The following is a 72,089-nucleotide window of genomic DNA, read 5'->3' on the forward strand; positions in this document are numbered from 1 at the left end:
TCGTTAAAATATTATTGCGCAAAAAGTGATTGTAAACATGTTTATATACACATCGTTCAATACACTTTGAAATACACTCAACAAGGAACTAGGTCTATAGTTTTAACGTCATTCGGTTTACTATTTTTTATAAACTACGGTAACATTTGCTCTTTTATATGATCTGGAAATGTAGACGTACTTAACGATAAGTTAAATAGCTTTCATAGTGGATACTTCAAAACAGAAGATGCTTCTCTTCACAATTTGGGACTTATTAGGTATGGGCCAGAAGCTTTTGTGCAATATTCAAATTTTCCCCAGATATCTGGTCCACTATTAGGAGGTATATAAAAGGTTCCGAGCAAAGCATTTTTATCTTTAAATTTAATTTCTAACCATATTGCTTCCAAGCTTTCGCTTTCAATGTCAATTTGACGTTGAACATGTATATCATTTTTTACATAATCAATTACTTCCCCCCGTCCAACCTTGTGTGGACCTCTGTTATGACGGAAGGGGTGCTGGTAATTTAGGATTTCAATTGATTCGTCTGTATGATTATTGTTTAACCAGGTTTCACTAAACGCTAAAATGTCGAAATCAGAATATTCAGCTTGAATCAGATCTATTTTCGGGGATAGGCTTTGTACGTTTAGGAGAGGAATTTAGACTGATTTTGAAAAAAAAAGTTCACAGATATCTGACAAATCAGTTGAGTTAATTGAACTTTGAGAGGAATCGATATCGTCACTTGGACCTGGATTTACCTCTATTCCTGCTAGGATAAGCAAGATTTGAATAACAAATAGTAAAAATAAAATAATAAATAGTCTAACATTTCCACTTGTTGTTTTTTGTACATTCGAGTTTACATGTTTCATCTTTGAGGGTTAAAGTAGTTGATGCGACAACGTGCAGATTAACATTGAAAACACCAGTGCCTGCGAGACACTTTTACAAGCGAGAAAAAGTAAAAAATATGAAAAAATTGTGAGAACAAAAATTGAATAACAATATGTTGTATGCATAAAGCATAATAAAAAGTATGCACATGTACATGGATTTAACAAGTTGTTTGGAGGAATGAGTATTCACATGTATAAATGATTGGTGAATGATACAACTTTATCTATGCGTAGTAATTCAGTACAACTGGCAATACCAGCCGTGTCAAATCATCTCGATTTAGTTGTGATTTCCTAATTGATTATGTGATCGCTGAATTGACAACATCTGTCCATACAATTTACAATATATAGTAAGCATACACGTTTCAAGCAGTGCATTTCACTGTACGTGTTGTTTAAAGTTTGCTTCTATACGATAAAATTTAGAAATTAAAAGTAATATTTTTTTTTTTTTAAGTTTTTTTAGAAGCTTGAAGTTAGCAATGAAAGTTTCCTTACCATGGAATTTAAAATCATGTAAAAACAATCGTTATTGTTTTACCATTTTCACGCATGAGTAATTAATTTTACTACATGTACTATGAGAGTTTGTGTTTTGAACATCAATACGTTAAAATTTATCACGTGACAAAAAAGCGATAAAGGTAAGTATTCCGTGTAATTAACAGGAATGCGGTTGAATTACAAATTATATGTATTATGAACACGAATTGTGTAGCATATAAGTAAACTCATCATAGATACCAGGACTAAATTATATACATACGCCAGACGCGCGTTTCGTCTACAAAAGACTCATCAGTGAAGCTCGAATAAAAAAAAAGCCACATAGAGTACAAAGTTGAAGAGCATGTAATTATAGTGAAATAAACAAATAGATAAGCAAAAGAAACAAAACAATAAGCAAAAAGTCAATTGCAGACTATTTGACATCACTATACAGATGGTGGGGGCCTAACCTTGACACAGGTTAACTTAGAGCAGACTTATTGACTGCTTTCTAAGTTAACTTGATTATTTGTAAGCAGACAAGCAAGTTAAATTTGTCGTTGGTGGACCAGACCTACGGTCTCCTTTTTTTAGGACAGCTGCAGACCTATCGACAGGTCTGCTCTAGACCAGACCTGTTGATAAGACTGTTTGTAATCAGTCCTGAGGACAGGTCTGCCCCAGACCAGACCTGTGGACAAGTCTGCTTTTGACCAGTCCTGGGAACAGGTCTTCCCAGACCAAACCTGTGGACAGGTCTGCTTCTGACCATACCTGTGAACAAGTCTGCTACATGTATTGACCAGACCTGAGGACAGGTCTGCTTATGACTGACTAATGTGTTTAAGAGTTTTCATATCAGACTTGAGTTTCAAAATTACAATATGTCAACAACATTCGCATTGTTTTTCCCTAGACAGCAAATATGTTTACTCGCTAGACTATACTAGATATTATACAAAATTATTTTTTTAAATTTGATATATGCTTATATACATACAACAATGGCTATACAATCACATAGAGCTATCATAAAAAGAAATGAGAGGGTTTTTTTTTATTAGAAGGCAGATAGAAAGATTATCCAACGCATCGGAACAGTTTTCTTATATCCTGGGATATCAACATCATTGTCGACGTTGGCTTCGTTCGCCGTTTTTTATCTGTCTCTTCCTCAATTTTATTTTATGCATTTACACATGCATGGATATTTCATAGTTATTCAACTTTTTTTTTTTTTTTTTTTTTTTTTTTTTTTTTAATATTAAGGTAGATGGGGTGTCTAAATTATAATCCATAGAATCTTTTAATAATTTGCCAAAATGTAGTTCATATCCTGCTTGTTTTAAAAACATTAATAAAAAGAATTGGTCACCGGACTTATTTTCACGCTACAGGTTGTTCAAAATTTTTTTTCTTGCTACATGTAAAATTGGGGAAATTCCTAACACATTCTATTGTAAAAGTAACACTATCTGGATTATCTGCCCTTGCATTTGAGTTGCCTCCCCTTATTTGACAAAGTTGGAAAAAAATGAATCAAACAAAATAATTCTTATTTTTGTAAAATACAATCATAAATATGATCAAACATGGCATTTTCTATATTATAATGAAAATTCTTACACAGGAATTACCTACTACTATAAAAATTTGCACATTTCATCAAAGAACTAGACCTTGTTTTCTAGTATTTCAAAATCCAGGATGGAGGAAGACACCCTATCTAACATAATATATTAACAATCACCTGCTACTTCAACCCTCAGTTGCCCAGGGAAGCAACTAAGGGAGCCCCAATTTTTACAGTCTCATTTGTCGGGGAAAAAGCAAATGAGAAAAAAAAACTCCCACTATAAATTATTAACATCAACCTTTATAAATATTATCTATCCTTGTACAAATGTACATGTACCTGCAATCATTATCGATCTATATATCTATAACTCTCACCATATATGATTATTTGAATAGAGTATGTTTTTTTATCTTCATTTATTTCTAACAAAGGCTACCTGTATTTATTAAGCAGTTTCAATTTTATCGTACATCAAGTCTTTTGTTATGTTAATTTCAATTACATTAAATTTCTGGTCGAGTGATCATTTACCACGTGCGATTTGTTAAAGGGATGTGTAGTTAATTCATAAAAAAAAATGGATTAATGATTTAGATTCCCAATAAGGATTAATTTCAAAGATATGGTGAGTAAATATTTGTTTATAATATGAACCTGTTGATACATCATGTCTTGTTACAATTAGATGATATACATGAATACATACACAACAGAAATTACATGTAGGGAGTTGCGAGCAGTGTACATATTATTATTCAATCAGTATCATGTTTTATCATATTTAAAATCACCAATTTACTTATCTCTTTCTTTTGATATTTTGCGATATTTCTAGTTTTCCAGATAACCCATTTCGTGATTAAAAGCACCGTATCTAAAATTTGGGTATAAGATGCATCTGCATTAATGACCCCAAAAATTATACTTGTTTCCGATTTTTGTAATTTTTGGATATTTAATTTTGAACAAAATTCCCTTATTTTCTGAAAAATTTCCCGCCAAACGTCTTCCACCAGTTTACAATAAATAAAAAGATGAAATAGTGATTCTTTTTCATTGCAAAAGTGACACTTCCCGTGTGAGCGATTCATTTTTTGTAACTTTTCTTCAGTGTAAATTATATTATGTAGTAACTTCCATTGAAATTGTTTAATTTTCCTGTTAGCTAAATTCTTATTCAAAGTTTCCCAAATGTAATCCCATGGTAGTTCATTTCCAAAATGTAAATTCCACTTCAACTGACTATTTGGAGCTGTTTTACTCTCATAAAAATATCTAATATCTTTAAGGCATAATTGTTTGGCATCAACGACAACTCCATTTTTTATAAATTGACAAGAATTTATTATTTTTATAGGTCCATCAGAATGACTATGCATACTAGAGTCTGTTTTTAAAACGTCAATTTGTTGAGGTGTAAACGAAGATTTAATGCGGCTATATTGTGCAATCCAATTCCTTTTATCTTTAAGACTGTTAAAAATATCAAAGGAAGTTTTAAAGGATTTATTGTTTAAGTCCCATATATCTTTATTTTTTTTTTTATTCCACTGGAGGCAAAATTTGCATAATATAATGCATGTCCCTTGAACTTAAATTTACAATTGCCGAAAATATTTTCTTCTAAAAGGTCCTCTTTCGTGACCGATTTTTGGATTTTCTGTAAGTCAGTCCAGGAAATTAAAAGTCGTTATAATATTTGGACATTTGTATTTGTTTAAAACATGTAGTGTCCGAACAAGAACATATAAAAAAAGTCTGTATCATATTTTTCGTCTAGTGAGGTTAACCAGTATTTTCCTATTGCATTCCATTTTTGTGTTTTTGAGTTGACAGTACTGTACATACTTTTCACTTGTTTTGATTTAATAAAGTCCCTTAAGTTTATCATTACTATCCCCCTTTTTTCTTTCGGTAAACAGCACACTGTTCTAGCGGCTTGGTTTGTTTTCCCATCCCATATAAAGGACCATATAATATTATTTATTTGTTTTTCGTATATATCCGGGATACCTCTCATTTCAATTTCGTATCCATTGACGGACAGTACAAAGGATTTAATTAGTAAGACTTTTCCCGTAAATTTGAGATCTCTTGATTTCCAAACTTCCATACAGCTTTTTATTTTCAAATTTATTTTTTCTAACCAAATTTGATCTAAGTCCACCTCGTATCCATGTAGTACCCCGAATGCTTTCACAGGACGCTTAGACCATTTAATTTTGTTAAATTTTGGTTTTTTATTTCGCCACTTGCCTAAATACATGTCAACAGTCTTATCCATATTCATTTTAGCCCCCGAAGCATTTTCGTATAGTTTTAAAGTTTTAAATGTTTCTTCGATAGACTCCTCGCTTTTATTAAAGAGTTGAGTATCGTCAGCAAACCTATTTAGCTTTGTTTCAATAAAGTCCCCAGTTCTAGTAGGGAGTTTTATTCCTTTTATATTAAGATTGTTTCTAATTGATGCTGCAAGTGGTTCTGCTTGCAGGATATATAACATCGGGGCTATTGGGCATCCTTGACGAATTGAACGGGTTATGCCTACGAATCTAGAAGTAAATCCATTCGTATGAATGCACGTCTTAGCGTTATTGAAAAGCATTTTTACCCAACTCCTGAATTTTTCCCCAAACCCAAATTTTAATAAGCAAAAATCGATCCATTCCCATTCCACCCTATCAAATGCTTTTTGTTGATCTAAAAATAATATCGCACCCTCCTCATCTTCTAATTCACAAAAATCTATACCATCTTGTAATAATCTATTGCCTTGAAAAATGTTGCGCCCTTTGACAAACCCTTTTTTGATCGAAATCAATTATTTGCGGTAATACATGTTTTAACCTTTCCGCGAGTACTTTGGAAATAATTTTATAGTCCGTGTTCAAGAGCGTTATAGGACGCCAATTTTTTATATCTTCTCTCTCCCCAGACTTAAACATAAGCGTTATCATACCTCTGTATTGAGATTCACAGAGCAAATTGTTGTCAAAAATTTCCTTAATAACCGCCCTGAAGTCGTCACTTATCAAATACCAATACGTTTTGTAAAATTCTTTCACAATTCCGTCTTCCCCAGGAGATTTTTCAAGTTTCAAAATTTTAACGGCCTTACTTATTTCATCTAAAGATATTTCCATTTCACATATTTTTTAATTTTTCTCACTTACAGATGGGTGCAATCCTAACCTGTACAGCAAGTTAACTTGATAACCAGTCATTTGGACTGGTCAAAGTTAACCTGTGACCAAATTTAGGACTGCTCTGACTAGTCCTAGGACCAAAATCTAGTTAACTTGAAAAGCGGACTTGGTCCTAGGACTGTTTTTATGCCTGCCAAAAAGTTAACTTCGAAACAGGTCCGCTATTGATATAAGTTAACTTCGAACCAGTCCTGCCGTAAAGTTAACATAAGTTAACTTCGAAACCAGTCCTGCCATAAAGTTAACATAAGTTAACTTCGAGACCAGTCCTGCCACAAAGTTAACTTTTTGCTTTGACAAATCCGATCGAAACCAGACGTGTTCCCATGTTAACTTTTGACTGGTCTGCTCAACACTTAGTTAACTTTTGATTTTTTGATTTTTTCCTGCTAAAATGTAAATTATAAATTTTATAGTCGACGCCCGGCGAATAATCTTCAATAATTGAAGGAACGCAAGAAACTTAAAGAAGAGAAGAAGAACTTGTAACCAGGACCGCTCTACATCGATTTTTTAAAAATATTTTTTAATATCGTTGTTTCGTAGTATAAACATCGAAAATAAAGTAAAACTAATACTTCCGTTATATAAACAGGATTTAATACAAATATTTGAAAATAAAGTTCGCATAAAACGTTGCTTGAAACACAAATTTATCTGTGATCAAATTAAAAAACGATCTTGGTTACAATGATAACGGGCACTGAATATATATTCCAATACTTATCAAATTCAACCATATTTGCACTTTATTTATATGTATATCTATGAAAGGACGTATTTTACAGGAAAGCATCATTTTAACACATGACTACAAATTTTTGTTCGCATAAATTTAGGGTGCCAGCATGTCCTCCTTTTATTCAAAATATTGATGCATAAAAAAATTTAGTTACGTTTTGATACCTCATGCTGACTTGTACAACAAAATTATTTGACCGCACTAACCAAAACTGACCATGTGTGCACTTTTATTTATAAATCTATATACCTGCATAGTAAATCAGCCATATTTTTTTTTAATTTTTGTTCGCATAAATTTAGGGTACCAGCATGTCCTCCTTTTATTCAAAATTTTGATACGTAACAAAATTTCAGTAGTTTTGATACCTCATACTGACTTGTCCAGCAAAATTATTTGACTGCATCAACTTAAACTGACCATATGTGCACTTTAATTTGTAAATCTATATACCAGCATAGTAAATCAGCCATATTTTTTATGCCAGGATTCAATGTATAATACAATGGACAGCAATATTGCAATACAATAACAACAAATTTTTGTTCGCATAAATTAAGGGTGACAGGATGTCCTCCTTTAATTCAAAATATTGATACGTAACAAAATTTCAGTAGTTTTGATACCTCACATTGACTTGTACAACAAAATTATTTGACTGAATCAATTAAAACTGACCATATGTGCATGCACTTTAATTTGTAAATCTGTATACCAGCATAGTAAATCAGCAATATTTTATGCCAGGATTCAATGTATAATACAATGGACAGCAATATTGCAATACAATAACAACAAATTTGTGTTCACATAAATTTAGGGTGCCAGCATGTCCTCCTTTAATTCAAAATATTGATACGTAACAAAATTTCAGTAGTTTTGATACCTCATATTGACTTGTACAACAAAATTATTTGACCGCATCAACTAAAACTGAGCATATGTACACTTTAATTTGTAAAGTTATATACCTGTATAGTAAATCAACCATATTTGTTATGTCAGGATTCAATGTACAATACAATCATGACAATGGACAGCAAGCAATATTGCAATACAATAACAACAAATTTGTGTTTGAATACATTTAGGGTGCTAGAATGTCCTCCTTTTATTCAAAATATTGATACGTATCAAAATTACAGTGTTTTGATACCTCATGCTGACTTGTACAACAAAATATTTTGAGCGCTTCCACCAAAACTGACCATATGTGCACTTAAACTTGTAAATCTATATACCATATATACCCGCATAGTAATTCAGACATATTTTTTATGTCAGGATTCAATGTATAATACAATGGATTGCAATACAATAACCAGCCAGCTGATAACAACAAATTTTTGTTTCGCATAAATTTAGGGTGCTAGCATGTCCTCCTTATATTCAAAATATTGATACGTAACAAAATTTCAATAGTTTTGATACTTCATGCTGACTTGTACAACAAAATGATTTGACCGCATTGACCAAAACTGACCATATGTGCACTTTAATTTGTAAATTTATATACCATGTATACCCGCATAGTAAATAAGCCATATTTTTGATGCCAGGATTCAATGTATAATACAATGGACAGTAATATTGCAATATAATAACAACAAATTTGTGTTCGCATTAATTTTGGATGTCAGCATGTCCTCCTTTTATTCAAAATATTGATACGTAACAAAATTTCAGTAGATTTGATACCTCATGCTGACTTATACAACAAAATTATTTGACTGCATCGACCAAAAACTGACCTGCATATGTGCACTTTAATTTAAAAATCTATATATATCCACATAGTAAATCAATCATATTTTTGATGTCTGGATTCAATGTATAAAATAAATGACCGCTGTTGGGATGGCGCCTAATTATGTCTGCTCCTGGCACTCCTGTGAACATGTTAGTAGGACGGCAAATGTAAGCAATAAGAAAAACAATTAATGCAATTTTTTTCCCGCATACATTGAGAATGTCAGCGTTTCATCTCTGTATTCATAATATTGAACAGTCACTAGGGTGTGTAAAACGAAACTATTAGGCCGCATCATCCAAGTACATGTCTACCAACACTGACATGTCTGAATTAATTTGTGATTTTTAATAAAAAATGTATTTGAGGTTCTCTTCTGGTAATAGTATACTGTTAATCTATTATGTCGGTTGATTGATTTTGTTTGTAGTTAAACGTCAAGTGACAACTATTTCATACATGTGCACAAATCTCTCGACAAATCTGACGAATTTGACGAGATTGTTGGTAGTTTTACCACATCGTACATATCCGGACACTGTACAACTGTACAATTTACGTTAGGATATTCTGCGGAAAAAGAATAGTAAATCCAATCCAAATAAGTAGAATAACAATGAAATATCCATGCATGTATAAATGCGTAAAGTTAAAATTTTGAAGGAACAGGTAAATAACGGGGAACGAAGTAACGTCGACAAAGATGTTGATATCCCATGAAATACGAATGTTGTTCCGATGCGTTGGATAACCCTAATTTCTATCCGCTTTCTAATTAAAAAAATATGATAGCTCTATGTAATTGACTAATGTTTATAAGAATATATAAAAAGAAAAAAAGAAAGAATTGTGTTGTTATTAATAATGTCTAGTAGAGTATAGCGAGTAAAGAAATTTGCTATCAGAGGCCTTCTTGGGAAGAACAATGCGAATGTTGTTTATACATATTTTAATAAAGCTCAAGTCTGATATGAAAAGTAGTAAAAACGATAACATTTCATAAGCAGACATGTCCCCAGGTCTGGTCAATAGCAGACTTGTCCACAGGTCTGGTCAGAAGCAGACCTGTCCACAGGTCTGGTCAGAAGCAGACCTGTCCACAGGTCTGGTCAGGAGCAGACCTGTCCACAGGTCTGGTCTGGGGCAGACCTGTCATCAGGACTGGTCAAAAGCAGACTTGTCCACAGGTCTGGACTGGAACAGACCCGTCGATAGGTCTGCAGCAGTCATAAAAAAGCGGACCGTAGGTCTGGTCCACCGTAGACGAAGTTAACTTGCTGGTCTGCTTAAAAATTCTCAAGTTAACTTAAAAAGCAGTCAGCAAGTTAACTCTAAGTTAACTTTTGTCAAGGTTAGGACCGCACCCATCTGTAGTTTATGATCTATATTTTGTAATAGATTTTCTGCAGCATCCCTATCCCAACCCTCGGATGTAAATAATTGTTTATAAAAAGACACTTGTTCTTCTACAATAGATTCTATATCGTCCTTATACCTTCCGTCTGAACCTTTTATTCTAGTCCATAATTTTTCAGCACCCCTCTTTTTTTCGAGTTTAAAGAAGTACCCTGTTGATTTTTCGCCTTTCTCGTACCAGTTAACCTTAGACCTAATTCTGACTGCCTCGGCTTTTTGGGCATAATAATCTTTAATTTTTTCTTTCCAATTATTTAATTCGTTTTCATTATTGATAGGATGGGTTCCCGTAATATTATCTAACCTTTTTTCCCACTCCCTTATTTGTTTTCTGTTATGTTTAATTGCTTTGCAACTTCTATAGTTATACTTTTTATCTTTATCTTAGTTTCCTCCCACCATTCTAGATTATTTTCGAAATGATTTTTTTTTAATTTCCAGTTCCCCCAAAAGCTTTCGAACGTATTTCTAAATAAATCCGATTGAATAACTGATGAGTTCATTTTCCACGTTCTGGGACCTCGTTCTGGTTCATTCGTTTTTATTTTCATGAACACACCATCATGGTCACTGAACGGAAAATAAACTAGTTTTACCTGTTGTGATTTATATTGAAGCTGACTACCCGGCAAAAAGTATATTGTTTTTATTTAGGGTATCGCTTTCTCCACACGTCTATTAACTCATTATGCTCAACAAAAGTTTTTAATTCATGTGATCCTATGTCGTCTCGTAAAGGCACTGGTTTTCGATCTAATTTTTTAATAAGAGCACAATTAAAATCTCCAAGAACGATATTTCTATTATTGTTATCAATAAGTATGTCTTTTTCAAAAAAATGATTTTCTGTCACCCGCCAGATTAGGAGCATAACTATTGTAAATAAAAATCCCGTTATTACCTGGGGTTTTAACATGCACAGAAATTGTTCTACCAATACTATCCCGTCCGGTTTCAGTAATTTCAAATTTAAATTTTTCAGAAAAAAGAATAGCTACCCCTTTTGAATTACTTGATCCATGATTCCAAAAACTCTCCCCCTTCTATTCATTTTTCCATTTCGTTTCAACATCGCTAGAGCTATGTGTTTCTTGTAAGCATATTACATCAATGTTTTTCTTTTTACACCAATAAAAAACGGCATTCCGTTTTTTATTGTCTACCATACCATTGACATTTAAACTAACAATAGATATAGACATAATACAAAGTTATATAGTGAAACAATGCTTTCTTTTGTTCATTCATTTTACGCGCTATATAATATATATATACAAAAATATTTATACACAAATATATGAATAGAAAGTCTCAACAAATACAATCGTAATATTCTTTTCTTAGATATGACACCGTCACAGTTGACTGGGGTGAGCATACAACCGTAGCCGTTATTTCAACTATAATTAAGTAAACCACTTTATTCATTTTTCCAACTTGTGATCTAGGCCGAAACCCACATGGGTTACTAAAAATAATCATGGAAATTTTGTTGTCTTCGATCAAAACGGAAAATAAACATGTTGTATACTTTCCTTTTTCATGTTTTTGACAACACATTTGCAGTTTCATCGTGTAGTTAACGTTAGTGAACATACACAAGTTACAACAATTCATTGAAATATTAATCAATTTTACATTATAGGGTCGTAGTTCATGACATAGCCCACGTGTGTCCATGTAAATAAAGATAAGCATAGGAATTTTACAAACTGTTTAAAAATAGCATTGATTTGAAAAATGTTGACAAACTTGAATTATACAGATGCATTATAGCAATTTAGATTTTGGCTACAATAGAAAAATCATGTACTATATATATTGTGAATAGGTAGTTAGTATGATTTGGGCATCTTGGTAACTTGCTTCTCGCTTGAGCCTGGAGTGGAACTTGAACTTCGATTACGTTTTTTACTCGGGTTTTCATATTCACCTTCACACTTTGGATTTATAAAGTCCTCAAAAATATTTTCCATCAATTCTATACCGGATTTGCTGATATGAACCCCACTTGGGTCATTCAAGTCAAACAGTGCACGGAACGGTGTTTTGTTTGGAGCAAATTCGTCCCATAGATCAATATATTTTAGCACTTGACTTTTTACACAAAGTTTTTGTGTAAAGCTATTGACAGACCTCGCTGCTGTATTTAATGCTTGTATAGAGCTGCCCTTACCTCTTCTGGGTAGAATGCTACAGATACCAATGCGTGCATTTGGGTATTTGGTTTTTAGTGTATCTATGCATGTCGTAAGGTTTGCTGTTATTTGCTCGGTGTCACTTCTGTGCTTACTGGTGTCATTTGTCCCTAATGATAAAATCACATTAGCAACATAGTCAGAATTTACTATATTGTCAGATTGACAAACAAGCTTATCAATTTGATCAAGGGTGGTGCCTGATACCGCTATATTATTAATACTTGGGTCCTCAATTCTAATGCGACTGCAATTTGATGCACCAAATATTACTGTTTGAGAGGTTGGGAGGGTAGCGTTTTTTTGTTCAAACACAGTTTCAGTTGTTTTGTTTAATTCAACAATTAATTCTTCTGAGTTGTTATCCTCGGTAAACGAGTCGTTTTTATTGGCGTCTCTGCCTTCCTGAATGTCCTGTACATAGTCGCCATACATTTCTTGGTCATCAGTCTGACAATCACTTTGTATATGACCTTCTTTCCCGCACCGATAACATAGTTTTTCGGAGTGGGGACAATCTTTTATTGTGTGTGTGGTACTATTACATCTATAGTATTTGCGTGCCGCTTGATTTTGACGGGAGGGTTTGTTTGTTCATCGATAAGAAGGATGATCTGTTCTCGTACAGTACGGACACTCTGTCCTGTTATTGTCTGCGAACATCCTGACACTAAATCTCCCGAATTTGGTTGCGTTTGGAATAATTGGGATACAGTTTGTTAATTGCACATAGCGTGTGCCGGTCTCGATATTTGTATCTTTAATTAGACCTCTGCGGAGGGACCCCTGCACAACATCACCAAATTTTGAAAGATGGCCACATATTGTTACGTCACTCATTTCACAAGGGGCATCTTTAATAGTCACATTAGTAACTTGCTGTTCTACGTCTACCATTCTGATGTAACGGTTTTTCAAGTTTATCCCTCGAGTGAGTAATGTATGTTATGTGTTCTGATCGTGTACTGTAACTATACATTCTTTCTCCGTAATTTGTATGGTTTGTATTTCGTTTTGGTCTACCAGAGTTTTTTGTTCATTTAATACATCAGTATGTGTAATACCCTTGGTGAAACTAATACCGAAGTGAATAGATAAGTGTCGTTTGATTTGAGCTTTATGAGCGTCTACCGCCATTATGAAAACATGTAAACAACTCACTGGTTACTCACAAAAACACAATATATCTTCTCAAGTTATAAGGTTCCAGCAAATAAATCTATGAATTCTAGAGACAAAGTCATTACCACAATTATAATCCACAAATATCTGCCACAAGATGAGTAAATTAATGGAAATTCAATTTTTTACTCAGAGCTCTGAAAACCTGGACTTGGCACATCAAGGGCACATAACTCCTCCTAGTTATTCAACTTGTTTACATTGGATTTACTATTCTATTTTCCGCAGAATATTCTAACGAAAATTGTACCGTGTCGTGATACATATGGTGTGGTAAAACTATCAACAATCTCGTCAAATTCGGCAGATTTGTCGAGAGATTTGTCTTTGTCGATTTGATATATGGAAAGTCCCAAAATTATACTCAATGTGCAATTGAATTTAATACATTTGTAGTTGCAACTTGACGTTTAACTACAAACAAAATCAATCCACCGACATAACATAATAACAGTATATTATTCCAAAAAGAGAACCTCATATACTTTTTCTTATTAAAAGTACAAATGAATTCAGACATGTCAATGTTGGTACTTGGATGATGCGGCCTAATAGTTTTGTTCTACACACCATCCTGAATTACTATCTCTAGTGACTGTTCAATATTATGCTAACACAAATTTGTTGTTATTGTATTGCAATATTGCTGTTCATTGTATAATACCTAGAATCATTTTGTATCCCGATATAAAAAAAAAATATTTTATAAGTTTGTATTTACTGGAGTTTCGGGTTGCATTTTGTCTGTGATTAAAGATTAATGTCGTAGTTTTGTAATAAAAAAAGGTGGATAAACAGTGTCTCTGCCTCTTAAAAAGTGGAATTGCTGTCAGGGACTCTGGAGTTAAATGACAGATGTTGGTATCTCCGATTACTGCTTTTAGCACTGTTTGTTATGTGTTAGATCTGGAACCTCTTCAAAGAAATTTAGGACTAGCTATTGAAATCTTTGTGTGATCAACACGTTCTGCCTCGTGTAATCAGAACCGAAAAATTACGAATCCACATCAACATCAAAACTGCAAGTTGGTTTGAACTGATCATTTGGAGAAAATCTTCGAGCTGAGCATCTGCTCAAACCCAAACAAAAACATGGCATAACAAACAAAAAGAATCTGGAAATAACTTTCTGTAGTAAAAGTCGCGAGTTGATTATTGTTATCGAATCCACTACTTCTTATCAATTCTCTAGCTTAACCCATTTCTAGAAAAACAACTATCTGTTTTGTGATCTGACAATGAATCAATAGAATTTTATGAACATAATTTCGTATTTTGTCTTTTTTATTCTCTAATAGCTGGAAATGATTAGATCCACACGGTTCATATTTATATTTAACTTAATATAAGTTCAATTTAACTTAAATGTGTTGTTATCTCCCCTTTTTAGTACCAGATTTTACATTTGTAAATAATTATTTCATTCAATGTTTAATCATTACAAATAATTTATATTGATAAGATTTTAGTATTTATAATTCATTCAAAAAGAAATATAATTAGTCGATTGATTTTATTTTATCTTTTTTGGAAAGTAAAAAAAAACCCAACTAATTACCAACATTTAGAAACCTGTAATGTATACATATTTAGTATTTAGCAACCTAATGAACAAGGTCAAGAACAATCCAATCGAATCTATTCAATCCATTCAGTCACGTCTCAGTCATTACAGCTGAACGGACGTGTTGGGCCAGATCTCCTTTATCCGCTTTCTTCGATGACGGTTTACAGTTAGATGATCAACGACTTACTACTTAAGATGACAGAAACCAATCCAAGCCGTACAGTAGACGTAGTAGTTGGTGTAACCGCGTTAACATGCACTCTAAAACCATTATATCATTGGGAGTGTTATGCCGATTAACGTCCGAGGGCTGTATTCTAGTTGTTTGGTAATTGACCTTCATTTCACTGCCTTACAGCTTTGGTCTTGATAACGTTTTCTGTCATCTTTATAATTACGTTCACGACTCATCTACCAGAACTCCATCATCGAGGTTAGCGGGCTGCCAAGCTGACCAAACTGGCCCTGAAAGCAGCCGTTGTGAAGAATAACAGCAAAATATCAAACAAACCAAACCAAAACATCTCACAAAACCAAGATGGCGACCTCCAAAATAGCGACCACCACCTGTTCCTGACCGATGCCGGCAAAAAATAATTAAATGCCCACCAAACGCCTTCGGGCACCGAGCCGACCATGCGAGGGCTGTATAGCCAGTCAAGGTCGTTGAACACTTCCATTTGTTGTTGATGAACAAGGCAATGCCGTTTATATATCCCATTTGATTGCATTTACAACCCACATACAAAATGACTAAAAACAAGTTACATCTAAATGAAGTGTAAATTTCACAATAATACCAATTCATTAGACACCAGTGGATGATTAATAAGTTACAATGATTGGTCTAAACTGAGAAATTATATACAAATTTTGTGTAAACTGGTTTCCTTTCATTATGTTTTGATTATTTTAAAGTTTTTACATTTGGCATCCATCGTCAATCAGTTAATGAACTAGTATTATATGTGATACGCAATCTGAAACTCAAGCAGAATTCCTTTTGCTACAAATGTACAATATATAATTATGTCAATTTTGCAATGTATCATGAAAGCTGTTCATAGCCGTGATCGTCTAGTGGTTTGTACCGAAAGAAATAAATGTGACATTAACAGTGCCAAGTTCAAGTCTAGTACCCGGAATTATTTTTTTGTAATGTTTTTCTCTACCGAAATATTGTTTTTAATCCTAGAGGTATCTATATTTCATTTTTACTATCATGTTGCCAATTTTGTTTCTGGTTTAACCGTAAAAGAAGAAGTTTTACAGTCGTAGATTATCGCACCTTATTCACATAAGAGTGAGTTAAATGTTGATGTATATTTGGACCATTTATAATCAAACAACAACAAAACTATGTGATCAAAGTATAATATCATTATAATCATAAAACCAATAGTAAGCATTTACTATAATGAAAAGGGAAAAGCCGTGTACGTTAAAAGTGATAAGTGTAATGTGTACATGGACGTTTATTTTATCAAAGAATTATACCCATAAGTAATATTTACAATTCCTTGATTGTATAGTGTTTATATATTTTATTAAATAACAAAAAGACAGAAATACAGTTTATTGACATGCATAGACAGATATATGCAATAAGAGTGATATTTAAATAATAATTTATATCAGCACTCGTGGTCTAGTGGTATCATGCATAGACTACAGACTTTACTGTCGAAAATACGCGCGAGTTCGAACCCCTCATGAGACACTCGCTTTTAAGAGGATAACATATCGTAGGTTAAAAATTATGATATAAGTTATCTTAAATTAACATGGTGGACAGTGGATTCTTGAAAAATATTCCACTGTTAGAACAATAGACTGACGTCAGAGAAATGGGTTAATGTATTATCAACATCTAATGCCTAATTCTGACAACAAAATTAAGCCAACTACACAATGGTGGTCAATCCCTTAACAAAGAATCTCTAGGTTTCCTGCATTTTATAATCTACAGTGTGGGTCTGTCTAAGTAGTCAAAATCTCCCACAGACATGGCAGCATTTACAGCTCTAGAAACACGAGAAGAAAGTTTAGACTCAATCTCCTCTGTATACAATTGTGGGATTTCCCAAGCAAAATCATCATCGAGTTGATCAACCTGTTCAACAACAGGTTACAATACAGGTATATCAATCTCACTAAGTCCCAAATGCATCTGAAAACCATAATGCACGATCAAAAGAAGTATAATCAGCCATAGCAAAAACATCAGAAGGAGGTACATGTGCAAAATCATCCAAGTAGTCGAATCAAAGCATTTAACTGCATATATGTTAAAGTTAGCTTATAAAGGGTTATAACAGGCTCTTTTCGTTATTTATCTATTAAGTCTTTAAAAAACTGAGTCAATGTATCAATATACTTACTCGTTGTAGAGATGCCCATATTAACTCTCAACACTGCTATTTCCTCTGGAGGAAATCCTCAACTCTGTGAGATTTTGCAGCTTTACTGGTAGCTCTGGGCTTAGACTTCCATGAACAGGTTTTATGGTTTGTCACTTGTAAAAAAGCAGTTTTATAATCCTAATATGATTTTTGACTGTTTCAGAAGAGGGTTTCTGCAAAATAGGATTGGTTTTGCTATTAAATTCGTCATCTTTAATTTCATCAGCAACAAAGAGATGATGAAAATCATAGCCATCTTCCCCATTAGTTTCAACTTTATTTGTGTATCACCATACGAAAGCAATGTATCTTCATTTTCAAATTTAACCTTTCTAATACATTATGTACGGGAAAAACTTGTGCTAAATGTGAAGAGTACAAATGACCTGAAGATAACAAGAAAATTACCTGTTTTGTTAATGGTTAGTTTATAATTATGAACATATCAATGATAACTGAAGTCAACACAGGATTGCTGACTACTGGGCTAGTTATACTCTTGGGGAATAAAAACTCCACAAGCAGTAGCATCGACCCAGTGGTTGTAAATAAACTCATCATTAATACCAGGATTGATTTCGTTAAATAGAATACCACTGCTCAAAATTCATGAATCCGGTTTAGAAACTACTAGTTATCAAAGGTACTAGGCTTCTAATTTAGTACGCCGAGGAAACACACAAAACCAAGGGAAACACATCAACCATAAGTGGAAAACAACGAAATCACAAAAACACTGAAGTGCAACATAAAACAAACAACAATGAAACACACGCAAACGAACCATAAGATAACAACTGTTATTTTTTTTACTATTTTTTTTGGCGCCAAACCTCGTGCTATTATGATACTATTATATATATACCAAGAAAATGACAACATTAAATGACACGAATGCCGTACAGTAAATGCAAAAACATTCAAGACACATAAATACACAAACACACAATACAATATTGAATTTACACATGCTGAACACATAATGACAATGAACACGTAAAACAACATAAAACAGCACTCACACACAGAAAAACAGATCCACGAATTGTCCATCAAACGACTAAATCAAAACCATAAAAGTGACGTCACAGGTAAATATCTAAACATTGGATATAAATCAAGATTAGGTTTGGTATACATCCTTGACAAAGTAAAGGTAATTTGAAAAACTTTCTAACTTTCTGTTCCAAGGATACACAACACATTAACTATAGAAGAATAAGAAGTGAAATGATGTGTCCACTTTCCCCACAACACCAAGAAACATATTGACGAGTTATTAGGGAACAGGTGTTCATACACTACGATCAATATGATTAAGAATTCATCATTTAGATATGATAAAATAATACAAATGGTTATATATTTCTACATTAACATTTCCAGTGATTCAAAACATCTTTATCATGTTTATGAATGAAAACTATATATTATCATAAAAAAAAACGAACTACTGCTTAAGATAATTACGATTGGTTATGAAAGAAAAACAATCTTTCATCATGGTAACCTTATCAAACATAAAAAGTATTAGTTTGACACAATAGATGCACCATATTTCAACAGAGCGCACAAGATGAATAAAATATTACCAAAAAATGTGTACTACTGGTAGATGATTAAACACATGTTTCTACGAACATCAGTTTAATTTTTAGCGCCCCTGTTTATATACTAATAACCTCGTAGTATCTATAATTATTAATCAAAACATTAGCAGTAGTACTTAACTATTCATGTTTTCATTGGCTACTGTTACCATCAAAGCGGAAGCTGGTTTGTTGTAACTAAGAGGTTAGCCGTCATAATGAGTGTTTGAAATTTATAAATATTCGATGGGTGCATAAGCATCTAAAACAAAATAAAACATACATCAACAACTTCATTTTATCATATATTATCCGATGAATGTTCCAAGGTCATTTGCATTCTTTCTTGATCTAATACATGAGCATATAAAACACAATTTGTAGAAATGCAGTTCATATAAGAATTACCTTCATTCCAATATGTTGATAACGAAATGTTAAGTAATCTATATAAAACAACCAAAACAAATATACATGTGGGTATAATTGAATATTTCTGAAATTGAATAGTGTTGAATATCAGTTGGCTTACATTGTATTTGTCGTATTTACGTCCGTTTTATCCACCATTTTCACCAACAGAAAATACCTGTACCAAAGCTAGAATATTTCAGTTGTTATCCATTCGTCTGATGTGTTTGGGCTTTGGATTTTGCCATTTGATTAATTACTTTCCGTTTTGAATTTCCATCGTCGTCAACATGTAAGACAATAAATCAAAATGCTCAGATGTATTTATTAATTACCTATTTCATCTCCAATCTTATTTTAATCAATTTAAGAGTAACGACATAACTCAAAAAACATTCCTTCATTTGTGTATTCTAAATCTCTGATATAACATTGAGGAGTTATTGAACTTTATTATTTATAAACACGACAGGTGTATCATGCGCTCATAAAGCACATCGGAGTTTTGTATTTGTTTGACATATCATTTGTTGTGCATCATGTCTATGGCTTGACCAACGGTACAATTATTAAGATAACAATATTCTCTTTCACATGACAATATATATATAGGTCCATATTAGAGGGACAAAATATATCAGATGGACAGCCAAACTCATAAATCGAAAATAAACTGACAATGCCATGGTTCAAAACGAAAATGTTGCAAATTTGTTTTAAACAATTAAAATATAAACGAAAATATCGATACATTTCAAGAAAATATACTCCCTAGAATTAAGAGATAACTGTATTGTATTTGAAGCTTTAAGGACGTCCATCGGTAGTTTTACTGTCGCAAATTTAGTTTACCTGGCGACGCGTAGCGGAGACAGGTAAACGGGTATTTGCGACAGTAAAACTACCGATGGACGTCCGAAAAGCGTCAAATACAATACAGTTATCTCTTTTCTAATGCAAAACAAGTTCATAATTAAATTTCAATCATTATTTCAGTGTAAAATCTTCATTAAAGAAAATTCCGCGAAAAATTGTGATCTTCTTTGGTCCCTACACTAGGTGACGTCATAGGTATGCTTCCGGCGTCAAACATAAACACTGGGCGTTTTCTGGCTTCTGTGCCGCTTCAGAATGAATCAAAATTTGATAAAAAGAAAATTTTAAGGTGCAACATGTGAGTTTTTTTGCTTATTATTGTAGAAATTACATGTCAATACATTCAGCAATTCAAAATGTCGGCTTCCTTAGTTACAGACAAGGAGATAGAGAATTTTACGCTAACTGTCATCCAATCAGAACCATTGATACAAAATAATTGCATTAGAAAGTGTCCTTCTTTATAACAGAAATCAAGAAGATATTTTAACTATTTTATATTATTTAACAGTATTATCAAACCTATTGTGATAAGTTTAATTCTTGCGGTAATTATAAAAAATAGTAACTATTATGAAAATGTTTCTTGCTGAATAATTTCTAAGGAAATAAACAGAGGACAACCTTAAAACATCTTTTGTTTAACAATACTAGAAAATGAAAGTGACTTATTTCATTAACTGAAAAGATTAAACTATTTTTTTTAAATTGAAAGAAGATTTATGGTTCACCGCAAAAATAAAAGAAATGCTAGTTATTTTAAGTTTACAATCGGCCTACTCTTGAAACGGACTGTATGCGTAATAATTCAGAAGAAAAGGCAATAACAACGAATCTGAAAATTATTACCAACATTTTTTACAGGATGCTAGTACAATATTTTCTTGAGTCCTATTGTAAATGCCTTAATAGGTTGGTTTTGTAAACTGTTTTAGGAATATCATTGTAAATACAATATGTTTTGTATAAAGTAACATTTTTGGAATATTATAATAGTAAATACCATATATATTATATAAAGTAACAACCGATTTATCACTCAAAACTGCCTAACAATATTTATTTGTAGTCAATTTTACTTTCTTTTCTGTTACCACTCAATCCCCCTGTTGTTATCCAATTCTAATTCACTAACCCGCTTTAATGCTTATGGTTCTTCTCAATTACTGCAGTTTTATGGCATATGTCTAAAGATGTTTACTCAATTTCTCGTCTATTGGTTATCATGTGTCAGATACTATTGAATTTTAGTAGAGCAATATATGTATGTTAATCATGATGTATCAGTTAGATTTCGAACGTTGTTTTTTTTTATTTTTACATAGTGTATTCTTGACAACCACAATTTGTGCTAGACAGAATTAAAATATATGAAAACAAAGAGCAAATAATGTTATCGATCAATAATATTTGAAATTATTTTTTAAGGAAGGAGATACTGCGCTTCATATCGCGTCCAGAGAAAACGAACGTCAGACAGTCAAATTTTTGTTAGATAAAGAGTGTGATCCCCATATACTAAATAAAAAAGTAAGTTCAAGTGACATTACATCTTTGTTATGGATAATATATTGAAGTCTTGGTTTAATTTCTATATTACAAAATAAACCTCACAATGCTTTGTCAACTTTAATTCACCTATGCCCTTTCCTTACGGTTTGACAATTACATGTTGGAGAACAAACATATCACAACCACAACCATTACTCTGTGTGAAAGAAAATAACAATGCTTATTGTGTGTACGTCCGAAAAGCTTTAATCGCATTCCCGTTATAAGAGAGCTCCAAACTAAACATTTGAATGACATGGATGTATACATAAGAAACATTAAAAGCTTAACGACAAACAGGCCATGGAGGATCATCTGTGTCTGAAGGAGTTGTAACCATTGTTCGTCGTGTAGTTAATTTCTGAACGAAGGAAGGTTTGAGGTAGGGTTATTACTTTTTTCAACTGTGCATATCCAATGATACTGCTGTATTACCATTTCTAAAATGTCAGTCAGTAGTGTTCTATTTAAAAGAACATCAACAATAATGTTATTCTATTTATTTGCTTTTTAATTATTGTTTGTAAAATATTGGAATTAATTGACCGTAAGCAGTAGTTTTAAGCAATTTCTCAGGGAAAAAAATATAACATTTACTTGATACTGTTTTGGGGGTAATACGGAACGCAATTTATATCTGGACTTTGTACTTTGTTTGTAAAGACACACTGTTGAAATTCTACATAACGTAACAGTAAATAGTTATCAGACTTATAATTGTATACGATAGACGAGCGTTTTGCCTACATAAGACTCATTTGTCCGTTGTGTCAGTGACGCTCAGATCGTAATAGTAATAAAGCCAAACAAGTACAAAGTGGATGAACATAGAGAACCCAAAATTCAAATTGTGTCAAGTACGGTTAAGGTTATCTATGCTAGAATAAGGAAGTTCTAAGTATTTTGAAAAATTCGAACTTGTATAATAGTGGTTTTGCTTCAACCTAAGATGTATCAGAAAAAAGGCAGCGACTAATACTAACATGATTAAAATTGCAATGAAGCGGTATTGTAAGAACGCATTTGAGTTTTATACGATAATTTAGAAATTATGATAGACATGTATAAAGCAGTTCTTAATTTTCTGTTATATTCCATAAAGTTAATATATATATATATTATGTCAGGGTGAAAAGCCAATAGATGTAGTCAGCGGAGACCAGGACATACTAAAGCTATTAAAGGTAAAATATAAATATTTATCCTTTTTAGTAGTTTTTAATTTATTGACTGATCCTCTGGTATCTTTCGTCCTTCTTTTATTCAAAACAGATATTTTTAAGAATCTGAGTAGTGTATTGACGTCATAAGACAGTTTAACAATTGGGTACCAATGTATCATTCATTGCAGGTAGTCGGTTATGACAGCATTTTTTTCCAACGCCTCTGTTCATATCTTAAACTTGGATATATAGAAATGCTCGTTTCAAAGATGAGACATTTTCACATAGTTTTTAAAGGAGTTTATTTGATAACCCATACTTTAAACTTTTTGATACAATGTTGATAGAATTTGAAAATAAATTATTTTTACCTGTAAAACCTTTCAGCAATAGTGTTATGTGTGGTGTATATGTGATGACTTATGTCTAAAATGTTGGTGAATATTGCTAAAGCTTCGTTTTGGCAAAATTTTCAAAATGTATGACAGCATACTCTCACCCACAAACATTTTCCCTGTTATTCTTTGAACACCATATTCCTGCGTTTCAACCAAATTTGCAGTTAGCAAGGGGATTAGTCATATACAAAATAAAAAAAGAAAGGTACAACATTTTTCGGGATAGGATGTGAGATTCTATTTTTTTTTATAATGTAGCACACCCTTATTACCTTTTTAACATGCAGCTTCTCAAGGTAAAGAATCCCTTTGTCTTGTCCCAAGTTCTTTAAGGAAAATGATCTATCAATGACCATAAACAATACTCGATAATTATCAATAGCTATTTCTAGAGAGAAACGCATCTTCTTTGTTGCTTCACAAGATTCATTTAACCTTAAAATAAGCAGTATATGTATAGCAGGCAAGTTGAGCAATTTGGTTGGAAAGGTTTAGATCATACTTTTTTTTTTAAGCTGTGCATCAAAATATAGTAATTCACTTATCTTTTAAAATAAATTGGTATGTTTATTTGCTTATTGTTTTGACCAGCTGTAATTAATGTGATGCGACTTTTCGAGATTGATATACACTTTTTTACACAATACATAAATGTGATAGCTCCGTATGTTTTCATCTATGGTATATGATTTCCTGCTCTCCAAATCAGCACACATGGCAAATATCAGTCACTTGTTAAAAACTGAAATATGTCCGATATCGATACACAGAAAATATTTGTTTAGGCCCTTTTTTTTTGAGTTCCTCAGTTTGAGTCGCTTAGGAATATTTACCACATTTACATAAAACAGGTATAAGTGTCATATGCAACATTTAAAGGAGACGTAGTATGATTGCTAACGACAACACTATCCACAAATAGACGTTTACTATAGGATAAATACAAAAATGTAAATGTGTGTTAATCTTGATAAACTAAAATCGAATAGTTTTGTCTGAATGTTCTTTTGTAGGAATATGGAAATACACTTTTACCTGGTGAGTAGCAAATACCTCTAACTTCATGAATCGTATGGGTTGTTAAGTCAAATCGGTTATTCAGGATAAAGAAAGTATAATACAATGACACATTAAAATCAGCACTTTATAAATGTCCTGCATATGAAGAGCGTTTTCGATTGACCTTCATCAGGAACGCTCAAAAGCTATTTAATTGAAAGCAAAAGATGTATAAGAACCGGTACAGTTGAAAACGACAGAAAAATTATATTCGAAAATACCTAATGTAATATGTGCACAGGGGAGATAAAAAAAAAAATGGTTTTCTTATTCAAAATTTATCAACGGACAATATAATAAATTGTGGTTAAAATCATGTCAATACCGAAGTACTGACCAAAGCGCTGATAAAATTATCGTAAAAATATTGTCAGCAATAAGGGTATTAAAAGAAATCGCCTCCCAACTCACATATATTATACCTCTTGACATAAAGTAAACATAACTTGCAAGAATAAATTGAAACATTTTGACAACTCTTTGATTTGAAATTTTTTTTCTGTAATTAGTAAATAGCACACCAATCCTACATGTTTTCCCAAGTGTTTAAATGATACCTTATTTACATTATTTAATGAAAATCTACTTGAATTACAATTAAGTGAAAATATTTTTTTAGATGCTCATATCTTATCAATCTTTCACATGCTGATCGTTGGGTTGCAAATTAGAAAACCCTAGGCTAATTTTGTGGATAACGAAAAAAGAAACAGTACTATTAAATGTGATATGCATCCCGTCATACTTTGAACGACACAATTATTTCATGTCTACCTGTACGAATTTCAAACGCGCAATTATACACCAGTACTCAAAACCCTCCTTCCTTGGGTGCATTTTACATAGACAAATAAAATCGTATAATCAAAATGAGAATGTTAGTTTGATTTATGCCTCTTTGTGCTTCTTCGTTACATTTGTTGTTTTTATAGTGATTAAGATGATAACACAATGTTGACTGCTGTACCCCTATTTTTTGACCTTCTAAACTATTGTGTCTGTTTGTTTTGTTCACGCATCGGTGACAATATAATGGAATGTGATACGACTATCATACAAATGAAAGCTTTAGCTAGCTACAAAACCAGGTTCAATTCACCATTTTCTACATTTGAAAATGCCTGTACCAAGTCAGGAATATGACAGTTCTTGTCCATTCGTTTTTGATGCGTTTTGTTATTTGATTTTGCCATGTGATTATGGACTTCCCGAATTGATTTTCCTCTGAGTTCAGTATTTTTGTGATTTTACTTTTTATTAAACATGTTAAACGTTGTCATTTGAACACATGTATGCAAAAAGCACCAATACTATGTTTCAATAATCTTAAAAGCTGTTAAATTTGAAAAAAACACCTTTATAACGATCTTAGTATAAATATAATAATCATTTATACCAAGATGTGAAGTGATCATTTATAAGCATACACATAAGTCATATACGTCGCCACTTACTTTTCAAGATAACAAACCTTCGTTAGTTCCATTTTCTATCTACTAAACAATTATCAACATCATATCATTTACCCCTTCTTATTCATAAATTTCAATGAAAGCGGATTGGTGTAAAGGGAAACACTATTAGTATGCTATCAAATACACATCTTATTTTAAAAGGAAGTAATGTTTATCCAACAAAAACTAAAGAAATATTTGTTATGATATAAACAGAACGTATTTACCAGGTTTGAAAGATCAGCACAGAATAAAACAGGCGTTCATTTTCATATTTCAGTTCTCAATAAAACGTTCTGATCAATTCATGTCCATGCGATTCGATTATCAAGAGTCAATTTTATTGAATAAACTTACATTTATAAGGCATGCAAATGAATGAGCAAAATAAGAACAATACTTCAACCTCAATGTAGTGAATTGAAATAATAGGAATGACGATTTCCTAGTTCAATAAACATAGTTTAAATAATAAAAATCATATCACAATTCATGGATTACATTGGGAATTTATCATTACGAAATACGTATTTTATTTCGTATGTTTTTTATGAAAGTTTTACAGATTTCGCTGATTTTGTTGTTGACTTTTTGTTAGATATTCGGAATCCTTTAATAAGTGAATTGTTTCTAACACCTACTTTTCTTGTCATTATTTCATAAAATACATTTAAAAAGCCAGATTGTTAAATCCTATAAAATTTGATATGAAAAATCTTAAGGAAAAATAAATTGTCCGCTGAGAATTTGATTTACAGTAAATTTCAAAAAGAAAACGACAGGGTGATTCAAACGTGCAAGTGCATCTTTGTATAAATACATGATCTTTTAAAGGACACTACACTCAATAAAATGCAAAAAAAAAAAAAATAGGAGCAGAACTAATCATAATTGATAGTATAGCAACCGGTAAATGATTGTGATTAGAGATTCCCAAGTACTTCAACATCAAATAAATTGTCAGATTTAAATCAACTACAAAATTCAAGCCCATTGAAGCTATCATAGATACGGATAGGCCGAGCCCCACTTCATGGTTACCAAGATATATGATTCAAGCAGTAGTGCTAAAAAAGATAAAGATGTGATTTACTTTGTGTCAAACTTGTTTGCTGCACCACCGTTACATATTAGGTCTTAACATCTTTTGAAAGTTTTTGAAAGAACATGTACAGTTTCAAATATCTATTTTATATATAGAACTGACATTTAGATAATTGAAATTTAGGTCTTCCAACTGAAGTTAAAAAATTTGATAAGAAATCAGCCCAGGTATTCTCTAGTCTATTGAAAGAAGAAAGTTATCCCCACTTTGAGTCAAGACTTATGCTAGCTGGCGAACAGGGCACAGGGAAGACAACTTTAGCGAGATATCTTGTCGGAAAACGGCCTACAAGATTCAGGATTTCAACCGATGGGATAGAATTATACAATGGTCTTTCATACATGGACCGTGAATCAAAGGATTGGCTTGGTGGACTGCAAGGTAAAACTAAAACTTTTTATACAAACGCAGGACATACAATATACGGAAGTATTCTAACTGTCTATATAGTTGAATCCTGTTTGACAATATTAACGCTATACATCATGGTTGTGTTTTGTCTATTTATGTGAGCCAACTTATGTCAAGTGTATAATGTATACATTACTGTCGCAGTGTTCCAGATGTTTTGAGAGTCATGTAGTGTCCAGCGTCGTGTAAGAAAAATGAATACTTGAATAACAGGAAATATATGTCAATGTCATAACTTAAAATTATTTACATGATAAATATCCCGACTAAATAAACAATTGAAGTGCTTTAGAACTATCAAGACTGTAATGTCGTACTATAAATTACACTTATTGCAACATTTGACAAAAAAGGCTATGACTTGATCATGTTGAACAAATATTGCCTTGTAGCCAAACCATGTGTATGATTATAACATTACTACATTTTTTCGATAGTCCTCTATTTAAAGTTGGAGACATACACTTTCACCGTTTCTCTAGCAAAGGCATCACTATATAGTGTATGTATAAATAAAGGCAACAGTAGTATACCGCTGTTCAAACACATAAATCCATGGACAAAAAACAAAATCGGGGTAACAAACTAAAACTAAGGGAAACGCATAAATATAAGAGGAGAACAACGACACAACACTATAATGTAACTAACACACACAGAAACGGACTAAGCAACAGACAAAATCCCACGAGAATAACAAATATAACATCAAAACCAAATACATGAATTTTGGATAGACAAGTACCGTGACACGTCTTATCGCAATGTCAATTTACACTCAAAAATAAGAGGAAACAAACGACGCAACGTTAAATTGTAACATATAATTTTGAATATTTTGTTATGACAGAATAACATGAATCATTCACTAAATATTATTAAGTATTCATTTTTCTTACACGACGCTGGAAACTACATGACTCTCAAAACATCTGGAATTCAATGTACATTACACAAACTATGTAGCCTGAATCCCTAATATACCAATTTATATTACAAATGAGTAGAATGTTTAATTATTCGATGTGCACACAATTTTGTTGCACTATATTCGACAATTATCTTTCCTCATTATAATTTATTCTTTTATTTCGAGTTTTGAACAATTATGTTCTGTATGTGTGTATGTCATAACTTGTTAGGTATGCCTGTCTTTGTAGCTCAGCTATGATGGATTTTTTAATATGGGCATTTGTAAGTTAGATAAGACTTCAAACGGCTGATGATGATAATGTAAAAAATAAAAATCATGTTAAAATATACAGGAAATATATGTCAATGTCAGAACTTAACATTATTTACATGATAAATATCCCGACTAAATAAACAAAATGAATGATATCAGTTAAATAAATCCTATTTATTTTATGATAATTCCAATTTTTTATGTAGATTTTTACAGTTTTGAAAATTGTCTTATATATAAAAAATGTGATCACAGATAAATGTAGTTTATTTGTGCTTTTTCATATATTGTTCCTATAAGAGTAAGACAAACTTTGGCTACCACACTTTCATCCTTAGCGTTTGTCCTCCAGATATTGGTGGTTTCAGTCATTATGTCAATACTTGCTAACCTTTATACTACAACGGGCCGATCGGGACGTTCGACGTTGCCTTGTACTGCCAAAAAGACTGGTTTGGCAGACTAAGTTGATATGTAACTTTCAATTAGCCGATATGGCCGAGAGATAAGATGAATAAAATAAAAAAAAACACTGATTTAAGCTATACAAGCCTATAATGACGTTCTGTAAATGCCCTTTTATTCTCGTTTCTGTTTTCATTTAAACTCGGTGTTGTGTTTGTGTAAACAAAACACAATTACGTTCCCATTCATAAAACTCAATATGTACATGTACTTTAAATCATACATTGTCTACATGCAGTCGATAGTCAATGTAGACCTGCCTTGTATAGGTTAAGTGTACACAAAATCCGTTATTTAAAATATGAATTTTACCATGTATATTCAAAGAAAAAAATGATATTTATAATAATTATCTATAAAGTTCTTTACCGAATTATTTGTCTAATCTCGATATATAGCTTTATTATGAAACAAAAACTTAAGGTAGCTGTTTTAACCCCTTATCAAGACTGAAAGCATCAGCAATATTATTAGTATATCGTTTGAAATATGCCTGAAATATTAGCCACTGGTATTTTCTCAATCAACAATTCCCTCTTAAATGCATGACTCAAATATAGGTGCAGTAAACTGAACTGTTTGGCTAGTATCCAGATCCGGTAAAATGCACTTAAAGAAAACCAACATTAGTCTGCAACATGTGCAATGTACCAACTGTAATTTGTTAGCCAGAGCCGTAGTTGTGAAGAAGTATCTGCATGGTAATATTGGGTCGTCATCTCTATCTTGCCTTTTTTTTCATTCTATTCGCTCCTGTCCTTTTGAATAAGTTTATTCTGACTTTGTTTTACATAAACTGTCATTATTTTTTTATTTTAGGAAAAGTGACTTATCCTGCCTTTTTTTCACTCAAAACTCTGGTCCTTCCGTGTTTTCAAATAACATACTAGTCCCCCTCCCACCGCCTTAAATAAAATGGAAGCTTTCCAAACATATTGCAAAATCCTATTTTTCCATTTTCATTTTAAAGTGCTGCAATAATCAAAATGGCTTTCATAACTGCTAAAAAAAGTTGCCTACAAATTTGAGTTGATTCTATGTAATAAACATCTAAATGACATAAATATAGTTTACAAGTGTGTGCAAATCTGGTGTACAGGCAATTAAAATAGGTGTATAGATGTGAACAAATTTGATGTGAAACCAGTTGGTTTTGAACATTATTGTTAAAGGTCACACATGGTGGTTTACGGTTTTATTTTCATTGGTATATAAACTTACCATTTCTTCTTATTTGTATGTTATGGAGCGTTGTTAGTTTCTAATCAGATAAAAAAAAGTATTATTTTTGTACAGAAATACATAAAATAGTTTTATATGAAATAGATATGGCCAAAAATGTAGATGCAGAATAATGTTTGTCATGTACTGTTTTCTATTTGATGAAGGTAAATCTAAAAAAAAAAAAAAAGGCAGTGAGGGCATAACATTTATTGAGTGTTAATTAAAAGAGATATATGTATGATTCATAATTGAAAAAAATTATATATGTTCTTGTTTTTGTTTTTTTTTTTCGTTTTAAACATATATTCTTTAAGTATTTCATTCAAAGGTAAACTGATGCAACAGAAAAGTGCACCCACAGACAACCAAAAGTCATGGATATCGTTAACAATTTAAAATTCTGAGGATGGGAAAATTGGGATAGTTAGATAATGAAAATGAATATTATGTTCTGTGAATACTAGTAGCTATGAAAAAGCCGGTGTATAAGTTAATATTTTGGCCAGCAAAATGCAGGACAACTCAAAGAATGAGTGTAAATTTTAAATAATTGTACTTGCACAAAATGAGGAGACAAAAATAATTTCGGAAAAACTTTTTTCCCGTTCTAAATTGGTTCTTTTACCATATATACCATAGAAATGTTGTCTAAAATGACTTATTCATTTCTTCCATCAATCTAAGATTTTTGTCACTCGCACCCACAGAATTTTTTTTTTTTCAATTCTGCATGGTGGTTTATTATTTATACGAAGGAATTAAAAAAAAGGTCAAGTTCCCGATAAAAACATGAGGTATATTTTAAAAGTTTTCGCTGTTGTATGAGTTATAATACGAATAAATATGTAGATTTAACCACATTCATTTGTTTTCTTAAAGTTAAAGATTACACTGGGCAACTTGTTTTGCTGTTCAATTAATCTTTTTAAGAGAGGTTAGAGTGATGCAACTTCGTCAACATTTATCTAAAACAAGACTATGGTTTATGGGTTATAAGACATTATTAAGAAATTGTTCGATTCTCGATAGAGACCAACTAAAACGACGTCGAGAAAAGTGTTGATGATCCATCGCTTTCTTGAATGACTAAAGTGACACGCTGGTCATTGAGTAGAACAGTATGTACTTTAGGCATTACAAAGGGCTGCATGAGTTGGTCTGAAATCTGTTGAGATTCTGTTTTCATTCACATCGAACATGTCTCCATTTAAAAGAATCGAAAAAAAAGATTAGTCATGCTTAATGTTTAAATAATTAAAGCAAAGAATGCATAACTACCCGATATTTGGTTGATTTTCTTTACAAATTGAACGTAACATTAATCACTTATGTTAACTTGTTTCGTGATGGTAAGTTTATATTAGTACACAAGACAACAGTATCCTAAAAAAAAAACAATCTGACTTTTCAAGACAATTGAATTTGGATTCGAACGACCTGAACACGAGATTTTTATGAAAATTGGTACGCAATTATATAACTCGTTTGAAGCATTAGAGTATTCAACACCATATCTTAATAAGATTTGTTTTTACTCCCAAAGTTTATGTCGATCACGTGATAAAATCACATCAAACCGAAATTTTAGGAAGTTTTTGTTTTATTTTCGATTGCAGTAATCGAACGTTGGTTGTTCCAAGCAAAGCAAAATGCAAAAGACTGATCCCTCTTTTTTCAATTATTTGAATGCAAGTTATATCCCTATGTACACAAACCTTAACTTAATTCAAACGATTGATTTGAACATATACAGCCGAATTTAAGATACATAATAAATTATGAGTAAAATATCTCATTTGATTTGTAAACATGATGAAAATTATACATAATTTAACCTATGAATCATCACATGATAGTTGATGTAGCTGATCATAACAGACGTGTGTGAATGAATGAAAATAACACTTTAGTAAAAATCATTTGTACATGTACTGAAATTTGAATTAATCATATATTACACATATAACATATTATTATTTTCTGATAACATGATGTATCTTGGTTATGATAGTTGGACATTAACATGTAAAAAAACGAATTATAATGAAAAGCAAGTATTAAACATGAGATCATAACTGTTACATGTAAGTTGTGAGTAGTATATATACGCTGGACAATGTTTACACTATTATAGTTCTAATTGATTTGCATATATCAATACATGACTTGGTTTTGCAATGTTTAGTCAATTGCAAATGTTCGCGTTGTTTGCTCTTCGACAAACCATATTTGTGAAACTAATTTGGTAATATTCACTGCATGCACGGACCCTGTAATGTCAGCAAATTGGGACAAAAAAACAAAAACAAAAACACAACAAAACAGTTGTTTTTCTATTCTAATGCATTAACATGATCTAAGCTTCGAAAATAAATTAAATGAAGATTTTAAAAAAAATTATGCGAAATGTTATAATGATTTAGCCCTGGTTAACTATAAGTTATTTGCGAATTTCTCTTAAAAATTTACTTTAAATCCGTAGATTCATATGTATTGATAGTTTATCAGCCTGAAGCGCAGCCGAAGAGTTTCCTGAGTACTGAAGGTGCTAGAGTATCCATATATACGGATATAAACGTATCATTTTTTAAGTGTTTAGAGAAATTCAATAACCATCACCCAGGGGATTATATTCTTTGGAACAACGTTAGTTAACCAATCAAAACCCTAGTCGTATACTAAGAATAGGATAAACATCAATAAACTCTAGAAAAAGTTGTCTTTAATCCTACAAAATAATATGATTCCATTATAACTATCAATTTTAGATTTCTCCTTAGAAGAAATACTCGTTAGTAGATCCCTTTTGAAAGAAGAAAAAATAACGAAACAAAACAAGTTAGATGATACAACACCAACCAGTCAAGATATACCAGTCGACACACAAATATTATCTTTGCCGGAAAGCAGTAGAAACCTAAGACTTGAATCAAAGGACACTTTGATTTCCGACACAACACGTGAATGGTCAGAATATGATGGTTTGTTATATTATAAAATTTCGTATGATTACCTGTATATGAAGTTTTGTCATTTATTTCGTTGGGTCAAATTTTACTGATGTACAAACCTTTATTTATGTTTCATTTCATACATACTTCCTTACGAATTTGCCAGAAAATATCTTTGTGTCTTTGGGAAATTTTTTCTTTCTTCTGTAAGATAGTCATTTTGAATTGCGGCAGCATGTCAATTTGAAATACGTTAAATTGGATTTCATTTTTCACATGCAACCTTGTAGTCTTTAAATGGTTAAAGCAACCTACTGTGTTGTGATCAAGAAATTCGAATTCATATTGGTAAAACATATTACTGCCTTATTAAAATTATTTTTTTCTAATCGATCGCTACAATTAACAACAATGATTTCTCAAAACGAAAATATAAATTTGGTAATACGTGTATAAACGGGAAATCAGTCAGATAGACAACAACCCAACCAAAAAGCAGAATGCAAATAATGCAAGTAGAAAACAGAACTAATATTTTTTTAAAGTTTTACCTTATTTTAGAATGAAAAGGTAAACACACTAAAGAGAGGTTTAATGACAGAAACAATCAAAGTTTTTCGCGTGAAATTATTTATCTAAGAATATCTGTGCTTCGTCCACATAAAGCATTGTTGTTTAATTTTAATATAAGCGGCATTGAGTGTTGAATGTGAAAGCGGTCCACAAAAGTTAATCTCTTACTAGATAGACCTGTTTATTGACAAGACTGTGTGAAAGAGGGACGAAAAATACCAGAGGGACAGTCAAAATCATAAATCGAAAATAAACTGACAAAACCATGGCTTAAATCAAAAGAACAAACAGACAAACAATAGTACACACGACACAACATAGAAAACTAAAGGATTAACAACACGAACCCCACCAAAAACAAGAGGTGATATCAGCTGATGCTCCGAAAGGGTCAGCAGATCCTGCTCTACATGTGGCACCCGTCTTGTTGCTTATGATATAACAAATCCGGTAAATAGTTTAATTCGGTAAGTCACATTTAACAAAGGGAAGCGAATTGTAGTTACGACGTAAGGAACATATCCGATATCATTTGTGAAACGGTTATTCCATAACGGTCAACCAACTCGTGATTGCGTCCGTAAAGAGATGATTTCAACTTCACCATTTGGAACTCTTGATTTGATAGCTTCTTTGTGAGCAACAACCCTCTATCAAGAAAATATGATAGGAAATCCAAGCACGAGAATATCGTATCAAATGGGAGATATATACACCGTATGCAGGTGCTGCTGGAATGTTTCTACTTAAAAATGGAAAGTTCACAATTAGAAAGCTCAAATCATCTCTTTTGTCGTAAAGTTTTGTTTTTAATCAGTAAATGTATTATACATTGAAAAGTAAGTCCCTCTGATCAATGGACATTATGTAACTACGTGTATATGTATTTTTCTTGGTTTCTTTTGAGTTCATATATTTCTTTGTAATTTTTTTTTTTTAGATTTTAGACAAACTTCATATTCGTCGAATGACGAAGATCGTATCAATGACAAACCAATTGATGACTCAGACGGTTCTGAAGCAAGATCAAGTCTCACTGGTGAGATGCATATGCATACTGTTACTAAACCAGGAATTGTCAGAAAGCTGAAAAATATGTTCGGGGTTTCAAAACAAGTCAAAGAAGTCAAAGTGTCAATCTCAAAAGAAAAGTTTTTAGAAATGTCTTCTAAAGTTGGGAAAAAGCAGTTGCACAACAGAAAGATAGCACCAATAATTATCTGGGATTTTGGAGGGCAAGATGTTTTCTATTCAACTCATCAGACTTTTCTGACATACAGAGCTATTTACATGGTAGTATTGGATGGAAGTAGAACACTAGATGATCCCTGTCCGTATGAAAAGTATCTTCCAGGAAAGGGTCAACATAAAACAGCAAGAGGTATTAATATACATATTTTTTTGTATAAACTCTATGATCATGAAGTAGTTGTTAAGATTTAAACACCAAATTTCAATAAAGTGTTTCATAAATATATAAACTAACACTTGACATTTTTAACATCTTCAGAATTTATATCATTTTTGGAGAATTTGGATTTGGAATGGAAAGCACATACGTCTTTGATTAGTGTTCACCAATGTATTATTCTTTTTTTCCTGTTTATTCTTACAGATTATCTACTATTCTGGATCAACACCATTGTTACATACTGCAAGGGAAGTAATCAGGGATTTCCTAAAATTATGGTGGTCTTAACGCACAAAGATCAGGTTAAAGCTGTAAGTATGCTAAAGTGCTTCGGTTGTTTACCTTAAATTAGTATGGTGGAAGGTTTTGACTTTGATTTATATTGTTGTAAACAATTAAAGAAAGAAAGAAGAATAATTTCTTCACTATTGGCATAAACTAACTGCTCATTGTTTATATTATAGTTTAACGTTTACACATATTTGACAAACAAATAAGCCAAATATGATCTTAAGTTATATTCCAAACTAATAATTGCTTGTTTTATCTCTGACGAGCATTGCATATATAACGAAAATGTTTAATTTCATATTTAGGTTGTCTACTGTATACATTTTCTTGTACATATCAATTTGCATTTCTACTAATGATGAAGGGAATGAAATTAAACAACACAAAAATACTAACAGGATCTCCATTTCCTCAATTCTTTTGTTTTGATAAGATAACAACACGTGTTATAATTTTATATTTGTTTCTTTGATTAGGGATTTTTTTGAAATTTTTGTGAATTAACCAATATTCATGATATTTTATACAACATGATCAGGCTTGAATAAATAGAATAACACCATACTTGCGCTACATCTATATGAGGCAGGCTTTGTATTTGTTTGGTCAGTCACAAGCATATGTAGTCATCATCTCTATTTTAAATTGTCCTTATACGGGCAATTGTGTGATTGTAACTATGCATTTCCTTATAAACCGATGATAATTGCATCAAAAGGAAGTTGTGGTCAAATTAATAGTGTAACGTAAAAATGTTATATTGTTTTAGCATGATGTTGAAGAAAGACGACATGAAATATTTGCAGAAATTTACAAGATGTTTCAACAAACGCCATTTGAGCAGCATTTGGTGATAGAGGATCAAATATTTGTCAACGCTCAAGACGAAAATGACACAGAAATGGAGAAGATAAAAAAGATTATCATGAGCGAATCAGAGAGGCAACCAACATGGGGTGAATTGCTTCCAAAATGCTTTATCCCTTTAGAATTAGAAATTGCATCGCTTATCAGACGCAACAGTACCTTGATAACCCTAGAGCACCTAAAGAAAATAAACGCATTGCAGCCTATACGACCGTTGTCAGAAGATGAGTTGAAGGTTTTTCTGAAATTTCAACACTCAATTGGCAAGTTACTGTACTTTGATGAACCTAAATTGGACGACCGTATTATTTTGTCTCCAACCCTTCTCATTGATGCCTTTAAATCAATTGTTACAGACAAGCAATTTTGCAAAGGAGACAAAAAAAGAGAAGAAATGTGGGATGCAATGGGAACGAATGGCGTGGTTTCAAAATACGCAATAGACGGCGTTTGGAAGAGAAAGAAGTATGCAAAATTCAACACAGACAAAGATTATCTGTTAACTGTTATGACCCATCTGGACATATTGGTAGAACCAAAGAGATACGATACTAGCCGAATGCGTATACCTGCAGACTTTTACTATGTTGCAAGTATGGTACGAGGTAGTGATGATTCCGGATACCTCCATTCAGCCGACATCACACAACGAAATATCGCCATAGCTTTTCAATTGACATCATGGATGATACCTCCTGCATTATCCTTCCGATTTATAAGTTACTGCTTATCTGTCTGGTCGGTGAAGAGACAAAGAGAGACCAATAGGGAAATGCTGTTCCACAGGTCAGGAGTGTTCACAATTGATCCTTCCTTGGATATGTATATTCTTTGCGAAGATGACAAGATAACTGTCCGTCTTGTTCATGCCAAAACAAACGCACTCATAATGAGGGATCTTGCTTCCAGTATCAATGAATGTTTAACATCTGCCTTGGAAAAAATTAGTCAGCTGTATATAAGAACCAGCAGTGATCAGAGTGACAACAGTGATGCATCCTTTTTGACCAGGATATGTTGTAACTCACCAGATAAGCCATGCATCCTACCATTCGAAAGTCTTGCAAATATAGGCAAACAATGGAACTGTCCTACACATCATATTAAACACAACATACACATGATCAAATCGTGGATACCAGAAAAGGTAAGAGTCACCTCAAAAGAACTCTAGAAACCGAAAACAAAAATAAATCTGTTTATTGGCTTGATTTTCTTAAACAATTTATGAGACATTGTAATATGAATCAATATAACAATGGCAAGCAATGGGTAGTCAAGTTCTTAAATAATACAAATACGATAGAATAAATCATAAAACACAAGCCAGTGTACAATTACGATAATATTCTTAACGATTCCATCATACAAAGTTATGTATTTATTCCTAGGTTTTAATCCTCTTATATATTGATATACAAATAATAAATTTAAGATTTGTATTATTCCAGTAGGCGGTCCTGGCATACTTATTGTTTTTATTTATTTTTTTTATCAGGAGGTAGACAGTTGTGAACCAGGGTGTCCAGGTATTGTATTCTGAGTTTAAAACATATTTTTATGTTCTTTTATTTGTTTACATAATTTGGGATCGTAATTCGAGTTTTGTAATGTTCCGACTGAATTGTTTTTTTTAAATGTTAAATATAGATTATACCACTGCATCGAGTGTGATGCGATATTTATCCACTCGAGACAGTCAGATGTTCAAATTTAAAACACGAGTCTCACCGAGCGTTTTAAATATTTAAGGTTAACTGTTTATATTGAATGAATATCGTATTACAATAACAAACAATATGCAGGCAAACCTATACCTTTTTGCGACTGATCATCAAAATATGTGTTCGTTCTAAGCGATGTCATCAGATATGGTCTCCGTTTTTCATGCCGTCACAATGGGAAATTCAAAGGAAAACCAGAAAATATTCTTTACAATCAGATATTAACCAATGAAGTACTGAAATCAAACGGAATTTTTTATCCAATGGGTGCAGAAAGGGATAAATTGACGAAGAATCGGAGAAAAATGAATATTGCGTTTAAACAACCTCTCCCTTTTTGTTTTGCTGAAACATATGAAGTTATGCTTACAAATCCAATAGATCGTCTTGAATAGAAACTCTATGTATACTTTTGTTTTGAATAAACTAGAATCTATTAAATTCGTTCTTTTTATGTAATATAATTACAACATGACATTTTGAAGAAACTGTGTTCTTCTTTCCATTGTAGTTAAATTAAAAGTTAAATTATGGATGTGACTAATTTCTATATTTTTTTTCTTTTAAAATTTGAATTATAGATCAACTACGAACTTACCTTATGCCAGACTATTTCACTCAAAAGTAGCCGAATTGTAATTGAATGAAAAAATATTATTACCATTTGCACATAGTAAAACTCCAGTAGAACTGAATTAAAAAATTACGCTTTGATCAGCGGTGTATGGTATACGCCTTTATTAATGAAATACATTTATGGTTGAACGGTCAATTGTATTATACATATGAGCATATGTGGTTTGTCATTACAGTTACAAATGAGGAGTTTTTGAACGAACGACCATCAGATCTACACCTAAGACGATTATCATTAGTGTACAGTATAAATGAAACCAGAGAACTAGCACTACAGCTGGGATTGGAAACAACTGAGTTGGACAAACTTTCACTCATTGAGGATACAGAGACGTGGCAATTTGAAGTAATCAAAAAATGTCGCGATAGATTTGCGTTGACATTTAGAAATATCAGAGACGCATCTGAAGCTTGCAAATTTGGAAATATCCATAAACTTTGCAAGGTAATCATTGATGAATCAATGACACAAAAAGTACATATACAATCAAATTCGTTATATCTCGTTTCAGCTTGAATTTGATTTTTTATATTTGAACTGAATCACTATTTATATAACAGGGCGACTAAACAGAAGGTATAACTTGTTTAATAATGTCGTATGATAATTCGTTGATGGAATACATTTACAAGACATAAACATTGCTGGTTAAGCTAATGTAGAGCAAAAACTAGTTCAACACAATACCATTATAGCTATGAAGGTCAGGCTCATCGTCATTATAGTATTGTAATTGTTGTTTGGTCTTTTCATTGACTACGTCATTTGCAAAAATTATTGTTAAATGCAGACAGGTCAAATATGTTGTCAAATCTCGATCCAACTTTAAAAGTCCTTCAATGATTTACTGTTTTACTTTTGACTTTGGTATGAAACACTGTCTTTTAGATTTATTTGTTATTGTGTTGCTGTACTTAACTGTCATACATGATCCAGATTTTTCACTCTTTTTGCAGCTTGTGAAAGGTGATATTATTGATTTCGGTAAGTCCTTCAATTAGTATGTATAAATGACATATACGATATCGTACGTTGAAATATTCAATATTTGTTTTAATAAACTGATTCGTATACGTATTAAACGTAAGTACACTCTCTGTCCATGTTAGTATGCACTTTCAATTCATTAAAATGTATTAAAAAATCAATAAGGATCATACTACTGGCTAAAGATAACTTTGTAACAGTATATATTCCTGAACTAATTAAGTTTGTTGTTATCTACACTGTTTAACATAGTATGTGCTATTTCAATTTTTCACAGGCACGGGGATATGAACTGATACTACTTCGTAAAGTTGATATCTCTTGAGATCTGTAGCGAATGCTAATACCCCAGTCCCACTAGGCCACGATCGCACTACGATCTGTGACAAAAATGCAAACTTTGATGATCGTGGTACGATCGTGTAGGTCGCAGTAAGGTCGTACCAAGGTCGTGGAGAGGTCTTCAAGATCGTGAAGAGCGTGGCCAACTTTGAACATGTTCAAAACAATCGTGGTGCGGTCGTGGCGAAATTAGGTCGTAGTAGAAGCGTAGTGAGAGCGCACTAAGATCGTAGTAAGATCGCAAAGGTCGCTGTACAATCGTAGCGAGAGCGTAGCGAAAGCGTGATTCTATTCGGAGAGATTGCGGTACGATCTCACATCGACGTTATCACGACCTTACTACGACCATCAAGTTCTCACCGCGACCCAACTACGCTTCCACTACGACTTTACCACGCTGTTCACGACCATAGTACGATTCTAGCACGCCCTTGCCGTCCTCATCACGCTCTTCTCACGACCTTACTACGTTCACACTACGACCATCATTTTATTGTCATTTTCACATAAAATATATAAAAAAACTCCCTAGACTTTGTTTGTCTGAATGTATTTATCCATTTGCTCTAACGGCTCAACCTTGATTCTCGTATTAATATAGATTAGACCGTTGGTTTTTCCCGTTTAAATGGTTTAACATTAGTATTTGTTGGGCCCTTTATAGCGTGCTGTTCGGTGTAAGCCAAGGCTCCGTATTGAAGGCCGTACTTTTGCCTATAATGGTTTACTTTTTTAGATTTTTACGTTGATCGAGAGTTGTCTCATTGGCACTCATACTACATCTTCCTATATATATTGACACATCTGTGTCATTTCTGCTATCGTTCACTATATCGTCATTTGAGCTTTATGGACCAGCAATAGGTTGTAATTTAGGTTTGATTGGTCGTTCCGACATCTCTTGATGACAAGTATATACTACTCATGTGTTTAGTATCAGTTTAATTGAAGTCTAGAGCTAACATGTCAGTTAACTACTAGTAGTCTGTTGTTATTTATGTATTATTGTCATTTTGTTTATTTTCTTTAGTCACATCTTCTGACATCAGACTCGGACTTCTCTTGAACTGAATTTTAATGTGCGTATTGTTATGCCTTTACTTTTCTTCATTGGCTAGGGGTATAGGGGAGGGGTTGATATCTCACAAACATGTTAAACCCAACCATGTTTGCGCCTGTCCCAAGTCAGGAGCCTCTGGCCTTTGTTAGTCTTGTACTATTTTTTTATTTTAGTTTCTTGTGTACTATTTGGAGTTTAGTATGGCGTTCATACTTTGCTCCCTCTGCCTCTACACCAACCCCTACCACAACGCCCACGTGTTCTAGTAGATTTTAGTGGCATGACTGTATTGTTTCCGAGAAATCTCCGTTTTAATCAGAATGGAACTATATTGATATGAAACACGATATTGACGGTATTGCTGAGAAGGTAGTAAGATCGCGGTATGAACGTAGTATAATCGTGGTAAGAACGTGCTATAATCGCAGTAAGATCATGTTGCAATCGGATAACTCGTGGTATGGTCGTAGTGAGAACGTGAAGAGCGTAGACAGATCTTTATAAGCGTAGGGAGGTCGCAGAATAAGCGCGGTGAGAACGTGGTTTAATCGTAGCGGGATCGTTGTAGAAGCGTAATTAGGACGTAGTAGCATCGTGAAAGCAACGAAAATTAACATTTTCATGCCGCTCATACCGCGACCTCACCACGATCTAAATTTAATTTAGATCGCGGTGAGCGTGGTGCGATCGTGGTCTAGTGGGACAGGGGCTTAAACGACCAATGAGCTAAATGTATATAAAATTATTTCCCCTGTGAAACTATTATAACAATTTATACTGGATTCTTATTCCAACATAAAGTACCATTCTTATCTTCTTTTTGTTCACATTGTTTGAGTTTTACTAAAAACAAGGTGCAGTTTTTCAAAAACAATTCACTCGAGTATGATATCAATGTAAATAAACTCATCTAAGATACCAGGATTAAATGTGTATAAACGCCCCCAAACGCACGTTTTGTCTACAAAAAAAACTCATCAGTAACGCTCGAATTTAAAAAAAAATAAAAAGGCCATATAAAGCAGGAAGTTAAAAAACATTGAGGACCAACATTTTAAAAGTTTTGACAAATACAGCTAAAGTTGTATATTCCTGAGATAGAAAGTCTTAGTTTTTCAATAAATAAAACGTTTTGTAAACAGTTAATTTATAATTATGACCATATAAATGATAATTCATGTCAGCATTGTAAAGTTATTATAGTTATTTGAGGGGAAATTCCCGTTGACCTTTTAAATAAAAGCAGTTATATTGTATAATTTAAATTGTTAACAAAATCTATTGTTTCTTCCTGAGTTCGATTTAATGTGCTATTCGGTAAAGATTTGAAAATGGCACGCCATTTACTAGTGTCTGACGAAGTGTTAAGAACATGTTGTATTTGTTTACGTCAATAATATTTCATAAAAGCGTATACATATTTAGCTACATTGAACGACAAAAATATGTGACGTATACATTTTCTGACGTCAGACACACGAAGCTATGAACGTGTTTTTAATTTGATAGATGCTTTTGTGTTCTGTGAAAGTGTTTCTTTTAAAATTGAAACAAGATGATGACTGCTGTATCCATATTTTGACTTTTTTATTTATTATTGTCTTTTTAGTTTACGCATCATTGTAAATATAACTGAATGTTGTAGGACTGACGTACAAAGGGAGAGGTTTACCGCTATAAAACAAGGTTTTATCCACCAATTTATACATTTGAAAATATCCGTATCAAGTCAGGAATATGACAGCTGTTGTCCATTCGTTTTTGATGTGTTTTGTCATTTGATTTTCCCATGTGATTAGGGACTTTCCGATTTGATTTTGGGTTGTGAACTATCAGATCACAATAGTTCTAATTACATGCTCAAATCTTCATATTTTTGAGATGGATAAGTAATTAATGTGTTACATAATTTATGTTAAAAGTAAATTCTGACATTAAATAAACTAATCCAATACCGTTATGCTGCATCCATGTACTTACGTCGGCAACACGTGTCTGGTTATTATCATATTAAATATACTATTTTGAATGAAAATCAAAACTTTCTCATTTTTAAAAATATAGATAAAGAACCTGAGAAGTGGGATTTGGTACCTACAGAGGAACACATTGACAGATTAGCTCCAATTATTGGAAACAACTCTCTTCAATTTCTTATCGAACTAGAAATGGAGTTCAAAACTTGGGAACAGATAAGTTACAGGCACACATTTACAAGGGATTTGGTAACACTTAACAAAGATGTTTTAGAAGAATGGAGAACCAAGTTTTGTAAGATGCACAGTCTCAAACCGACTTTACGAAAAATTGCACAGGCCTTTAGTAACATTGGCAAGCATATAGACATAGTTGAAAACACATTATCAGATCTGTTTTGACTTTGCTTCAATTCTATTTGTATTTTACCCTGTTTGCTTGAACTTTGTGCAAACATTCTCAATTTAAGAATGTCAAAATTGTTTAAAGTTAAACTGTTTATTTACATTGATAGATCAAAAGTGTGACAACAAATATACATTAAATGAATGCATGCATTGCTATATATGTAAAACTAACGTGATATCATTGGGGTTGATCAGATATATGTAGCATATTCATTTCGTATGATTGTTTGTTCGATTAGGATATTTTGCGTTTATCTTACCACTGCACAGTTTGTAAAAGGATTAGGCGCCTTTTTAATGGAATTATTGGTGTATAAACTCGACCAAGTCACTCACAAATAATTAAAATAATAAACTAATAACTAAATAATAATAAATAAATAAGGAACTAATAAATTCCTTTTAAAAACACTTGCTACCTCTATTTTACGTTAATTGTATATTTATGCCATTGAATATCACTGGCGCATGAATATATTTGTTGGTTAATGTATTATATCTTCTTGTACTCAATACAATTTGATACAAATTTAACTGCAAAAACTCTTCTTATCACGAAAGTGTTTGTGTATTATTTTATTTAACGATAAACTTGCAGTGAAAATGAAAAAAAAACGTCGCTGTAATTATCGCAACCATCTTGTTTACATTGGTAAGTTCGGTCAACGTCGTCTATTGGAAAATAATCAACGTCAAGATCAGCTACCGGAAGTCCTCTCGACCAATCATATTAACGTCTTCCTTAATATGCAAATCCTACAATAATTACAATAGATTAAATTGGTACTGGTAATATTTTTCCATCTTTAAATTTAATAATTACAAAATCTTCTAGTATAAGATATCGATAGCCACCTAAACAAAATGAGTTGTTTACTCTTCATTGCAGCACGAACGATTTCCAATAATTTATCAAGTCCATTCAATCTGCACTTTGGTGGATAAATGTCTAATTGGTGATTTAGCCACGTCTTCTATTTTTCAATTTTGGTAGACAGTTTAAGGTGGATCGGGACTATTTTACTGCGCATAATTTCACGAAAGAATTACCATGCACACGAAATGTTTGAGTCCTAGATTTACTATTATTTTTATTGATTAAAAATTAAAAATTATTGTACTTTAGTCACTAAGAAATTATTATCGTTTTATGTGTAAATATCGTTATTATGACTACTAAATACAAAAATGTATTCAATATTTTGCACCAAACAATCGTTTATATCATGCATTTTAATTCGAAACAAGTCAACCCTCACTATGCAAGGATTGAAAACAAATTTAATTATTTGGTATTTTGTTTGGAGTGTGTAATTTATTCCATTTATTTATAAAATTGAATAGAAACTACAATTCCTCGATTATGCTGAGCCAATATTGAAAATACGAATACGAATGATTGAAACTGCACACAAATAAAAAGGATGATCTTCCTGCGCTTTTAAATAAAACACCACCTCATTATTTATCCATTAAAGTTCGATAAGCATAAGGTAATTCTGCCCTCCTTTTGTAAGATTTGTATTGTTTTTGTGAACAAACAAGGGAGGAAATGTATTTATAAAGAATATATGTACCTTTTCAATTTATCATACTTTTCCTATTTTTTATCTAGATTAAAATTTGCATTGTACATTATCTGTATTTCGTCATGTTTTTTTTTAATAAGATGCAGAAAAAAATAACTCATTTGTTATTGCGAATCATTGATAACTTGTAAATATTTCATAACTAATTCATGACATGGCAAGAATTTTGTAAAGGACATTCGGTTGGAATCCTATCCATATGTTACAGTATCCATTATGATTAGTTCTCATTCTTAATGTTTTGTTATCTCTGTCTGTTCTTGTTATTGAACATTTTCTTCATCTTGTCTATGTTATTGTTTTTTCTACTTTAAACTTCTATAGTTAACATGATTTGAATATTTATCATTAAATAAGTTTTTTTTATAATCAATATTGATTAATATAATCATATGCATTAATGTATTTTTTATTACTATTATGTAAAGTTTTGTTTTCTAATATTCAAGAATTGTTTTATTTTACTTCGTCTTTAGTTTTGTAATGGAAGTCTTTAACATTGTTAACAAATCGTCCAAAAAAGTAAACAACGACAACTCCACATTGAACTTAAATGCACAAACATATTTGAGTTAAACTACATCCCTTAACAATGCGTAAAGCATCTGTTGTTTTGAAAACGCAATTACAAAACATTGCCCGTAATAAGTCGCCTACAGCAATTCTAGAATCAATAAAAAAGTTAACAAACTAGGGATATAAACAATCGTATTATGTTACAAGTATTGTGATAAGAAGATATATCTAAAATCAGTCCAATCTCATCGACAAACCTCTGAGGGTTGGTTCTGGTTTTTTTTTATTGTGCAGCAAAATTGTCATCAATGTAGTCTTTTTTCAAAAATGTAAACATTAGAAATTTGTATAGTTAACTATATATAATACATTTATTATCTTGACAGCAGCACCTATCATAACATAATTGTTTGTTTGTTTGAATTAGTCTCCGTAATTACAAAATGCATAACAATCACTAATGTGTATTATTCCTTTTCAATCAATGAAGTTTATCAAGCCAAAATAATATCGCATGTTAATTCTTAATTGAGATATTTGAAATTTGTTATTTCAATGAAAAAGCATGTCCCTAATATTTGTTTTTAATTTGAAATACGTAATTTTATTTTAAACCAGCTTATTCGGTGTTTATCATGCTTATTGTATTCTGTTCGAATACCAATAATCAGTTTTTATATTCGGAGCTGTATAAGTTAAATGCATATATTTATATAGCTTGTGTGATTACTTTAGATTTATATAGCTTGTGTGATTACTTTAGATTTATATAGCTTGTGTGATTACTTTAGATTTATATCTGCTTATATAACATTTTTTCAATAAATGAAACTGATCGCTTATTTTAGTTTTCATTTTATTAATCATTTATTTCAATATAATTGTGTATTATATGTGAAGTTTATATTGCTTATTTGTTAAAAAGGTTTTGGTATCATACGATGATTTTTTTTTATAAAACGTACTATACGTTCTTTGTCATACCACTGGTTTATCAACTGTCAACTCAGACACTGATGACGTTTAGTAGACTGAGTAGCAGCGGCAAGCTCCTCTTGAATACCAAATACGTTGAAAAAAGTCTGTCTAATATATAGATGAAGTTTGTTTATTGCAACAATGGTGGTGGAAATTAAAAAAAACATATTTTTAATAAACATTTTCATTAAATTTGTAAGACATTACATGGATAAAACCAGAGGATCTCGAATATCCAACAGATATTTGAAAAAAAAAAGAAGCACATATTCTTAACGTAGCATTTATATTGTGGGTCCTTTAATAATAATGTATGATGGGTGTTGTTTGTGTGTTTTCATGTTATCAATCTATACTTATATATTAGCATGCTTATAATCTATAAAAACATTAAATTTACTTTCAACTTAATTCAGACTTCACTTTTGAAAAAAAGCCTCCTCATACCGTTGAATTATACAGTTGAGGCTATTACTTGTTCGTACTTTCTCATTTTAAGGACAAGTTTTCCGTTTATGCGTTGTATCGCCGTTTGAATAACTTAAATTGCAGTAAGAGATTTTTTTAATCTCTAACTGACATAAGGAAATATCATAAGTCAGGAATATAACAGTTGCTATATAATCGTTTAATGTTTTTTGTGCTTTTGATTTTGTTGGACATTCCTTTTCCAATTTTCTACAGAGTTCAGTATTTTTGTGATTTAATTTTTTACAACTGAGGAGATAGTTTCAACTTCCCTATTGTGAAATTTTCTAGATAGCAACATTTCAACAGCGTATGCCTACGCAGTATATATTTCCCGGATGTTATGACGTGCCGGAGCTTTTATTTCGTAGCCTTATTTCTTTGAAAGAGGGTTGCTGCTCACAAGAAAACTATTCAGTCCAATTGTGGTGAATTTGAAATCACCTCTTCTGTAATTTAACAGACACACGCACGCATTTTTTGGTCGTTATGGTCTGTGTCATGGTGACAACGTGTATTTTCCATTCGTCGGACCTACAAACGCCGCCCCCTTTTTTATTATATGACCCATCGAATTAGATTGATCATGATCACCTGGTTAAAACTACCATGATCAAAATGATACAGCAGGATAATGAGCAAGATCTGCTAACCCTTCAGAGGCACCTGCGATCACCCAATGGTTGTGGGTGATATGAAAAAAAAGGAAGCTGCGGTATGAAAGCCAATGAGATAACTCTCCACAAGATACCCAAAATGACACAGAAATTAACAACTATTGCTCACCGTACGTTTCAACAATGAGCCAAGCCATGATGCAAAAAGAGCTATAAAATGTCTCGAAATGACAATGTAAAAGAATTCAAAAGAGAAAACTAACGATCTAATTGATGTATACAAAATGAACGAAAAACCACAAATATAAAACACATTAACAAACGACAACCACTGAATTACAGGTTCCTGACGTGGGAAAGGCGAATAGGCATATCCATAGAGAATGTGGTGGGATAAAACATATTAGAGTGATCCCAACCATGCCCATAATCTGAGACAGTGGTATATCAGTACAAAATAAGAACGGGCTATAAAAATCAGTTGAAAAAGGCTTAACTCGTCAGATAGAAAAAAAACAAGTGGACGTGGACGGTTACTTGTACATTCCAACAACGAAAAATGACACTAGGTACAGATATGAGAAGTTAACTGACGTCAGCTATTTCAAAGCCTTTAACAACTAATAAATAAATCATGCATCTAAGACTAGAATATCAATTCGTACACATCCAATATCCAATTGACTTGGTGAAAAGACGTCATAAACAGTCAGAGAAAAACATGACCTTGTGCAATTCCAAGTTACAGCTATCGACAGATTGTAGATCTATGAATATGTATATGTATGTAACATACAAGAAATATTTAGTTAGCTTTCAATTTACTGTTAACAAAATCAAAATTCATACCAACAAAACCAATATTCAATGATCTTATTTCAGTGTTGAATTGGTAACCTTCGAGGATAAGTTTGTTTAATGGATCGGGAAGTTTACCTGGATAGTTTCTAAATTTTCTGTCACGGTTAAAATCATTTCCGTAATAATAAGGATTTGCTATACCGTTATAGATAATTTATATATTTGTTTAGGGGTCAGCTGAAGGACGCCTCCTGGTGCGGGAATTTCTCGCTACAATGAAGACCTCTTGATGACCTTCTGCTGTTGTTTTTTCTATGGTCGGGTTGTTGTCTCTTTGACACATTTCACATTTCCGTTCTCAATTATTTGTCTTAAGGTACAACTAAACTTCAAAACCAAATCTTTATATATATGGACAAATTTAGTAAAGGTTTTATGTTTTTTATGGTAACGAAATATTTTGGTATGAGGTTGTGAGTTTGAACCCGGCTCGTGTGGGTACACTCGACTCTAATGTGAATAGACTAGGACTGTCAGTTTTCCTATCGAAGGTCGGTGGTTTTCTCCGTGCTCTCCGGCAAAAATAAAAATGGCCGCCACGAAGTAGCCATAATGCAGTGGTTAAATGTGGCGTCAAAACAACAAAAAGCAACCAATCAATAAATCATGTTTTGGGGGGGGGGGGGCGGGGGGTTACGAGTAGCGTTGTCTGATAATTTTCGACTTAATGTATCAATGGCTTTTTGGCTTCTTTATTCTCCTTCAGCAAGGAATCACTCACTGTAGACCCCTAATTCGTTTTAGTAAACTTAGAACCCATATTTCTAGATCCCTTTGAAAAGGCGAAATATATTCCTGTTTCTAAGCAACTAAACACTGAGGTTGATATAACAAAAGCACTTAAAATTCAAGAAACATACAAAACCAAAACATGTTGAAATAGTTACAATAATTACAACTGTTGTGTGGTAAAACAATTTGGATCCTTAACAGTGATTTTGAATTTAACATCTCTTAAAGGCCTAATCAAGAGGTCAATCAGTTGACATTTATAAACGATAAATAGATATTTCCATAAATTTTCCGAAATGTCCAAGTCGATTTATTTTATTGTTTACAATTTTTTTCCTGCTGTCAATTAAGATATGTTCCTTTTTTGTTCAGACTTTTCAATTGTTAATGTTGTTGTTTTAAAATTTCAAAACCAAGCTGGTTTTAGTTAAATAGTGCTTAATGTATCGTGGTAAATTAGACTGACCACTGATAAAAAGACTAGACACGACTTATTAATAAACTGATCAGACCTTCAGGTGATGCAAACATGATTATTCAAGTTTTAGAAGAAATACATTTACAGTTTAATCTTTCTTGTGTGAGTCTTTTTCTTGAATGTCGGAATCTTGGTATTCTCTTACAATATTTTTAATTACACATCATTAGATATAGTATCACTTATCTCGTTTTGATCACATACACAAAAAACGAACTTTTAGTAAAAAAAGGCATGTAACATTAAGCTAAACTTAAGTAAAATATACTTTATTCAACACAAATATTGGACATAGTTATAGTCAATTATACTGAGTATTCCCTAGAGATTCTGAGATGTAATCATTTCGAACAAACAACATTAAGGTAGCACAATACAAAGATTTTATAACTCCAACTCCCAAGTTTTAAAATGCTGTAACTTTCTTAATAATGCTTGAAAATTGATAAAAGTGGTAGTTTTAGATAGCTAACAGATTACTCTTTCAAATTAATGCAATGTTGTTATTATGCAACAATTATGTAACCAATTATCATGTTAACTGTGTCTAAAATATTTTTCACCAAATTTCCACTTTCAAATAAAATTAGCCTCTGCATAGGTATCCCTAGAGGGTTGATTTTATTATATGTTGTTCATATGGCCATTATATACAAAAGGGTGTCTCAGATTTCAGATAGAATGTACAGAACAAATTTTACACCTAATTAAACATTATCTTCTTTTATGTGGTTAGGATGTTTACACTAATTAGAGATTTATGAGAGAATGGAATACCATAGACACAATCATATACACCCTTTTGAAGCCCATGATGTGTTGATTAAGATTTCGTTAAAATTTTCTGTATAGTTATAGAGATAATAGAGCTAGATTCATTCAAGTGAACTTACCCAGATTTTGCCACTAGTTACATAATAATTGATTACATAATGATTGCATAATAAAAATATTGCATTCATTTAAAAGATTACTCTTTTATCTATCTATGTATACCTCTTTTATTATTTTCTATGCATTCATAAGAAAGTTACAGCATTTCAAAGGTTAGTGATTGGAAGTAAAAAAATCTTTGTTTTGTGCTACCTTAAACATGGGTGGCAAGTCATAATAAAACGAACAAGGCACATATCCTCATACAGCTCCGGCTGTGAAATGTGTCTTCTATTTACCATTGATACCACCTCCTTCTCGATTTTGTGGCAGATACATATTTATAACTTCCATTGTTAGAGTTTGATTTTTCTGCAATGTCATATAATGTTCTTGTTGCCAGTTACCACAGCAATGAATTTGTTATGAAATCATGTACACATATTACTTGCTGACATTATGCGAGGGCACGTCAAATTGTGTTACAATAACATGAATAACTAAATATAACTTGCGTCCGTTTATCGTTGACCCACCTCCCTCTTGGTACTGTGTCATGTGATAGACACATACATATTTATAACATACAGTGTGAGAGTGTGAATGGTTGTGAGTCTTCAGTAAAGTTCTTGATTCTAGAAAATGTATTTGTTCTGGAATCATGTACACAGATAACCTGCTGACATAATTAAAGACAAGGTCACACTGTGTAGCAATGTTGACTTTATCAATTTTGATAAAGATTCTACAGCACTGATTGTATATAAACATGTATTAGGTCCGATACCACAATTGTCGTCCCTTGACGAATATAGTCCCTAGTGTTGACAGTGGGTTACTTGCCATTAATTTGTTTACCCCTTCCAAATTTGTTTCTCCATGTGTAATGCCTAAAATTGCAAAAAGGGGGTTAAAATTACACTGTAAAAACATTTGGGTCCAGAATTTTAAAGAAAAGAAGAAATTTGATCCAGCTGAAAAAGGTTAAAAATTAGAACTTCGGAAGCTGTCAAAAGATTTCAAGACGCCCCAAACATAAACTTGTCCATATTTTGAGTTAAAGCCGATGAAGTTTTCTATAATTTTGATATAATTTGTCCCAAAAGTAGTTCAACAAACTGTAGAAATTTTTTGGAGAAAGCGCAGGGTGGATTTTTTTTAATTTTTATTTATGTTCTAAAAGAAATGCATAACGAAATAATTGTGGTCTCGGACCATGTAAGAACCGGTTTACCGCCAAAAAGTCATTTGTAATCATAAATTTAATGTTTTACTAAATAACTGAAAATTATTATTTTACCGGTAAACATGGTAAATAAATGTACAAAATAAATTATGTTAGAGGGAACCTTAGATTAGCCTTATTCATTAACATTCTCTGAAAAACAAAACAACAAACACAGCGATTCTAAATAAAATTCAACACAAAAAGATATATAGTCAGTTATAAAATGACGTGATCAAAAGTTCAAACACATGAAATGAATGAAAAACAATTGTCATATTCCTAACTTTCTTTTTTTGTCATAAAAAATTAAAAGAATTTAAACTTTGTTGCATTTGTAAGAACCTTGATTTATGCATAATCAAATATTCATTATTCTTACAAAATAATCAAGTGCATGATTCTCACATATTTGAGAAACGTATATTATACGGATGGTTGCTACGAACGTATGTGTCATACAAATTTTAAAACGTGCGCGTTAAAAATTATATTATTATACGTTTATTGCGTGATAGCAAAAAAGTAAAACTTCCGAAATCTTGAGGAGGCTTTTTTCATGATACAGGTTATATTTTTCTTATATATGTTATGATGGTATGATAATCAACACCTAACATGAGGAATTATGCAGATATAATTTGTCAGTCAGTTTAATCTTGGTCTAGACCTGGCATATCAGTAACTCCTAGTAATACTTTGTTAGTTGATGTTTGTGTAGACAGTTGCATATCAGAATTTTCTGTCGATTTGCGACCTATTGGTTACAATTTATAAATGGGTAATGTTGGTATGTATTAAACACAATTAGTTTACCTTTAATCAAAAAAGAAGATACCGACATGTAATTCGTCAAGTTTAAATAAACTACTTCTTCTTTCAATTTCAATAGGCATGTTCTACTATTTCCAGTCTCTCTGCATACTATGATCATCAGTGTATCTGCCAGGTGAAAAGAAATTAATAGACACAGGGAAATAAAATCTAAAATTATGATGACAACATTGTCTTTTTCATCCGTTGTCTAAATGATTTGTTTTTAAAACTATTATAAATACTTTGAAGCAGAATTATTTGATTAAACAAATTTTGACATCCTACAATTGCGTTCAATTATATCGTGAAGTCAAATGTCGAATAACGATTAATTTTGATTGAAAGTGTACCGTCATTGAACGCTTAAAATTTATTTGAAAGCCTTATACACATACAAGAACTGCAGACGTTAACGATGCTTATTTTTTTACCATCTAACTCATACCATGCAAATAAAATTTAAACTGAAAAATACAAACAAGAACGTTTCATGCAGCAATTTCTTTATGAAACTGTTCATGTTTGTTTGATGTGTCTTATTATACACATGCAGCTAAAAGAGTCGTTCGGAGAATTTAGAATTTCAAATCAGCTCTATCCATTTACCCTTATTCACATTTACACATATCAAAAAAAAAATGAGCAGGGGAGGCAATTTTACAGCAAAACATATATAAACCTAACCTATTGATGATATCTCAACTTTTACGAAGTTAAGTGATAGCGATGAATAAAAGTATGGTATAACCCTTTTTATAACATTATCGACCTAGTTTAATGATTTAATAATACAATAGTGTCGTGATGCGGCTGCTCGTGAAAAAAATTCCCTCCTTTTACATAACACTTTGTTTCTTCTAAAATAAAATGTTTTGAATTCAGTTAAAATCTGTATAGTTTTAATACATTTTGTATATGGTCCTCTACTTTCATATCGACAGAAAAAAGTAAATAGAATATATATGGCTACACAAAGCCAGAAAATCATTCAGGAACACACTCATTAAATATTTCCTTGGCAGGATATGACGTGTCTTTAAGATATTTAACAGTGAATACAAAAATAGGTTGGACATGTTCCCTTAGGACAAAAAGTTAAGTGCAACGACCTGTTACAGTGTTGAAATAACTCTAGGAAGCTACAAATCATTCACAAGTATTTATTATTTTTTTGCCAAAAAGTTGATATCAATCCGGCAAATTTTGAAAGGAGATTGTAGAGGGCCAAATGATTTTTTGTATTGTTTTTTTTTTTTTGAAACCTTGCCTTTATTTATAGTTGAATAGAAATAATAAGATGGGACTTATATTACCTTAACCGTATTTGGCACAATGTTTTTGAATTTTGGGTCCTCAAGGCTCTTCAACTTTGTACTTGTTTGGCTTTATAACTGTTTTTATTCGAACGTCACTGCTGAGTCTTATGCCGGCGTCACACTTTGGAGTATAGACCAGCGTGAACCAGACGTACAGAGAAAATTTACAAAGTCGGTATACATAAGTTGCACGTCAGAGGAACGCTAAGCAATCGTTAAACGCGCGTTGCATCAGTATGAAATACGTCGGAATCCAGGATATACGCTTGGTAAGAATGTTCATTCAGCTCAAGCGTTTGTGTATCGTATATTTGTACGCTACAAGCACGCAATGCATACGCTTCAAGCGCGTTGATTACGCTATAGAGAAGTTTGAAATTCGTTTATAGCACGTCGTATACACTTCAAGATCGTTCGACTTTAACTTAAACGGATGCGGGTATGTTCGTAACAAACACACAATAATAATTCGTCCCAGACACGCCGAAAGCACGAATTATCGTCCAAGATAAAACAGGGACGCCAGTATAATGTACATGAAACGTGCGTCTGGGGTATTAAATTATAATCCTGGTAACTTTGAGAAATAATTATTTCATACATGTCATAATAACAATTGAAAGTTTTGGATTTTGCTGTTTTAAAAACCTTTCCCAAATAAAACCTATTACGTTATAATTCATTAAGTATGCATATATATTCTTAAAATACTATTAAAAATATTTAAAGTACTTATTCACAAACAATTCGTATACTAAAAAAAAGTAAAATCACAACAACAAAAGGTATCAAAACAACAGATAATTCGACTTATTTGTGGATTCTTGTGAGCAGTGTTTACAAATAGTCATATTTTAATTCGAGCGGTTTACGATACTTACAGATTTTAACGAGCTTTTTTACAGACAAATCAATCCATAAGCATTCATCAGAAAATATTTACCTCTCCTTTACCGAATGCATCAGAATTTTTGCGAGATTTTGTGTATTATAGCCAATTTTTATTTCTTTGACAATAACGAGTTATTTACGGACTCTTGCGATTGACTCCTAGTTAAGTCAAAGATATATATAATATTATCAGTGTAGGCTAATGGGTCGTTTAGTTCAAGTATGGGACTTTCTGTTAGCTTAACAGTCATTGTACATTACATTTGATTTATTTGAATATCAATTCCCTTATATATTGTAAAATCGTCTGTCACGTTAGAATGGATCATTCACATTAAATGTTGTAATTAGTCGTTCGTTAGCTTGTCAATAATCAGAAATATGGCAAGTATACTTCACTTGTTGCAATGATTGATAGCTTTAAATTTGTTGATATTGTTGTTTACTTCCACTTTTGAATTTGCCTTTGTGTTTGGTATTTGTTTTATACTTGTCTAAACGTAAGTAAGCTAATGTATAAAATTACTCATACTCAGTTGCAACTTAGAGGCTCATTTTTTTCATTATTTGATTCGAAACTTATGAATATTTCTGATACCTTTTGACAAATAGTTCTGTCCATAGAACTATCGGTCTAATAATAGAGTCGTTTTCGTTAAAATGAGAACGATTAATCTCATTAAAAGCACGAGTTAACACAAATAATGTACGATATCTGCCGACTGATTTGAGGAAAAGTTTTCACAAAAGATTTGCAAAAAATGTGGATTGTTCCCCTTAGAGCACTGAAGTTTCAACAACACTATTGAAACGTAGTATTTATGTTTGTATATATCCTGAAGTGAATTAAATGAAATGTACTTTTGTTAGGAAAAGAAATACGATGGATACCAGTGAAGCATCAAATCTCATCATTCACAACACGTTACAGGATTCCACAATACACTAGATATGGTATCAAGTAATCCATAAGTAGGTTTCAAGTTTTAATACTTTTAATATATAATTAATACTATTCGTTTATAGGACATTTTTCCACATTCTCTTTCCTTTTTTAATTTCATGACTTAAGCTTAACCGTCAACTTTAAAGTTTAAAATCAAAGACGAAAGTAACTAATTTCTACAAATAAAACTATAGAAACCTGTTTTTGGCCTGTTATATCTGACTATGTGGTATGTGCTTTGCTCATTGTTAAAAGCCGTACGGTGACCTTAAGTTGTTAATTAATGTGTCATTTTGATATCCTGTGAAAAAAATGTCTTATTAGAAATCATACAACATATAAAGGCAACAGTAGTATACCGCTGTTCAAAACTCATAAATCTATGGACAAAAAACAAAATCGGGGTAACAAACTAAAACCGAGGGAAACGCATTAAATATAAGAGGAGAACAACGACATAACACCGAAACGTAACACACACAGAAACGGACCAAGCATCAGACAAAACACCACGAGAATAACAAATATAACATGAACACCAAATACATGAATTTGGGATAGACAAGTACCGTGCCACGTCTTATCTCAATTTCTCAAAAATAAGAGAAAACACAAACGACTCAACGTTAAAATGCAACACACACAGAAACGAACAATAATATAACAATGACCATCTTCCTGACTTGGTACAGGACACTTTTAAAGGGGAATAAAAGTGGTGGGTTGAACCTGGTTTTGTGGCATGCCAAACCTCGCACTTTAATGGCAAAGTTAAATATAACATTGAAATGACAACATAATATTACAGGACTACAATACAAATTAATAGAACATATTAGACAAAGAAAAACATGATTAATAGATAACAAAAAGCATCAGGTTTAAAATTCAATACGCCAAAAACGCGCCTTGTCCACACAAGACTTACAAGTGACGCCCAGATATAAACGATCGAAAGTGAAAAAAGAACAAAGTTGTACAACACTGAAGATCAAAAGTTAAAAAGGTTTCGCCAAATACGGCATTGTGTTTATGCCCGGGATAAGAACATTCTTATTATATAGAACAATTCATGCTATTGCAAACAGTAAATTTTATCAAATGAATATGAAAGAGATATACATAAAGAAACTGAAGTATTAACTAATTACAGAAAACTAAACCCGAATACATAACTCCCAGATATAAAAGATCGAAAGTGAAAAAGGTACAAAGTTGTACAGCACTGAAGATAAAAAGTTGAAAAGGTTTTGCCAAATACGGCATTGTTTTAATGCCCGGGATAAGAACATCCTTATTATATAGAACAATTCATGCTATTGCAAACAGTAAATTTTAACAAATGAATATGAAAGAGATATACATAATGAAACTGAAGTATAAACTAATTACAGAAAACTAAACCCGAATACATAATGCTATTAAAGTCTAACACAGAATAGACACACCCGAATCAGTCCAGGCGTCAACGTAATTAAAAAAAATGTGACGTCACATACGATGGCGAAAAGGCACAAACGTTATGCCACATTTGAATTTATGAAATTTAGAAACAGCATGACGTCACATATGAAAAACTATCAAAGTGAGATAGAATTAAGATTGATTTAAGATTATATTAGAACTAAATACTGATAATTCATTTAAACAAAATGCATATTGCAATACTTATTAATAACAATTAACTGTAATATATATATGTCCAGTTTGTTATGAATCCAACTTCAAACGTAAATAATCGTACAAAATTTAATATAATTAATAAAGGCGGTGATTAATTTTTCTATCCGTAACACCTAAATATAATAAAAAGACGTCAACACATTTGACAAAATCCGATGAGAATTACAAATATAACATTAAACATGTAAACTAAATACATGAATTTGGGATCAACAAGTACAGAAACACGTCTTATAGTAATGCGAATTCACATTCAGCAAAACAGTCACAATCGGGAATAAGTCACGTTTGGTAATTAATAGATTAGACGACATAATGACAAATCACAATCTACCATGTGATAAAAATGTCCTTAGCTAGTTTGGTTAAAGAGACATCATATGGATCCACCAATTCGTGATGGTGTCCATAAAATTTACGGAGTGTCAATTTTAATCTGTCCTCCTCATAACTTTGTTGGAGCAGTTTCTGCGTAAGGAGCACACTCCTGTATATGAAGTCCGTATAGTGTGAACAAGCACGTGAATAACGTATCAATTGTGATATGTAAACACCATACGAAGGGGCAGAGGGTATGTTACTGCTGAGAAATGGGAAATTGATAATTGGGAAGTTGAAATCGTCCCATTTTATCATAGATTTCCGTGTGAAGTCGTCCATCTACGTCAATATTGAGGAAAAGATCAAGGTATGAAGCAGTCCTTCTAGTATCAGTAGTATCCCTAATTTCAAGTTCACTTGGATATATGAGATGTAAGTATTGGCTGAAGTATGGGTTGTTCAATGATAAAACATCATCAATATATCGGAAAGTAAAATTAAAGAATTTCGCAAGGTGCTTTTTCTTTTTGTCTTTTAGAAGGTTCTGAATAAATTCTGCTTCATACGAATACAAAAACAAATCAGCCAGCAGGGGTGCACAATTAGTACCCATTGGAATACCGACTGTCTGTTGAAATATAAATCCTCCAAACTCAACAAATACATTGTCGATCAAAAAGTCCAGCATATAACTCTTTAAAGCAAACAATACTTTTTAAACAATGTCGAGCTTGTTATAAATCTGATTGTATAAAAAAAAACATGGAATGCATTTTTTAACTAGCATAATTAATGAAGATAACAATGAAGGCCTCATATTTGCAAAATTATTAGTATGTACATTAGCCCTTTTACGAATATGAGCTATAGTAAGCTAAATTATCAGACTTGATATCTTTCATAACCTCTTTGGTATCAAATCTTAATAGTAACTAAATGGTATGTTTTTTTCTTGAATAAAATTAATTAATTTAAACACTAACATTGCAATTTGTCAATCAGTCTATAGCGCATAGCAATTATCCATGATCTTAGGCGTATAATTTCCTATTTTAACGTACTGTTGTAAAAGGTTTTGGTAATTAAAGATAAAAGGTATTCTCGGGTATAATAGATGGACGTTAATTTTACAGTTCCCATATAAGTGATTTTCTAGTCATATCAATTTGAAGGTTAGCTAAAGTAAGTAGCTGAAAAAAAATTTTGTAGATCAACACACATTTGTTTCAATTAATTCAAAAACCAATGCTAAACAACCATAATGATGGTCATATAGAATTACTTTAAGCCATGACATTGTCAGTTTTCTACTTTTGTAAATGATCCTTTGGTATATTTCGCCCCTCCTATATTGGAAACTAGAAAAAAAAGGTATTAAAACGGCTAAGGTATTTCATTTATACTACAGTCGTTATGGAATTTGAAAGGACCTTTCTCCATAGTTGACATAATTGCACATTTCAATCATTTTACCTCAGATAAATATTAATAAAAATGTGCCTTCCTTAAATTTTTGGTGGAGCCGTTGTTTAGAATTTAGTTTGATAAGTGTGTCACTAGTTTCTTGTGTAAAAACTTTTAAAACAAAAACGATTACATCCCAGAACAATTCTAAACGAAACGAAACTTATCAAATGGCAACATCAATACCTCAAACACATCAACATGAACAAACGGATAGCAGCTATCACATTCTTGACTGGGTGGGGCATTTCCTTATGTACAAAATGATCGATTTAACCTTGTTTTAAAGCTAGTTACACCTCTCATGTGTATAACACTCGCATAGTATATAGATATAGGAAGATGTGGTACGAGTGCCTATTGAACAACTCTCCATGCAAGTAACAATTTTATGTCATGTTACGGCCTTCAACACGGAGCTTTGGCTCGCACCGAACAATAAGCTATAAAGGGCTCCAAGATATTACGTGTGCACAACCTTTCAAACGGGGAAACAAACGGTATATTCTATTTATATTGACAACGATGCGCCCACAATAAATAGACATAATAACATTCGCCTCAAACCAAAAAATGCTACTTTCTAATATAATCATAACTACAGCTGAATTCATTGAGTATGTAAGAAAAGGAAATATCTTTGGTTAGTTTGCTTGCTAGCTCAACCGCTAAGTCATTATAAGTTAGGTAAACTACCCTCCGAAAGATACCAAATCTAGCTATCTGTAGAAGAGGGACGAATGATACCAGAGGGACAGTCACACTCATAAATTGAAAATAAACTGACAACGCCATGTCTTAAAATAAAAAAGACAAACACAAACAATAGAGAAGGGTGTGACAGGAGTGTAGTATACCTCACCTAAAAATAACATCATGGTTCAGCTGACAGGCCAGCTAACCAAAGATTCTACCTTTACCTACACACCCAATGTAATATGATGAGTTATCATACATCGTGATATAATTATTGGTTGATTAATTCGATAGAATGACGGATTTTACAATTCTGTTTTCCATTACCTTACTTTTATCCAATATCACCTGATTTAGTCTTATTATAATCTACGTACTATTTAAATAGAAATTTTTCAACATATTTCTAATTGATGCTTACAGTTGAATGAATGTGTCTCAATTCAGTTTCTGAAACAGAATAATTAAGGAATAAAAAAAAGTCATTTGATAATATAAAGAAGTGAATTCAAGTTTTGTTTGCGATTTGTATTATGGCAAAGCTGATGGATATGGTAGTTACATTTTCAGTTGTTATCGCTGCTGTATTACTACAAGGTGAGTAACATAGACTTTCAAATTTAATTTTGTTATAGGAAATTTTAGAAAAGTGTTAATCGTTTGTTTTTTTTTTTTTTTCCATTTATTTCCTAAATAAATATTGTTTGTGTATTTAACAAAATTGAAATAAACAATTGCTTTTATGAGTACAAGAAGCAGTCGAAAAACTAGTGAAAACGGATGAAATAATATGATACTACTTATAGTTCATTTATTTTATTTTTCATTATTCCACATCTTTATACATGTACAATGGGAAAACAAACGCGTATCGAACCAATTATGAATGCCTTTCCATTTTAATTTGACTATTCATTTACTTCTTTGGTTTCTTTCTTATTTCTTGTCTTAAAAACTTTCTAAATTATTAAGAAAAAGTTTACCCATGTTTCCACATTTTTTTAATGGAAAAGAATTCAATATAAATGTTAAGGTTAATGATTATTACAAAATTACCGTTTTATCCACGTGGAAGAAGAAGAATAAAATAAAAAAATATTTGTACATTTACAAATTAAGTAAAAAGATATATATGTATGGGGTAATTGTATAACAGTTTTCTAATTGTAAGATTACGTGTTATTTTCTTTTTTCCTTATACCTTTTTTTTAATATTAAATCCAATTTTTAAAACAATACAGTGGACAGCCATTGTATCACAATTATTTTTTCCTCAGAAGATAAACAACTTAATATCAATATCAAAGGCAAAATGAGTGTATCAATGATAAATTATAATAATCAAATTACTTGACAAATATATATCGTATAGTTTTAAAAACAAAGCAATGAAGATACTTGTTGATAGAGGCATTCGTTGTTGTACTTTTCAATATGAAAGCGTTAGGAATAATGAAAAGTGTAATATGCTATCTATGTATAATTATAAATTCAGGTTGATGAGATGTTCACATGGTTCTATCATAATATTTGAAAAACATAAATATTCATTGCTTACAAACATGAATAGCAGGAACACTTGTAACAGGAACTGGTGCAATATTTAATATGAATATAGGAGTTGTAATAGAGGCAATAGTTGTTGTACAAATAAATCTTAAATGGTTTAATAAAAAAGGAATAATTTAAAGCTGAATTTTTATTCTAAAATATATATATAAATCATTTTATCTAGAATTGTAGAATTATGTTCATTCAGGTGCAAATGACTTTGTCATGCAAAATCCTGTTGAAGGCAGTTTGTTTTAGCAAAATTTACTAAAGTTTATTCTTTTAACTCGATTTAACGAAAAGAAATTAAAAATGTACCGTATGAATTATAAACGACTTATCAAAACTGAAAACAATTACATTTGTAATCTGTGCTTCGTTTAAATGCAAAACACATCTAGTCTTTTGTACTCAAGATATTTGTAATGTTGAAAAACACTTATCCTACCTGCATGACAAATATGTTGTTGTCCCCTCAGACAAAACCACAAACAACATCGTTTTTGTGTGCAAAAAATAACATTAACTGCTTGGTAAACAAATAAGGTATTGCCAATGCACTTGGAAACTCAACATATACCCTCAATACACTTACCAAAGAGGAAATTCTGGGTAATCATAGGTCTGTTCTATGTTTCTTGTGTAATTTGAACCAAAGATAAAGAACTGGATCCTCCATAATTGTGTTGGATACCTTAACTACATAAGTGTCCTTACAAACAACGGTATATTGCTGGGTCTTCCAAGTGCTCCACGAAACTTCTTTCTGAATTATTAATATCTATTTTATCAGCAATCAAAGCTTGGCTTCAAAGTTATTGTGAAACTGCATATTCTAGAGGTGGCGTGAATCAGATGTGGATACTAAAAAATGCCAAAGATCTTTTAGAGTACATACAATCCATTAACTCTCTTTCATCTTGTAATAGTATAAAAACATTTGACTTTTCGACACATTACACAAGTATTCCACATTCAAAATTAAAAGACAAATTGAAAGAGTTGGTATTGCTTTGTTTCATAACAAAGAGTGGCTCACGTAGATACAGGTATCTTGTTTTAGGGAGGGATAACTCCTTCTTTGTAAATGATCGCTATGATTGAAACAAAAGATTATCTGAAGCTGACATTATCAACATGCTTGATTTCTTGATTGACAACATATTTTTTACGTTCGGAAGACGTGTTTTCCAACCGACCGTGGGCACTTCAATAGAGACCAATTATTCCCCTCTTCTTGCCGACTTGTTGTGTCTTTATTTTTATGAGGCTGACTTCATACGGGAACTTCTTAGGAAGAAAGATAAGAAGTTAGCAACATTATGTAACTATACTTTCCGCTTTATAGATGATGTTCTCTAAGTCTTAGTAAATAATTCAAATTTGGTGACAATATAGAAAGCATATATCCCATCGAACTCGAGATACAGGATACAACAGATACAGTTAGGAAGACCCCGTATCTTTACTTACACCTAGAAATTGACATGAGGGTCGGTTGAAAACAAAACTTTACGACAAAAGATATGATTTCAACTTTCCAACGGTAAACTTTTTATTTCTAAGTAGCACCAGTCTAACAGCACCTGCATACATGGTATATATCACCCAATTGATTCGATATTCCCGTGCTTGTATTTTCTATCTTGATTTTCTTGATAGAGGGTACTGCTCACAAGGAAACTATTAAACCAATATTTCCAAATGGTGAATTTGAAATTATCCCTTCGTGAATTGTACGTACTCCATCACGAGTTGGTTGACCGTTATAGAATAACTGTTTCACAGGAGATATCGGATATGTTCCTTGCGTCGTAGCTACAATCCCTTTTCCTTTCATGAATGTGACCTATCGAATTAGACTATTTACCGGATTTATTATTCCATGAACAACACGACGGGTTCCATATGTGGAGCACGATCTGCTTACCCTTCCGGAGCACCTGAGACCACCCCTAGTTTTTGGTGGGGTTCGTGTTGCTTATTCTTTAGTTTTCTATGTTGTGTCATGTGTACTATTGTTTGTCTGTTTGTCTTTTTCATGTTTAGCCATGGCGTTGCCAGTTTATTTTCGATTTATGCATTTGACTGTCCCTCTGGTACAACTGTATCTTTCGATCCTTCTTCAGTAACGCTTAATTACTGCTTTGGTAATCCTGTTGCATGTATCTTAGTTAATCACATATGCAAATAACAATCCTCTCAAAATAAAAAGAGCTTCTGATAATTTCAATATTCATACTCCCAAACGTTTTTTTTTAATACTTTAAATGTGGTACAAACTGAATAACCCGCATATTTTTATATGTTATTTCGATAAAAATAACAACGTCAAGAATTAAATTATTGAAAAATACCTGTTAAAAATTATCTTGTTCCACATAAAAATAAAACAGCCAAACAATGATTTTGCAACACCGTAAAGACGTAAATAGAAAACTCGAAAAACTACTGTTTATTACGCAATAGTATTGGCAATAGGCTATACGCTATATTGATTTTGCCTTTTGATTAGGAACTTTCCGTTTTGAATTTTCCTCGGAGTTCATAATGTTTGTGATTTTACTCTATGCATACGCTACATGTTAAATGTAAACAAATAAACACGCTGCCATTAAAATCAAACGATTTTGTTTTCATTTTTCTTCACGCCTTGAAATGTTCTATTGAATCTAGTTTTAAAGTCTTTTCTAAGCCTTTATATTATATTTACAAAATTTTACATGCATTTTGTTTAAGTTACCTAAAGACTCCAGCCTTAAACCAGGATATGCAATTCCAATGCACCACTTCTTTGACGACATGACAGCTTGACAGGAAATATATTTTGAATAAATGAATTCAAAGTGTTCATTTCGATCTTAAGCTTTTGAAAGAAAAAGTTTACAATATACTCTGAAAAAATTACTTGAAAAATATTTGTCTCCAACTTATAAAAGTGAGTATTTGTAACAATCATTAATCTTTTCAAACGGACAGGTTTACGTGTAACGCTGCCAACTATTCAATAGAAAGAAATGGAAATGAACATACAGATTCGATTCCAACTTATCAGTACAAATACAGTTCAGAAAATATTTTTTTCTGCAGACATACAATGTTGTAGTTGCTAATATTGTTGATTATTTTTATACAAATGTCTTTAATCGGCCTTTTTTCGTCGTTTATTCTAAAAATAAATTGTCTTTTCAAAATGTGTTCCTGCCTTTTGAAATAATCTTCAAAATCTTCAAACAATTTCGTTCTACAGATGCCAAAGAATTGCCAACAAATATTTCATCCTCTATTAAAACTAAATTAATAAAAGATGCAGTGTATGGTCATCAATAGGTCGACAGCAAACCAACAACAAAAGTTCCCCGTGGAAATCTTCTCAAAAGGTTCAACGATATATAGGTTAAAATAAAACTTCAATGGCTTTTAAAGTCAAATATCTACATTTTTGTGTCTTGTTTTGTTAGCCTTAAACAGGTTTGGAAATACAAAAGAAAAATTCAAACGTAAGCAAAAAAATAATACGTATCAAGAGGATTTGACTATACAATACCACATAATCATTTCGACATCTTAATTATTTTAAATGTAAAATGTCAACGTTACGTGATTGCTTCAACGGACAAATGTGTGTAACTGCTAGATGTAGCCGCTTTTCAGTCTGCAAATACTTTGTGTGATATCTCGGACTATTTACCGTAAAAAGGAATGAGATAACAAAGTCTAATAGCATTTCCTCCTGATTACATTTTACATCCTGAGTTGAGGGTTGTCTCATTCACAATTACAAAAATCTTCCTATTTTATACATGATGTAAAAAAATCTTCTAAAATTGTCCGATTATAAATTTTGGAATTATTTAGAAACTAAAGTTTCAACTCCCTCAGGCAAAGTTGATTTTAGATGAATTTGACTATTCATTTTTTTTTATCATATAGCTCTTTAACGGTTTCGGTACTTACATATTTTCGGATTCCAAATTGGCTTTAAACGTTCCTGATGAAGGTAAATGAAGAAAAGCGCTTTGGACGCATAGAAGTATCAAACGTGTAGTTTTCAATATTTTATAACAATATAAAATATAGCTGATAATTTTGGTGCGTAATCAGGACCAAAGTCGTATTTTGTCCGGTTATTTTCTTTTAAAATTTTGTCTTTCAAACATATAGATGTAATGATTTCGTTCCACAAATAACATTCAAAGATATCACAGTCTTTCGAGGTTTTTTTTTTTTTTTTTTTTCGTTTTTAGTTATTCAAACATTCTATACCTACTTAATAACATTTCGACCAGGTGGAAATGAAATACCACAAATTGTACTATTTTTATTCATAACGCTATACCATTGGCAGAAGGATCTTTACCAGGATATATTATTCGTACGCTATTTGTAAAACAAATCAAACATTGACATTAAAGCATACATCATGTACATGTTTATTCAAACTGTTTCTGTACGTAGGCCGAAAAGATAGTAGTGTACCTTTTTAGAATATTCTTTCACGACGTATTTATTTAATATATTGACATACATTTTTTCAATTAATATTAAGTCGAAACTTCAGCACACGGATATTAAATTGTAATGACACATGTATTGAATTACATAACAGTAGGACATATTATACAATCTGGATAAACTCATTCAAAAATAGTCATTTGCACCTTCTAAACATTGATTCTTGGTAAAGGTTAATACCAGTGCATGTCATAAATGAAAACGAGACTCCATTAATTGAATTTGAACTGTATTCGCGTCAAAACAATGATTCGATACAAGATATCAGTTCAATATCGATTATAAGTTAAAAAAAATATGCTGATGTTTCATAGTGTAATTGTAATCAAATAACAGTTGTTTTTTGTTTTTTTTTTCTTTGTTATTCTTTTAGGCCTTTTTCTTTTTTTTCGTATCTAAACAATATTGGTAAAATGGTAAAGAATTGTTTATCAATTCCATTACTTTTCAAATAGAAAAAAGGCAATGTAGATTATTCGTTTGTATGTTGTATAGTTACACCACTGTCCCAGCTACTGGCTATAGGGAGGGTTGGGATCCCGTTCACCTGTTTAACCCCGTCATGTTCTGAATGTATGTATGAAAAATAATATGTAGTATGATTGCCAATGAGAGAACTAATCACCAAAATGACACAAACATTAACAACTATATGTCACCGTACGGCCTTCAACAATGACCAAAGCCCATACTGCATAGTCAGCTATAAAAGGTTCTGATATGACAACGTAAAACAATTCAAACGAGAAAACTAAAACCTTATCTAAATTACAAAAATGAACGAAAAACAAATATGTAACACATAGACAAACGACAACCACTGAATAACAGGCTTCTGACTTGGGACAGGCACATATATAAATAATGTGGCAAGGTTGAACATGTTAGCGGGATCCCAACTCTCCCCATAACCTGGGACAGTCGTATACCAGTACAACATAAGACCGAACTATAAAATAAGTTGAAAAGGGCATAATTCATCAGATTGACAAACATTAGACAGGAGCCTGTAATTAAGCGATTGTCGTTTGTGTATGTGTAACATATTTGTTTTTCGTTCATATTTTGTACATAAATAAGGCCATTATTTTTCTCATTTGAATTGGCTTTCCATTGTCATTTCGGGGTCTTTAACAGCTGACTCCGCGGTATGGGCTTTGCTCATGGTTGAAGGTCATACGGTTCGCTATGTCGTTTGGTCTCTCGTGGAGAGTTGTCTCCTTGACAATCATGCCACATCTTCTTTTTTACATAAATAATTCAGCAAATCAACGACATAATATTTCTCTACAGGTCAGCGTGTATATGTGATATACAGGTTCAAAGGCATGGGTTGTCTGAATTGTAAAGTATTTGTCTTAGATTTTGTCGCTAACGTATTATTAGTTTTAAATATGTTGGGAATATCATAACAACATTCACACCGTTACAAAATGATAATCTGTATTGGAAGTGTTTAATCAAGTTGATATTTTCAACAAAGTTTTTTTCTAAAGATCATCTGTATATGTATACTCTAATTACTTTTAAAAGTTCAATACAAAGTGTGGAAATTGACAAAATTGTTTTCATTTTGAATATGTATTATGCCTAAAAATTGTAAAACATTCTTTTCAAAGATGATTTTATACTTCCCTTAAAATCATATTTTTTTTTATTTGTTTCATTATGTATCACAATTTTAGATTTTTTTTGGCATTCCGAAAACATAACAGGACTATTTGAAGTCAGCATATGAAACAAATGTATTACAGGAAAATTGTCACATTGGTCGGATCACATGCAACAACATAAAGGAGTAGATACTATTTACTTTACAATTTTTTATCAATTCACATTTTTTGCGATAGATATCCATGATATGGGAGAGTTATCATATTTCGCGGAAGCTGCTTTCTTATTTTGATACAGATTTATGATGGCTCAAAATTCTTTTATAGAAAGATTTATATATGAAATTGGAACTTAAACAATTTTTAAATACAATTTACATAAACCTAGTATCGATTGCGGTAATTATCTTTTGTCGAAAAAAACTAATTAGATTTTTTCTAAAATATTTGTATAAAACTGAGGAGACATACATGATATACTAGCGAGGAGAAGATATACATGATATACTAGCATGGAGAAGATATACATGATATACTAGCGAGGAGGTGATATATATATTAGCTAGGAGGAGATATACATGACATACTAGCTAGGAGGAGATATACATGATATACTAGCGAGGAGAAGATATACATGATATAATAGCGAGGAGAAGATATACATGATTTACAAATGTACTAGTAAGGAGGACACATATATGATATACTAGCGAGGAGAAGATATACATGATATACTAGCGAAGAGAAGATATACATGATATACTAGCGAGGAGAAGATATACATGATAAACTAGTGAGGAAGAGATATACATGATATACTAGCGAGGAAAAGATATACATCCTATACTAGCGAGGAGGTAAACATGATAAACTATCGAGGAGAAGATAAACATGATATAATTGCGAGGAGAAGATATCATTGATATACTAGCGAGGAGGAGACACGCATGATATACTAGCGAGCAAAAGATAAACATGATATACTAGCGAGGAGAAGAGATACATGATATACTAGCAAGGAGAAGATATACATGATAAACTAGCGAAGAGGAGATATATATAGCTAGGAGGAGATATACATGATATACTAGCTAGGAGGAGATATCCATGATATACTCGTGAGGAAAAGATATACATGATTTACAAATGTACTAGTGAGTAGGAGACATACCGGATATACTAGCAAGGTGGAAATATACATGATATACTAGCGAGGAGAAGATATACCTGATATAGTAACGAGGAAAAGATATACATGATATACTAGCGAGGAGAAGATATACATGATATACCAGCGAGGAGAAGATATATATGATATACTAGGAAGGAGAAGATATACATGATATAATAGCGAGGAAGACATATACATCATAGAATACCGAGGAGAAGATATACCTGATATACTAGCGAGGAGAAGATATACATGACATACTAGCGAGGAGAAGATATATATGACATACTAGCGAGGAGAAGATATACATGACATACTAGCGAGGAGAATATATACATAATATACTAGCGAGGAGAAGATATACATGACATACTAGCAAGGAGAAGATATACATGACATACTAGCGAGGAGAAAATATACATGATATACTAACGAGGAGAAGATATACATGATATACTAGCGAGGAGAAGATATACATGACATACTAGCGAGGAGAATATATATATGACATAATAGCGAGGAGAAGATATACATGATATACTAGCGAGGAGAAGATATACATGATTTAAAAATGTACTAGTGAGGAGGAGACATAGATGATATACTAGCGAGGAGAATATATACATGATATACTAGCGAGGAGAAAATATACATGATATAATAGCGAGGAGAAGATATACTTGATACATGTATACTAGCGAGGAGAAGATATACATGATACATGTATACTAGCGAGGAGAAGATATACATGATATTCTAGCGAGAAGAAGATATACATGATATACTAGCGAGGAGAAGATATACATACTCTACTAGCGAGGAGGAGGTATATATGATATAATAGCGAGAAGGAGATATACATGATATACTAGGAAGGAGAAGATATAGATGATATACTAGCGAAGAGAAGATATACATGACATAATAGCGAGGAGAAGATATACATGACATACTAGCGAGGAGGAGATATATATATATCTAGGAGGAGATATACATGATATACTAGCGAGGAGGAGATATACATGATATACTAGCGAGGAGAAGATATGCATGATTTGAAAATGTATTAGTGAGGAGGAAACATAGATGATATACTAGCGAGGAGAATATATACATGATATTTTAGCGAGGAAAAGATATACATGACATACTAGCGAGGAGGAGATATACATGATATACTAGCGAGTAGAAGATATACATACTATACTAGGGAGGAGGAGGTATACATGATATAATAGCAAGAAGGAGCTATACATGATATACTAGGAAGGAAAATATATACATGACATACTAGCGAGGAGAAGATATACATGATATAATAGCGAGGAGAAGATATATATGATATACTAGCGAGGAGGAGATATATATATAGCTAGGAGGAGATATACATGATATACTAGCTAGGAGGAGATATATATGATATACTAACGAGGAGAAAATATACATGATATACTAGCGAGGAGAAGAGATATACATGATTTAAAAATGTACTAGTGAGGAGAAGACATAGATGATCTACTAGCGAGGAGAATATATACATGATATACAAGCGAGGAGAAAATATACATGATATGCTAGCGAGGAGAAGATATACATGATACATGTATACTAGCGAGGAGAAGATATACATGATACATGTATACTAGCGAGGAGAAGATATACATGATACATGTATACTATCGAGGAGAAGATATACAAGATATTCTAGCGAGGAGGAGATATACATGATATACTAGCGAGGAGAAGATATACATACTATACTAGCGAGGAGGAGGTATACATGATATAATAGCGAGAAGGAGATATACATGATATACTAGGAAGGAGAAGATATACATGACATACTAGCTAGGAGGAGATATACCTGATATACTAGCGAGGAGAAGATATACATGACATACTAGCGAGGAGAAGATATACATGACATACTAGCGAGGAGAAAATATACATGATATACTAGCGAGGAGAAGATATACATGATATACTAGCGAGGAGAAGATATACATGACATACTAGCGAGGAGAAGATATATATGACATAATAGCGAGGAGAAGATATACATGATATACTAGCGAGGAGAAGATATACATGATATACTAGCGAGGAGAAGATATACATGACATACTAGGGAGGAGAAGATATACATGACATACTAGCGAGGAGAAGATATACATGACATATTAGCGAGGAGAAGATATACATGACATACTAGCGAGGAGAAGATATACATGACATACTAGCGAGGAAAAGATATATATGATATACTAGCGAGGAGGAGATATATATATAGCTAGGAGGAGATATACATGATATACTAGCGAGGAGAAGATATACATGACATACTAGCCAGGAGAAGATATACATGACATACTAGCGAGGAGAAGATATACATGACATACTAGCGAGGAGAAGATATATATGATATACTAGCGAGAAGATATACATGATATACTAGCGAGGAGAAGATATACATGACATACTAGCGAGGAGAAGATATACATGATATACTAGCGAGGAGAAGATATACATGACATACTACCGAGGAGAAGATATACATGACATACTAGCGAGGAGAAGATATACATGACAGACTAGCGAGGAGAAGATATATATGATATAATAGCGAGAAGATATACATGATATACTAGCAAGGAGAAGACATACATGATATACTAGCGAGGAGAAGATATACATGATATACTATCGAGGAGAAGATATACATGATATACTAACGAGGAGAAGATATACATGACATACTAGCGAGGAGAAGATATACATGATATACTAGCGAGGAGAAGATATACATGACATACTAGCGAGGAGAAGATATACATGACATACTAGCGAGGAGAAGATATATATGATATACTAGCGAGGAGGAGATATATATATAGCTAGGAGGAGATATACATGATATACTAGCGAGGAGAAGATATACATGACATACTAGCGAGGAGAAGATATACATGACATACTAGCGAGGAGAAGATATATATGATATACTAGCGAGAAGATATACATGTATACTAGCGAGAAGAAGATATACATGACATAATAGCGAGGAGAAGATATACATGACATACTAGCGAGGAGAAGATATATATGATATACTAACGAGAAGATATACATGATATACTATCGAGGAGAAGATATACATGACATACTAGCGAGGAGAAGATATACATGATATACTAGCGAGGAGAAGATATACATGATATACTAGCGAGGA

General features: G+C 32.2%; 1 protein-coding gene across 1 annotated transcript; it reads left to right on the top strand.

Moving 5' to 3' along the window:
• Positions 1 to 22,981: 22,981 nt before the first annotated feature.
• On the top strand, positions 22,982 to 43,881 carry LOC143058510 (uncharacterized). Its single transcript, XM_076232021.1, has 11 exons — positions 22,982 to 23,032; positions 24,423 to 24,447; positions 27,151 to 27,408; positions 33,082 to 33,294; positions 34,778 to 35,218; positions 35,453 to 35,559; positions 36,309 to 37,553; positions 37,905 to 37,935; positions 38,943 to 39,211; positions 39,724 to 39,751; positions 43,221 to 43,881. The coding sequence occupies exons 3-11, from the start codon at positions 27,249 to 27,251 to the stop codon at positions 43,532 to 43,534; spliced, it is 2,808 nt and encodes a 935-aa protein (XP_076088136.1). The 5' UTR covers positions 22,982 to 23,032; positions 24,423 to 24,447; positions 27,151 to 27,248; the 3' UTR covers positions 43,535 to 43,881.
• Positions 43,882 to 72,089: the final 28,208 nt, after the last annotated feature.

Source organism: Mytilus galloprovincialis, chromosome 14, assembly GCF_965363235.1.
Source record: "Mytilus galloprovincialis chromosome 14, xbMytGall1.hap1.1, whole genome shotgun sequence".
NCBI lineage: Eukaryota > Metazoa > Mollusca > Bivalvia > Mytilida > Mytilidae > Mytilus > Mytilus galloprovincialis.

Bases quoted from the DNA above. Each gene is read 5' to 3' on its own strand.
- LOC143058510 (XM_076232021.1), top strand. From the start codon at position 27,249: ATGCTAGCTGGCGAACAGGGCACAGGGAAGACAACTTTAGCGAGATAT. The intron at 33,295-34,777 runs GTTTGTTATATT...TTTTTTTTTTAG, and splicing joins TGAATGGTCAGAATATGATG to ATTTTAGACAAACTTCATAT. The intron at 35,560-36,308 runs GTAAGTATGCTA...ATATTGTTTTAG, and splicing joins ACAAAGATCAGGTTAAAGCT to CATGATGTTGAAGAAAGACG.